Source organism: Pholcus phalangioides, unplaced genomic scaffold, assembly GCF_987345545.1.
Source record: "Pholcus phalangioides strain wild (caught in Gottingen) unplaced genomic scaffold, Ppha-v1.0 ptg000013l_1, whole genome shotgun sequence".
Classification (NCBI taxonomy): Eukaryota; Metazoa; Arthropoda; class Arachnida; order Araneae; family Pholcidae; genus Pholcus; species Pholcus phalangioides.
Genome location: NW_028301606.1, coordinates 5,543,955 through 5,616,043, shown reverse-complemented (window position 1 = coordinate 5,616,043; position 72,089 = coordinate 5,543,955). Strand labels below are relative to the sequence as shown.

The 72,089-nt window shown below is 35.5% G+C and overlaps 1 protein-coding gene across 1 annotated transcript; it reads left to right on the top strand.

The window, feature by feature from the left end:
• Positions 1–24,895: 24,895 nt before the first annotated feature.
• On the top strand, positions 24,896–59,820 carry LOC149078494 (WD repeat-containing protein 46). The gene is made up of 13 exons (XM_089240606.1): positions 24,896–24,965; positions 27,728–27,949; positions 29,924–30,036; positions 30,584–30,671; positions 36,298–36,615; positions 37,944–38,079; positions 41,735–41,834; positions 43,817–43,970; positions 46,653–46,800; positions 51,880–51,974; positions 52,406–52,501; positions 55,863–55,973; positions 59,674–59,820. The coding sequence occupies exons 1-13, from the start codon at positions 24,960–24,962 to the stop codon at positions 59,794–59,796; spliced, it is 1,710 nt and encodes a 569-aa protein (XP_089096732.1). The 5' UTR covers positions 24,896–24,959; the 3' UTR covers positions 59,797–59,820.
• The last annotated feature ends 12,269 nt before the right edge of the window (positions 59,821–72,089 follow it).

The window sequence follows — 72,089 nt, the reverse complement described above, 5'->3', positions numbered from 1 at the left end:
TACTTAAAAAAAATCGTCTGATACCACGGATCTTCTATCTAAAAGCATTCACAATGATGCAAAACCACCATTGTCCTGCGCCTTCAAGCATTTTAACCTCTGCAAAACCTGCACCTAGCATAGACAAAGACACTGGCTGCTGATATAATGCACAAAGATATTCATTGAAAGCCATTTTCTGTCGATAACACGAGACACCACACACAACAGAATGTCTCACATGTCGGAAAAGAATCCAAGTATCCCAATGATACAGTAAAAATTATTACTTGTCAGCAGACATCATTGCATATCCGAAACACAAAACAAGTATTTTGATTTAAAAAAAATTAATCTTTTTCTACGTAAAAGCCAATGTTAACACATAACTCAACCATATCATTGTCCTTCTTTTCCAGTCTTCAAATAAATTATACATTTTTCTTTTCGTAATATAGACAGGGTGTCCCGTAAAGACCAAATAAACTACACGGAAGAAAAATCCTCGTTCCTTGCCGGTGAAAAATTTCTAATGAAAAAACCCTGTAGGACCAACAGTTTCCAACTGAAAAGCCAAAAACAGTTTGCGATGTCACATCCGGTGCATAGAATCCGAACCACTCTCCAACCAATCAGTAAGGCCTGCAATTCCCAATCGTGAGCGGTTTGAGTGGGGAGCAGAGTATTCCCGAAAATTTTCGTTCCGTACGGTTTATGCCATACATTCTTAACCCATGAGCCACTGACCAAACATGGCCCTCGAAGTCATATGACGTAGCTCATGATCAATAACCAAACCACTCAAGTGGCTCACAAAGGATTATCAAATCACATAAGTGACTCGTGGCACATTTCCGGATTACTTCAGTGGCTCGCGCCGCATTTCCAGGTTACTAAAATGACCCCAAGCACACCTTCAGTTCAATAAAGTGGCTCGGTTCATTTTCAGATTACTTAGGTGGCCCGCTGCATGCGAAATATTTACAGTTCACTTAAGCGGCATATTTTTTTGGATCACTTAAGTGTATAATGACACATTTCCAGATCATTTAAATGCTTCGAATAGCTTTTCCGGATCACTCAAAGTGCCCGCGGCACATTTCCAGAGAACTGAAATTGCCCGCGGCATGCTCTTTCAGATCACTTAAATTGCCCGTGGAACATTTCCTGATAATTCGAGTGGCTCGTAGCACATTTCCATATAACTCAATGGCCCGTGACACATTCTCTAACCAATGCAGTGGCCCGAACTCTCCCCCAAAAGGTTGCGCACCCTTGGTTTATGTGGCCTTTACAAGACACCCTATGTATAATCCTTTGAGTGCCAAAATTACTTTTGATGTATCTCGTGGCGAAATTAGATTATAACATTGTATAATACAATTCAAATTGGACTAATTAGATTATAATTAAATAAGAAGAAGAAACCTGTGATGTGTATTAATTAATTACTTATATCATGTCGTAGTTCTTGGAGAATGTGACTTGTAAAGTACTATGTACTTGGAATTTAATTTTTCCCCCACCTCACCCCCCACCCAACCTTTTTTTATAGTATACAGTGTTGTTAGTATACTACGAAGTCGGACGTGTCGTGAAATATGTTGTATTTATGTAACAAAAGTCTTTCATGTAAAACCTGTGGGATGATAATTATAAATTATACGTCCACTATTGCACACGCATTAGATCAGTGTTCTTCAACCGATGGTACACGGACCGCTGCCGGTCCGTGGATATTTCCTACCGGTCCGCAAAACATTTCGCTCAATTCACTTACCCTCTACACAATTTTAGATTTAATTTTAAAAACTATGCCGCAGCCAGATTAGTTTTAATTCCTGTCTTTGCCACCACAGTAGGTCTGCGAATTATTTTTCCCAATTAGTATTTATTGTCCGCAAAAATTATTTCTTTACTATTTAATTTTTCTCATGTTTATGTTTTGACGGTCCGTAAAATATTTCTTTCATTTATTGATTTATTTTTTCGGTCCGCAAATCATTTTTCGAATTTACTTATTCTTTGCAAGTCCACAAATTACTCTCTTCTACTATTTAATTTTTTTCCTATTTTTTTAGTTATGATATTTCGCTGGCCGGTAAATTACTTCTATTGTTTTTATTCTTTCTCCCTATTTAGATATTTTTCCCGTCCGCAAATTGCTCACTCTACTTTTTTTTTCTCTCATTTATTAATTTTTGCCTACCTGCCGATCATTTCTTCTCTTTACTTATTTTTTTTCCGTCCGCAAATTACTTCTACTATTTATTTTTTTTCTCCTATTTATTAATATTTGTCAGTTAACAAATAATTTATACTAATTTTTTTTTTGCCTCAAATTATTTCTACTTATCCCCCCCCCCTCCAATTTATTTGTTTTTTGCCGTTCTGCAAATTGCTACTACTGAATTTATTTACTCCTCCTGTTTATTTTTTTTTCTGTCTGTGGTTCACGATTTACCTCTTCGATTTCCGCAAGTCCGCAAATCGTTTTCCCGATTTCTGCCTGCCCGCAAAAATGTTCAGCTACTTCCACCGGTCCGCAATTTGTGAAAATGTTGAAGAACACTGCACTAGATGATATATTGTACGTGGATTTTTCTGTCCAGTGAAAGCAGTTCCGAGATTATACAGTATATACTATTGTGTTATTTATTGTATATGTAAGTGTGTTTTTATTTTTTTGGTGAATGGAGCATGTGTAAATTTTCAATCGCTGTGAAAGAAAGAGAAGAATATTGCGCCGAAAGCCGAATTATAAATGGATATTGATGTTACATACGAGTGGGGAACCGAAAAGTAAAGAGTATTATTTTTTTCTGATGCGATCATGCTTTCGCTAGGTAAGTGTGGGCGACTGCCCTCCACATGAAGTGGCGTCTTAGGGAAAAGGTCTGTGAAGTTAAAGCGATTTGTTTGTGTGTTTCGTTGGTATTTTTTTCTTACTTTAGAATCAGATAATCATTTATGGCTGATTTCCACGTGAGTCGTGATGATTTCCGTCAGTGCAACGCACTTTGAGTGACAATTTTTTTCTTCAGAAAATTTTGATAAGTATTTCTCGAAGCAATAATCATTTTAATGAGAATAAAAAGATCTAATATTTTTCGTGTCATGTTATAATTTTTTTTTTTGTTTCAATTTCTTGGGATTTTTTTAGGTTTTTTTCAAAATTTTCATCATAATGCTCAATGGGAATTTCTTTTTTTTTTGCTTTCTAACCATAAATAAAAACAACTATTTTTAAGAATGAAGGAAAATCCAGTATGTTTTTATATTCTAAATTTTTTTTTGTCACATGGCACATCAGGTTTCAAAAAATCATAATTTCAAATTATTATAAATAAAAATAATTAAAAAGTTTTCAACTTCATCTTATTGATTATCTTCTTTTTATCTTCATCTTATTGATTATCTTCTTTTTATCTTCATCTTATTGATTATCTTCTTTTTATCTTCATCTTATTGATTATCTTCTTTTTATCTTCATCTTATTGATTATCTTCTTTTTATCTTCATCTTATTGATTATCTTCTTTTTATCTTCATCTTATTGATTATCTTCTTTTTATCTCTTCGTCTTATTATACCCTAATCTTGATTGTATTTTTCAGTTATCTTCGTCTTTACATGTATCGTATTGATTATCTCATTTTTATCTCATCATCTTGTTATACCCTCATCTCCATTATGTTTTTCAGTTATCTTCGTCTTTATATACATCATATTGATTATCTTTTTTTTATCTTCGTCTTTACATATGTTGGCTCCTAAGGAAAATGGCCGCGGCTTCAATTCAAGTATTCCGGGATTTTACTAACGTTTTCAAAGAACCAGACTTTATTCGAATTCAGAACATTAACAAGCGTAGCCTAAATACGACTACTGTCCTCTACCATCCCTTAATTCAATCTCTGCCATACTACTTCTCATACTTTCTTTTTTAAAGCTTGACGTTCTTACAAATTGCTCGTTCGCTCGAGCACAAAGTCACGTTACATTTCTTCCTTTTCAGCGGCTGCTCAACAGCTTCCTACACTCGGTCATCCTGACCTGCAATCGTCCCGATTGCCCCACAGTACTGGTCTTTACGTGTCGACCTCTTCGGATTACGTCTTGGTAACACTGGCTCATCTTTTTCTTGCACTGAAATGTCTTCATCATCGGACTCAGACTCACACCTCCAAGCTTTTAGTTGGCTCACGTGCGCTGTTGTCGTGTACAGATGACCTTTCACTGTTGATTCCAATTCAGTCACCCGATACGTGTCATTCGGTAATACAGCCGTGACAGTCATCGGTCCTCTATACTTCGGTTGAGTCTTCGTCGGTTGCCCCATGGCTCTCGGACTTTTCTTCATAACAACAACCTCGCCTGGTTCGAACATTATTGTAGCACATCTGCGCTTATCGAAGGTGCTCTTCATTTTTCTTTGATTCTCCACGATTATATCTCGAGCTTCTTTTCTTACTTCCTCTGGATCCATCCACGAGTTATTCTCCTCATCTGCTAACCGTCTCAACATTCCATCATTGAATCTTGGAGAATATCCATGCAACATCTCAAATGGTGTCTTACCAGATGACTTGTTCACAAAGTTGTTCAGATTTCGTTCTACCAACTTGATTTTCACGTCCCAGTCCTTATGGTCTCTGCTCTCCATACCTGTAGTTATCGACGACAATATAGTCCTATTTGCTCTTTCGACCATCCCATTTGCTCTAGGGTGTTTCGTTGAATTGAGCGTATGGTGAATTCCGTTATCCTTGCAGTACTTTTCAAACTGCTGTGACGTAAAACAAGAACCACGATCGCTTATAATTCGGTCCGGTAGTCCAAAGTCATTCACAAAGATGTCGACCGATTTCATTACACAAGTAGTTGAAGTATTTCTAACTGGAAATAATCGTACGAATCTGGTAAGGTTGTCAATGATCACTAGTAGCTCCTGATTTCCCTTCGAACTTTTGACAAAAGGTCCCAGATGATCCATATGTATCACTGCAAACGGTCTTTTTCCGGGTTCGATTGCGTGCAGCAATCCCTGTTGCTTACCTGCCGGTAACTTATTGACCAAACATTCCAGACACATAGCTATATGACGTTTTACATAGCGTTTCATGTATGGGAACCAGTACATTTCCTTGATCTTCCCAACTGTTCTGTCTGTGGCGAAATGCCCCATAAGATCATGAAATTTGATTACAGTACCTTTCCGCATGCACTTCGGAATTACATACAGTAGTTTCAATTTTCCTTTATCGTCCACCTTCCTGAAGAGTCGGTTATTCTTCAGCTCGTACCCAAGAACTAATTGTTTTTCCTCCTTGTTCCGGTCCGTATCGTTTTTCTGTAATATTTCTATCTTTTTCTTCAGTTCTTCATCTGTATGCTGGATCATTAGGATTTGATCTTCCTCAGTGAGAGTTAAGCATATCTCCAATTTCTGATCGATAAATGAGTCTAGAGTATCTTTTGACTCTGCAATAGGTGCTCTACTAAGTGCGTCTATATGTGCCATTTTTGATCCTGATCGATGTTTCACCTCGAAGTCATATTCCTGAATTAGATCAAACCATCTGGTTATCTGTGGATTCATGCATTTCTTTGTATTCATGTAGACCAAAGCTTGACAATCAGTGACGATAGTGAACTTGATCCCAATTAAGAATTGTCGCAATCTATCCAACGTCCAAACAATCGCCATCAATTCCAATTTACTCGAGTGATATTTACTCTCAGTTTCAGTGGTCTTCTTGCTCACACAATATACTAGATGCCACTTGCCGTTCGTCCCTTTCTGCAACAACATTCCCGCTAACCCAATTGAGCTCGCGTCACAATGGACTTCGGTTTCCGCTCTCGCATCATAGTGTGATAGTATGGGTTGGCAGATCAACGCATACTTCAGTTCTTCAAAAGCTCTTGTCTGTTCCTCTTTCCAAATAAACTCTTCGTTCTTTCGAGTCAATCGTGTCAATGGATCAGCTTTCTGTGCATAGTTTTTTATGAATCTTCTAAAATAACTAGTCAATCCTAGAAATCTACGTAGTTCATGAACGTTACCGGGAATCGGAAAGTCTTTGACAGCTTTCAACTTCCTCGAACCTGGCTGAATGCCTTCTGCATTGACAACGAATCCTAAGAACTCCAGTTCTCTTTTCCCGAATTCACATTTTGTCAACTTCAGCGTCAATCCGGCTGTTCTCAGTCTTTCAAACACTTCTCTAATTCGCTCCATCATATCTGTCCAATCCTTCGCTGGTATCAAGATATCATCGAGATAGCATAAGACCTTAGTGTTCATGAGTGGACCCAACATTTGACACATCAGTCTTTGAAACTCTGCTGGTGCATTCGCTAACCCGAATATCATACGTTCAAACTGTCCTGTTTCATCTGGAGTGATGAATGCCGTTTTCAACTTCGCTTCCTCCGTTAGCGGTATCTGCAAGTATCCATGAGCTAGATCCAACGTCGTAAACACTTTACACCCAGCCAAATTTTCCAGTAAATCATCGATTCGTGGCAATGGGAATTTGTCTTTCACTGTCTGATTATTCAATCGACGGTAGTCCACAACTAATCGGTTTTCACCTGTCTTTTTCTTCACCAATAATACTGGACTAGCATACGGTGACCTAGTTTCTGTAACTATACCATTATCTTTCCATTCTTTCACGATATCGCTGATTGCCGTCCTCTCAGACAAACTTGTTCTATACGACGGTACACAAATAGGTTTGCTGCCTTCTACTTCCTTAATGTCCATCTTAGTCAACGATGTACACCCAAGTTCCTCAATGGACAATGCAAAAACATCTCTATACTCATTCACCAATGACCAAACTTCACGCTTTTCTTCTTTCTCAGTTGAATCGTCGAACTTTATCTCATCTAAACGAATTCCTCTTCTCTTACGTCCTCGTCCCTCACACGTAGTACCCACATTAGCAAATTTCTTATCGCGAGACTGTAATTCATCACACAGTTCATCCTTCAAGGCCACACTTGAAATGATATCATCCTCACAGATTACTTCAATGTCCCTCGATCCTATGACGACCTCACTCACGCAGCAATCAGTCGAAGGACTCACTTCTTCATCCACCAGAACATCCAAGTTTTCACGTAGCTCATCACACACAAAAGAGTTTCTGACTTCGGGGTTTCCTACAGTTTCATCAGATTCTTCTAATTCCTTCATGCTCAGTTTATCAACAACGATTGACGCACGACCGATACACTGTCCTTCACCAAACTTCACAACATGTTTCCCTAAATTCAAAATAGGAACCTTCGTTTTCCCCTTCACGACTTCTAGCAAGACATCAGTATTTCCTTGGCTTCCTTTCATCAGCACCAGTCCGTCCTCCACATCTTCTGTTCTGGCATCGATGACCTCCATCGTTGCACCGTCAACTTCTTCTGGATTCATGGTCATCAGCTCTATCCTTTTCTCCTCGACTCCGACATCTCGAACACATGGCAACTCACTTGCGTGCCACACGCGCAGTCTTCCTCCACTCCCGGCAAACTCAATTTCCGGCGACATCAGATAGTTCCGTCCAACTATCAAATCATACGACTGTGCATTATCATCGACGACCAACACATCCACAGCTGACTTTGCACCATCCACTTCCAAATCCACGTTAAGTTTCCCAAGTGCAACTGCTGATGGCTTCACCAGATCTCCATAACCGAATAATTCTTCTGATTTCGGCACATACTTGAGCTTCATATCCTCCGCTACGGACTTCTTCAACAATGTCACACTACTTCCAGTGTCGATCAAACATGAGATGAGACGCCCATCATTGATCCTAGCATTTTTGATGCAGTTCCCTTCGTAACAATCAGCACAACCATTTGCTGCCAAGTTGACTTTCTTCGTTGTAGTCTGATCACAGTGCTTTTGAATATGACCGGCCACACCACACAGGCGGCATGTTAAATTCTTCTTTCTTGGACAATCACGCGACACATGACCCAGGTATCCACACGAAAAACATCTGGGCTCCCATTCCTGCCGCTTATTTTCTCTCGGAACCGTTGGCCTGACACGTTGTCCCTCGCCGTCACGAACTTCGCTCATACGAGGTCGATTGTTCCGGTTCAAAGTCGTTCCCATCATCATGTCTCTCCTTGGATCCACGTGCACAATTCGATCCTGAGCAACGGTTCTTCGGTGAGCATCTACCCTTTGGTCATCCCAAAATCCGGATCTTCGTTCATCAGTCCCGGTGAACTTGTGACTTTTTACATCCTCGATCTCGGATCTCACGACTTCGTATTCATCGAGCTTCTTCGCTAATTCATCAGGGTTCACAAAACTAGACCACTGATCGATGAAATGTTCACGAATTTTCGTCGGTACCCGCGATTTCATCTGTTCTGTGACGATCAGTTTCTTCAATGATTCAAACTCGGTAACATTCAGAAGAGATAGCCACTCGGAAAAGAAGACATTCAATTCATATCCAAAGTCCTTCCAAGTCGACTTCAGACGTCGGGAGTGCTGGATAAACTTTTGCCGTATCTTCTCTGTCGTCAGCTTGAATCGATTCAGCAACAGTCCCTTGACGAAACCATAGTCGTTAATCCTCTCTTTGGGTTCACGGATCACGAATTCGGACACTTCGTAAGGCAGTAACACTAATAAGCTAGTAACCCATTGTTCCTCTGGTACTCTCGCAAGTTCGGCCTGGCATTCGAAGTACTGTAAATACAGACTCAAATCCCCGTTATCCGCGTCGAACTTCTGTATCTTCTTGGTCAAATCACACGGTACGATGCGATGACTTTCGGTGTCATCATCGATATTTCGCGACGCCGCACATGTTATCCGAAGACGCTCCAGTTCGAACTGCCGCTCGGCCTCTCGTTCCTGTCGCTGAGCTTCATCTTCTTTCTCCTGTCGCAGAGCTTCTTCTTTCCGTCGCAGAGCTTCGGCTTCTTCTTTCTGTCGCAGAGCTTCGGCTTCTTCTTTCCGTCGCAGAGCTTCGGCTTCTTCTTGACGGGTTTCGATGATCTGTTCGAGGAGTCCTCTAACAAAGTCCTCTTCATAGTTCTTGGACATGACGATGAGATTCTTCAGATCGGCGACTCTGTCATCTGAAGACGGCTTCTCTCCCAACTCCAATGCCAGCATCTCCAAGTCTTTCTTTCGTCCTCTCACGAGAAATGACATTTTCTTCTATCGCAGTCCGGTTTCGAATCCCGCTTCTGATAAATCTGTTGGCTCCTAAGGAAAATGGCCGCGGCTTCAATTCAAGTATTCCGGGATTTTACTAACGTTTTCAAAGAACCAGACTTTATTCGAATTCAGAACATTAACAAGCGTAGCCTAAATACGACTACTGTCCTCTACCATCCCTTAATTCAATCTCTGCCATACTACTTCTCATACTTTCTTTTTTAAAGCTTGACGTTCTTACAAATTGCTCGTTCGCTCGAGCACAAAGTCACGTTACATTTCTTCCTTTTCAGCGGCTGCTCAACAGCTTCCTACACATACATCATATTCGTTATCTTCTTTTTATCTTCGTCTTCATTTTCATCCAATTGATTAGTTTATTTTATCTTCATCTTATTGGTTATCTTCTTTTTACCTTCATCGTATTGATTACTTTCTTTTTATCTTCATCGTCACCTGTATCATGTTGATTATCTTCTTTTTATCTCCGTCTTTACGTACATTATATTGATTATCTTCTTTTTCTATCTTCGTCTTCACATTCATCTAACGGATTATATTCTTTTTATCTACATCTTTACCTTCATCTTGGAGTCGAAATCAACGCCCTCTTCCCTCAGAAAAGTAAATTTCGTTGCTTTTGGGTATCCCCACTAGAAAAAAATAATTTATTTTTATTATATTATTCATAAACTTAATTTACTGATATTATAGTAACGATGTATAACAATAATTCAAATTTGGAAAATAGTTATTTTCGAGTGCTACATTCAGAGATAATTGAATGACGAGAGCGATTACATGTTATAATATAAGAGCTTATTGCAGTGAAAGTGAGATGGAATTAATTAATCAATCATGTTTTTATTTTCCTCGTTTTTATACTTACATATTTAATGATGATGATATATCACACACAGAGGTTAATGGGATCAGAGATATTATCCATGTTGTTATTTCATTAATGTTTTAAGCTAATATATGGCCATACGTGAGCATGTTAAACGTATGAAGTGTTTCGAAATAGTGACAGATAGATAATATATAGGACACTAAATGTTATTAAAAGTGTTTAGAAGATTAACTGTGAAATGCATGTCAATTTAAAAAAGATGTAATTTAAATTACCGTTGTAACGTATGTACTTAGTATAGCATGTTCGTGTTGTGAGAGTATAACATGATGCGTTTAAACTACATCTCATCACTGATATTGAGGTTTTTATTTTTTTATGTGGAAGTATGTGAGCTCTGAAATTTAGCAGAGGTTATCGTCACATAGCCAACGGGACAAATGTGACCCTTGGAGCATTTTATCATGGCCCACCGATCATTTTGAGATAATATATATTCGATAGCGAAAGACGAATAAATAAATGAATACTTAATAAGTCCTGTGCGTTCCTGAGAGGTTATACTGTGGTATTTAGAGCTATGAGGTGTTATCCAGATTCAACTAATACAAATACAACACCATAACAGGCAAAATGCCCAATGAGGTGGCTACTGTAGTAACGCTGCATATTTGATGCACACTTGGGGTTATCCTAACAAGTTAAATGGCCCGGGGGGGACAAATCACTTTTTGAGGGTCCCCGCTGATTTCATATATTTCTGGAGGGAAAATTCGGCATCCAATAACGTGTATACTTTTATAAATTTTACAGAAATACTGAAATACACCTTAACGGAAGCAATAATTTCAGAATTTAAAAAATAATATTAATTTCCGATTTGAAAGAAATAATTTCAGATTTTTATAAGAAAATATTTTCGGAAATTTGAAAAAAAAAAAAAATTTCAAATATCTTGAAAGAAACCATTTCTCAGTATCAATAAAAAAAAATTGTAAAATTAAAAAAAAAAATAGTTGCAGAATTTAAAAATTATGATAATAATTTTAGAAATTTTGAGAGAAATCATTCCTCTCAAAAATTTTGAAAAAAATTGTTTCAGAATCAATTTAAGAAATCGTTTCAGAATCAATGAAAGAAATCGTTTCAAAATCAATGAAAGAAATCGTTTCAGAATCAATGAAAGAAATCGTTTCAGAATCAATGAAAGAAATCATCTCATAATTGATGAAAATTAATTATTAATACAAAAAATTATTTAAAAAATACTGAGAGAAAAATTTCAAAATTAATGAAAATTCATATATTCATGAAACAAATGATTTCTATTACGATTATAATTATAAGATGACTTTTTATAATGATTAATGATTATTCATATCAAAAGTTCCCTTGAAAGAAGAAATTATTTCAAGGGTCCCGTGAAAGCAAAAGTTTGAAGAAACTCTTTTCGGAATTATAATAGAAGGGGCTTCAACCTTTCAGACGCTGCGGGACAAAATAAAAAAGCCCACGGGCCACCAACTCACCCCATGTATTAAAAATTTATAAGATTCACAAGAACTTGACGTAATGCACAGTGGCGTGTGAAAGGTCCCTAGTTGAACAGGAGTCCAAATATAATTGATGTGTCAGAAATGTTCCTGGAAAATAATCTGTTGTCTAGGAATTGCCTGGATTATATGCTTGGTTAAGGAAAATCTGGAAAATACCCATAGTTAATTGAAAAACATCTGGAAAATATCCATGATTAAGGACTCATTTGGAGAAACTACCTATGATTAAGAAATTATCTGGAAAATATCCATAAATCCTCCTGGCTAATAAAAAATCATGAGGGAAAATATTCATGTGGCTAATGAAAATTCATCTAAAAAATACTCATGGTCAAAACATTTGGAAAATTTCTTGGTCAATAGAAAAGCATGTGGAAAATATCATCGATTAAGGAATCATCTGGAAAATATTCATGGTAAAAAAAATTTCGAAAATATACTTATATTACATAGGGAAACATCCGGAAAATACCTATGGTTAATATGAAAATTTTCATGGTTAAAGAATCATCTGGAAATCATCATCAATGAGAGAACTTTTGAAATTATATCCACATTCTCTTCAACCTGTTGCTCGCAAGCACAATGGTGCTCCTTGAAGCACCTAGAGTGCTCAATGCTCGCATCTGATTTCGCGCTCGCTAGCACTTGACAATTAAGAGACGAGCACGTTTCAATTAAACACCCTGTAGAAATTTCATTCAAGGATTACGATCATGTAAATTTCAGGGATAAGTATGGCAAAGTTGCCGTAAGGGGACCCCCTTGTTTAATGACGGGAATAAATAGTGCTCGTGACTCTAGAAAGGTTGAAAGACCCCTGCTCTAAAACATTATTATAACTATTTTTGCGACACTATTCATTGCTATTTTTTCCCAGAGATTACCAGTTATAAATTTCAGTGATAAACACGAAATAATTGACGGAAATCGGCGATATATGGTGAGAAATGTCTAAATGTCCTGGTTCCATCATATGTAAAATCTGTTCACCCAAATTAAAAATAATTGTTATTATATCATTTTTCATTTGTAATATCGATTTTTTCTTTTATAATACGCCGATAATCTATTCCATGATTAGAGATAGTTTCATTTAAGCACATAAGTTATCTTCATGATCATTTGCGTCCATATATAAACCTATATTCATCCTAATATCCCGAAAAAAGGGTCATTACCGCAATTAGGCTATTCAAATGGTGATTAGTGCGAATAGATTCGTTATTAATCATGGTCATTAGTGACTCTAGATAAGATGATGAGGTTCAACACTGATAAAAGTTAATCAAATGATGAGAAAACTACAATATCAACAATGTAACAATCCATATTTTAGCGATAGATCGTTACAACGAAAGAGGAAGAGATAGTAGAGGGCTGTCTTAACGAGTTCAGGAATCCGGGGCCCAGAAATTTTTTTGAGGACTCCTTTTTCCGATTCTGTGAAAATTATTGTTAAAAACTGAATCAATTTTTTAGTACCAAAATAAAATGAAATATGTTAGTAAGAAAATGATTTAGTAGAATTCAAGATGAATGAAAATCAAATTATTTTAGGGGCTCTTTCGGACTCGGGGCCCTAGTTCTAGGCTCCAATGAAAGATGCAATGGAAACGTTCATTTTTGAACCACTCGCCTTCAGAGTTATAGGTTACTTCAGTGGTGACCATATGACTTGCATTTTTCGGGACACATTCCTGTATTTTCTCGTAATTTTGACCCGAACCCGACTTTCTTTTTTTTTTTTATAAAAATGTTCCGTATTTTGAACGAAGCCTATAGCATTGTTGTTCTTTATTGAAATATATATAGGATTAACGCTATTTCCCCAAATAAATGCATTAATATCCTCGTCGATAATGAACGTTCTGAGGATAAAAGAAAATTTATAATTTACAGTAGTTTTTTTTAATGCTGGGGGAAAATATACCCTATGAAATTTCGATGAAAATTCACCGAGATATCAGTGATTGAAATTCTTGATTATTGTGAAATTCTGTGTTATTGAGAAACTCTTTGAGACATTTAAACACTTGAAAATTGGCAAAAATCGCAGATTTTAATGACCGATGTAAAAATTACTTTTCCCATCGATAATTTTAGGCTACGCATTTTTCTTGTTTTCAGCACAATAAAGTGGGATGCCACTTTTACTTCTAGTGACATTTCTTTCACTGATTAATAGTTTAATAATAATAATAGTTTTTGTTCCTTCGGGGTGAAATGTATAAAAAAATAAGATGCGTGAATATGTATAGGATCTGATAGATATGAAAACCAATAAAGAAGAAATTGTAAATCATTTCGATATACAATATTATAATCAATGTTCTGTAAGTAAGTTATATGTACGTATGGGCAATGTTACATGTACGTATCTGTGTATCATTATATATGATATTTTTTAAGTACACATCATGACGATATTTTTGATATAATTTCTTCCATCATTGATCGATTTTCATTATGAGATCCATCTTTTATTATATTTCATGTATCCTGTAATTCATAATTAATCAAGATTCGTGTCTTTGTTGATGTGTATGTGTGTGTGTATGCGTATTGACATGGATTTAAATTAACGGTGATTAGCGTGATTAGATTAATGTTGTACGTGTTGTATTACTGTGGTAATAAATAGTTGTTTGTTTTTATCTCATGTTTCTGGGTTTCTGAAGCTGTAATTTTAAAAATATGGACTAGAATCCAGAAAAAAAAATTTCGGGACTAGTTTGTCCCGTATTTTGATTTTTAGGGGAAGGAAATAACGAAATTTAATTTTTGATCATTAACAATAGGATATGTAAGTTCCAAATTACCCATACTTACACTCATGCTCAAAAGTTAAGTAACAAAGTAATGATTCTCCGTTGTAACGGTATGATGACCTGGATGGAAATTGCTATCGGCACCCGCATCGGCCTTCATGTCTTTACTAGAGGTTTAGAGACGGTAGTGCACTATCGAGATGACCCTTGCACCTTATGTTTACACTATTTCTTTCAGTCACGGGATCCGATTCTATATTTGTGGACGATAATGCAAAAGTTAACACTCTTTATGTTTGCTGTCGAGCATTACGCTCAGTCTGAAACGCTGACTCGTATGGAATAGCCACGCATTTCTCTTGACTTGAACCCAATAAAGAATATATCAGGCATTCATGGAAAACATTAAACTGCTCTCCATGACCCTTCCTAAAGGGGCCGTTCAAGTATTACGTCATCATCGATGGGGGGGGGGGGGAGAAACGAGAAAAACATTTCGATAGTTTGTGGGCACTTGAAGTAACCCCCCCGCCCCCGATTGATAAGTGCCCTACTATTGTATAACTATAGTAAGTAGTAAGTAGTAACTATTGATAAGTGCCCTACAGAGCCACTTTAGTGATCTCTAAATGTTTCACGGATCTAAGTGATCTGGAAATGTGTGCGGGCCGTTGAAGTGTTCTGCAACTCTGCCACGTATCACTCAAGTGATTCGTAATTATAACTTGAATAATCTGAGAATGTGCCGCGGGTAAATTGAATGATGTAGAACCGCACTGGGGGCCACTAAGTGCTCTAAAACTACGTCACATGCCACTCAAGGGATCTCTAAATATGTCACGGATCACTTAAGTGTTCTGGAACTGTGCCCCGAGTCATTTAAGTGATCTGAAAATGTGCCACGGGCAGCTTAAATGTTCCGGAATTGTACCACGGGACACTTAAGCGATCTGTAGATATGCCGCTTAGTTCATTTTTAAAAAAAATTAGGTTTGAGGAGGGCAGGCCGCATTAGATTACATGGGCGGCATCAGATTATGGCCCCAGGGCCATATTTGGTCTGCGTGCCAAGGGCCTTTATGCGATTTATCATTGTATGGCTTAGAGGGTAGATCGCAATGAATATATTAAAGGTAAATTTTGCTTTCATAGCCTTCAGATAACATTGAAATGAACAGAAATTGATTATAATAACATGTAAAAGGTATTTTCTTCTGAAATTTAAAGTTAAAAAAGTATTTTTTGTTAATAAAAAAAATATTTTATTTTTGAGAGCCCCCCCCCCCCCTCCCGCGTACGTCTGTGATCCCACCAATATGCGTTAGGAGATTCAGAGGGGTAGAGCTGATGACGAAATTTTGCTGACAAGGGAGGGTCAGAGTTTTGCTGACTATTGCTGACAAAGGGGTGGGGGGGTCAAAAAATACTAAAAATTTGCTGACGTAATACTTGAACGGCCCCAAAGCATCGGTGAGCTGTGATCAAACCTTTCGCTTAAATAGACCAAGACACCGCAAACGCCATCTTATTACTGGTATGGATCGACGTTGTCAAGCTTGTGCATCCAGAATAGATGGGAACATCCCATATACTTTTTGAGACTCAATATATGATTGTTCTTCTATGCAATTTTGGTTTTATATTTTCTTTGCAATTTCACCAGTATCCGTTGCAGCACCCTATGGTCTGCGTAAACTCCAACAACAAAAAATAATTAAAGCATTTGCTTTCATATGCATTTTTTTTTTTTTTTTTTTTTTTTTTTTTAAACTTTTGAACATTAGCATATAACTGTTCAATTCTAGAGGAAATACAGTAAAACCTGTATTTAACGGAATCTGTATCAAGCGGAAACTTGTCTTCAACGGAAAAAAGTCTTGGTCTCGTGTTTTCAATGCCCAAATGCACATTTAAAACCTGGATTAAACGGAACCTGTGTAACGCGAAAACGGAAAGGGAAATTGTGCCCTGTTAAGGGAAAATTTCATACTTCGAGTGTTTCCCAAACAATATAGACTAAGGGATCGTACAAAATGTTGAAGTGCTCTACCGAAATTTTTTTATGCAATCTCTGCTTTCTAATGTGAGTTCTACACCATCCACCCTAAGATTAGCAAAAGCAGTTTCCGTACTTGATGCTATGGTTTTAATAAGCCACAGGTAGTGAAGCAGTTGCTTTTCGAAATTGTAAAATTTTTTTTCGGAAAAACAGGCTTTTCTAAGGGAGAAATCTGTGCAAAAATTGTATTAGCAAATCCAATCCTTGTACAGATTTGTAAATTGTATGCATGCTACTACTACTACTAAACCCACATGCAACTCGTCCATATTCCTCTACGGAACCTCTAACGCAGTGGTTCTCAACCGGTGCTCCGCGGCCCCTCGGGAAAAATAAAAAACCCAGTAAATTTGAAAAAAATAATTATTGATATTTTTAAAAAAATTAATTAATTAATTAAATTAAAAAATAATTATTAATATTTTTTAATAATAAGTCTGAAACTTTGATGAATAAATAAAAAATATTCGTCCGGGGCTCCGCCATAGAAATTACATACCGGAAAAGGCTCCGTGGATCAAAAAAGGTTGAGAACCGCTGCTCTAACGAATGGTACATGTTGGAATGTGCGTGTACGTGTAGTGAAACCTGACGTGTGTGAAGTTTGTTTGTGTGTAATGCTTGTTATGTGCAGTGCTGCCATCTGCCACCAGTTTTCCTAACTATGAGTGAATGCATGCTACCACTACTAAACATGCATGCTACTTTCCGTGATCGTGGTGCTGGGTAGGGCCGGAATTAGAGGGAGGCAAAGGGGGCAAGTGCCCGGGTGGCAAAATTTAGTGGGGCTGAAAATTTTAGGTGGAAACAGTAACACCGTTATGAAATCATCGAATTTTACAGCAAAATCGTGTTTACCCCTACAAAAATTCCTAGTTACGACCCTGGTATATGGATTACATAAACATAGACGACAATGTACATACAAACAATCTGACAGGACAGATACTGACAACTTCATTGAAAATTTGAGAGAAAGTTTGAAAGAACAGAAGTGTTATGTTAGTTCAGAAGAACAGTAATGGGGTTTTATACAGATGTTGCGAAAAACCTAATGTTACACATTATGTCAGTTGAACTTTCTTAACATCTTAGACAACCCCTCTCGCAACGGCAATGATTTTTCTGGGGTACCTCTACCTGGCTATGGGTGTCTCCCTCCGAATTTGTATACTTATTACCAAATTTGTAACTGGATCTCACGCTATCATGAGGCTCCCCGTGCCGTGAGCTCCGTACCCTTGAGAACCCATGCAATCAAATACGGTACTGCTACTGGGGACCATATTTGACCGACAAAAGTACGGGGAATTTTAATGTCCTATATGAGTGGGCATAATTAACATCACAAACCAGGGGCGTAGCCAGAAATTTCGTTCGGGGGGGGACCACTTTCATTTCGGGGGGGGACCAAAGTGACAGAACAATGGATTTGGCCATCTTTTTCCCTTTTTTCGGTCATTTTATCACATTTCGGGGGGGGGGGACCAGAACCCCAAGTCCCCCCCCCCCCTGGCTACGCCCTTGTCACAAACTGTCATGACTCGTGGCATACTCTGTGGAACACGGGGAGTTGTTTCTGAAGAACCCAAATAAAAAACTGTCAAGAAAAAATTTGTGGATCGTCGTCAAGTGTTTCCACCAATTATGACGGTTATGAATAAAAACTTATTGTGGACGGGAAATAAAACTCTTTTGCAAATCACATTGAATTGAAATATATTTCAAGGAAAAACATTGAACATACCAGGGACCAGGGACAGATCATGGGATGTGCGACCAGTGTGGCCACATGTGGGGGGGGGGAAGAAATATAATTTAAAAGAGCAAAAAAAGCTCTCTCTCTCGACGAAAACAAACATGTTTGGGGGTGCCAGGAAATAGATCCCGCATGGGTAGAAATTTTTTCCCAAACCGCCCCTGAACATGACCATATAGGCGTGAACCCGTATCCCGCCCATGAGGCCCAATATTAGCCACCCTCTCCATAGAATACGTAGAATGCCTATAAGATTATTGAGCCCCCCCCGCCCCCCCCCCAATATCTCCATATTGGTAGTGCCTTTCATATAACACCTAACACTAATGGGCGAATATAGGGGAGGATAGAGGGAGTACCACCTCCCCACGTTCTCAAAAAAATTGTATTACTAGCATAGAAGAGTGGATGTTGAAAATCCGTCCCCTTCCCGTTCACTATATAACCAGAGCCCAGGGCCGTCATTTCAACTTTTTCCAGGGGGGGGGGGGCAAAACACATGTACTCAATGTATGTATATATATGTATATATATACCATTTTTAGTGTATTTTCGAAAGCCAGGGGGGCAACAGACCCCCCCTGCCCCCCTAAATGACAAGCCTGCCAGAGCCCCTACCTCGTTCGAAGAACCTGTATATATTCGTTTATCTTATCAACATGATAAATGTGCCAGATAAGCACATACAGACATAATTATCATGTGAATACGGGTAGTTTATAAATGGTGAAAATAATGTGATAAATAATAAATCCGTCATCATTGAGTGAAATTTTATGTCACCATAAAAGCAGATATGAGCGGATATGCCAATGATACAATTTTTCTCAGAACGAGGTCGGCGATTCCCCCCGCCCCCCCCCCCCCCGTCACTCTGTTTATGGCAATTGATGGCAACATTATCGCCCAAGCAAATTGCTGTTCTCTATCCTGCCGTTTTTTTAATGATCAGACGTCACTTAGAACATACAACTGGTTTTGCCCCTTCCGATATGGAGTATGACAAGTCCGCCCGCCTCTCAAGGTGCCTTACCGCCGTAAATCATATCAGAATCATCTGTGGTTTCATTATTTCATCCATTCAACAAACTTGTGCAGCCATCTGCTGTTAAAAAATAAAACTTCATGACTAGATAATAAGATTAAGATATTTTACCTACGTTGCCATCCAGGAAAAGCTCGAGTTTTCAAACTTGTCGACAGATAGCAGCATAAGTTTGGTCAAGAATTGAAAACCAAAGCAATATCACACTAGTGTTAGATTACCATATTCATAAACTGAGAAAGGAGGACGACTGTGTGCGCATCCTCAATGACGTCATTTCCATAACAGATTTGCACAACAGATGGCGCCACTTTTCTGCACAAAAAAAACACCCCCCCCCCCCCGCACCGCTCTACAAATAATTTTTCTCAACTAAATAGAACCGCTATAATGTTCCAGAAATTTGATAAAACCGGTTAATATGCATAATCACTGACTATTACGCATAGTTACCAACCATTTTTATAAGTTTAATAAATTTTGCTTTCACATTTATCAGTGTTCAAGTGTTCTTAATACCCAGCTCGTATTGGTAAATATGATAAATCGTGAATTAATTATTTACATTTACTAGAAATTTTGCTCAAATTTCAGTCTAGGATGATGGATTCGATCAGTGTTGTAGCTTATATTAAAATATGTTGATAAATGTGAGGAAATATACAATTTTATACATTCTTAAATTTTATGCATTTATGGGCATTGTAATACTGAAAAAGGTCAACATTTGCAAATGCTTATGCATTTGCATATAATCTAGTCATGAAAAGGTTATTCGAACTCACGCGATAAGTTGTTAACACAAAGAGGAGCAAATATTAATGATATAGTATATGTTTGTGAAATAGAACTGTCATAATCTGCAAAAAGTTAATACATCGCTCCTATAGTTGTCAAGCTTATTTAATGTTGTCTTGTATTGGTGGAAAGGGAAGTAGGATGATGACGTCCAAAATGCTATACAATGGTCTTGGACTTGATATGTCCAGCGCAGACATTATGAGTTGGAGCAAAAAAGATTTTAAAAAAAATTATCCATCTTTTTTCACTCGCTTCTAATGAATTGTGGCCACACACGGTCAGTTTTATTACTTCGCCTGGAGCAAGAAGGAGGTTTTGTTTCTATACCCTCAGATTTTTGTTTTGCCAGTGGAATAAGCATTTAGTGTTGTTTGCATCATATTTCCTTCATTTCTGAATGGAATAGGTAATCCCCTCCCCCACTTCAGTACATGGAATCTACAATGACATTCTCGATATGGATAGTGTGGTTCCTTCTTTCAGAGTTGTTTCCCCGACGGTCTTTTTCCATGTCATTCTGGAATAAGCTGGGCTATTGTTAGAATAGCATCTGCCTGCTTGGAAGCAACATGGATTCGTCTGGGAATTTCGAGGGCGTTGGACAAAGCGTGTAAAAATGTGTGGGAGGAAAAACACACGCATACACTCATGCCAATAAAGAGGCATGTTTAAGAGTGAAAAAAATACCCTGAAAAAAAAAAGAGAATGATTCCGAAAACCTGAAAAGGAGGACAAAAGTACGAATTTTCAAAAACGTAGGAGGACGCTCGAAATAGACGACCAAAAAAGAGGACGTGTCCTCATAAAGGAGGATGGATGCAACTTTATTTAAAACCGGCGCACCACAACAATAACTTTTCCGACTGAAACAAACGCTAAAAAAAATGGGGGAATTTCGACGGCTATTGGTCGATGCGTGTGGGAAAACACACACACACACACAAAACACTACTATCGGTGAAAAGATTTTTGTTTCAAGGTGGAAAGAAAATTCCTCCAGTAACAAAAGAAAAATAATTCCGGAAACCTGAAAACTAGGACAAAAGGGCTAATAGAAATGTAGGAAGACGCTTGAAATGGCATCAAAAAGAAAGAAATTTTCTTCTAAAGGAGGACGTCTGGTAACCTTACATACACTACAGCTACATCAAGAAGCAACCTTCATCCGGCTTTGAGAGCAGTATTTCCCAAAGTGGGTAACATATAGTTCCCTTTTTGGAAAGGATCAGGGTAGGGGGCGTGTCACTGTGGTGGTGGCCGAGTGGCCATATATTGATGGATTCACATCGCGATCACCTGCTTGTATTTCTCAATTGAGACAGAGCGGCGGGTTATGATCTGGGTAGGAGGGTATGTGCGCAGAAGCTTTAAATTCCTTATAGAATCCATGGGTTACCGTGAGTTAGGGAGAGCGATAAGGCGAAAAAAATTTTATGACGGGAACAATGGAGCAAAAAAGTTTACGAAACTATGCACTGGAGCTAAGTATGTAGAGTAGGCTGAAATCTGTGAAAGCCATAGAAAATGTTTCCGAAAACCAATAGATAACATTGCTATTATGAGAGCATAAATACTACAGCACCTATGGGTATGTGTCAGTCCTCTGACCATATTTTGTATGGACGGAAAAGTCTCCAATTATCACAAAAGCATCTTGGTCGACTGAAGTTGGTTTTCTGTGGTTCCCAACTTCAAGGTGTAAATGCGAGCCGATCTCCTACCCCTCTCCCTGTAGAAAGTCTCGCCACAGAGAGCAACAGACCTAAAAACAGTGCAAATGTAATTCAATCATAACGCATCGCTCACTTCACTTCTGAAATATAGATGGCAGCACTGAAAAATCAAACAACACTACATCCGCACTCACACTGTTAGGTACACACGCAGTTACAGTTCCGGCACAACCCACTAGATAGCAAATCTCACATAGATGGCGATAGACCTGAATTATGCTCCGTTTAAAAGAAAAAAGACAGTAGCAAAATGCATGAATAACATAGAAAGTTTCGAGAAGGATAGGCTGACCATATTTTCTCGATAAAAAATAGTTCGCAAATGATGGGAATATACGGGGCGTCACCAAATTAAGACGAAATTGCCAATTATGGCACAAAACAGCCTAAACTTTCTGAAAGCCTAGAAATACTAGCGGGCTCATCACTAAGAGTGGCAACCCTTATGAGCCAGGTAATAGCCGACGATGTCACGAAAATCGTTAACTTTTTTTATCACTTACTTCACAAAGACGAGAATATCTAGTAGTCGTCCCAGTAGCAATATAAATTAAAAACAGAAAATATTAAATCGAAATCTTTTATATAAGAAATTTTAAGATATAATGGCCTATGTATAACAACAGTATAACAATGTGTAGCCATATACACCATTACCGAGCACTGTGACGTCAGCATTATCATCTTTAGGCACTGTATGAAATAACAAAAATGCTTAGCTATTTCTAGTCCCCAAGTTTGAAAAGATTTTCAGTATAACTTCGTTTGTGGTGATTGAAGAATTCCTAATATTTTGCTTCGCATGAATTGATTCAGATTTACTTTTTTTCATTCCCCACCCAATCTTTTCCCGAGTGAAGGCAGGCCATTTTATAAGAAATTTGAATTGTTGGGCTGCTCGGATAAAAACGGCACTCAAAGACAGAAGCGTACGTAGGGGGAAAAGAGGGGTACAAGTCCTCAAGAAGAAGTCCAAAGAATTTAGGTTATTTATTCCCAAATATCTAAACATTTTAGAAGGTCTCAGAGCTGTTTCCGCAATGGGCCCCAAAATACTTAAGCCCGTTCCTGCCTATGATTTTCATTATCTCAACTCATTTCATCGTAAAGTATACCCCCTTCCAGAAGGCTTCAGCACACCTCATCAAGCGCTATATCTCAGGTCTTGATTGATAATTTTTATAGCAGTGTAATTTTTTGTAATTATTGCCATACTTAAATGATCGTTGGCTGCCACTAAAAGTTATATCAAAGACAGAGGGTGCACATCATTGTAAAACTATGTTCCGCCACTAGTGCAATCGCAGTATTTCTTTGTTCATTCATCTGAGGACCCTGTATCACCCAATGACTGACTTTAAATGGTTTTGTCATAAAATAGGATGCTTTACACCCCGGGCCCTTTGGTGACGAACAAATCATGAAAAATCTGCAGTAAAAGTGGTACAACATTTTTTGCTTTTTTTTGCTTTGAGCTTTATCTTCAACTCTTCGTAGCATTATTAGGGTTCAAAATTGAAGCGCATTCAAGAAAGCTACAGAGAAAAAGCAGTGGGCCACCGGTGAGCCACTACCTTTTTTCTGTATCTGAACAAAAAGGCTAGTGGGGCGAAATCCCCACCCCTTAGCATGTAAAAAAAAATTGAGTGAAAGAAAAGGACTGCTACCAGAACATTCTCACATTTGCTTGCATTTTACTTTGTGTTTACTTAATTTACATTTCACTGAAAGGGCTCTCTCTCTCTCTCTCTGCAAATATAATGATAAAAAAAGAATGATTTTTTTGGTGAAATTCACAGGACATGTCCACATTTTATTTAAGAAAATAAATGTTACTCTCAACGAATAAGATGTTGAATTGAATATGTTGAATGAATTAATTAAACGGTTTATGCATTGAGAGAATGTTAATGTAATATAAGGCAGCATGCGAATCTGTTGAATGAATTAACTCGTTCACAGCTGCCTGTCAAATGAGAAAAACATCAGGATTCTGACAAAAAAAAGGCCGATGTGCATAAATAATACTCTGTCTGGTTTATGTACATTGCTTAGTACTGTGTGCCTCACCCAGTATTTCAAAACGCTTCAACTCACTTTTATCCAAATATAATGTGGCAACATAAAAAGTTGCTATTTATGTGAGAATAGATTCGACCGTTTCCCAAAAACTACGCAAATTTTTCAGTCTCAACCGGTATTCAAATTTCTGAGTCTCAACCGGTATTCAAATTTCTGAGTCTCAACCGGTATTCAAATTTCTGAGTCTCAACCGGTATTCAAATTTCTGAGTCTCAACCTATGTCCGGATGAATGCGTTACATACTAGGCCCAAGTAAATACTGACACTGCTCAGACTCATGTGGTGCATTGTAACATATTGTTCTCTCATATCCACAATAGAGGTACTTGAGGGTGGGGGATGGTAGTGGTGAACGGGGGTCTCCCTTCACGGGGCGTGGTAGGGGTGTTGGGGCGCTGTGGACAGCGCCGGCGGAGAATTGTCGCGGGTGTCGGGAAGGAGGTGGAGTCGCACTCGCGGTGCTGACCTGACTTTGTCGAGCGGTGATGTGCCCGGGGATTGGAGGTTTGGGTGTGGGGGTATGGTTGTGCTGCCTGGGAGGTTGGCCGGGTGTGCTTTCCCGGCCGGTTTGAGTTTTCTCCTGCAAGCCCACGATCTCACGATCAATGAGCTTTTATCGCAAAAGCGACAGAGCCTAGGCGTGCTCGGTTGCAAACTAAACTAAAAACTAAACTCACGTAGTGTCTGTTTAAATTAATATAAAATCTGTCTGGTGTGGTACTGTAAGTCACACGAAGTGCTGCTAATAAGTGTACTATTCAGAAATAAATGCAAATTTTTCCCCTAGAAATATCATATCGCGTCAACTCAAAGTTATTGAGTTATGAAAATTACTGAATCGATGTTTTGATGAAAGTAAATTCAAGAAAACTCCGACTGGAAAACGAGAAACACCGGGACACGTTTGCAAGAAAAGTTGGGACGACCAGAAAAACCGAAAAAAAACCCGCCGCAGACAATACGGGACGCATGGTCAGTGTGAGAGAAAGACCAACTGGATCATCTCGCTCGAATGCAGTAGGACTGCATTTGCGAGTTGAGTTGCTCATATCAACAGTGGCAACACCATCCTAGGTAAATATAAACAACGTGGTTTTCGTTCATGTTTTTCACTGCATCATGAGTGTAAGAAAATGTTTTAATTCCTTTATATTCTACTTTAATAGAGATAACATAATACTTACTTTTTATATTATAAACAATGCATCAAATTTTATAATATTATATAGAATGTACCGTATCCTTGGATGACTGTATTGCACAGTAAAAATGAGCTAACGGCTTTGTGTATGAGGAGGACATCAATTGCATTGAAATTTCAACTGATCACATTTGATCATAGAGTTGAATTTCGTACGGCAACTTGGCGAGGAACAGTTGTAGTATAATGTCTTTTTAGCGATTGTGTTAGCGGCTTTTCCTTTGGCTAGTAAAACGCCCGAAATGATGGCGAGAAGTCGCTAAGAGTGAAACGAAGGCATGCTTTTTGAACATTTTTCTTGCCAAAGAAAAAAAAAATCGCTGCTACGATTCCATAAACGTGGTTGGGAACAGCTTTGGTATAAGGGACATGTTGGCGATTTTTGGCGACTTTTTTTCCTACGCTAAATATGACCGACGGTCCGAGAAAAAGCCGCCAGACACTACGTGCGCCAGAAAAAAAAAATCGCCAGCATAGAAAACAGTAAAAAACAATGAAAACAAATGGTATAAACAAAAATAAGCTCTGGATTGTTTAAAAAATAAAACTGTGGATAAAAATAAATCAATCAGGGTTTAAATAAAACCGGGCATTGTTTAAATAATAAAGCGATCAGGGTATGAATTAAATACGGGCACTGTTTAAATAAAGGGGAAAAAAAGGGAACAATACAACCTGACCAGCCACGAAAATGTAATCCAAACACTCGGAACAAGCACAAACGACAAAATGGCTGTACGACTATTTGAAAAGACGCGCTACAACAACTAATGTCGCCTGGCAGAATTTTTCAGAAAAGCGACAACCCAGCAGAGCAACACCGAACCAGAGTGTGCCAACGATGGCAACTTATCGCCGGAAAAAAGTTGCCAATTTGGGGTGTCACTTATACCAAAGCTGTTCCGGTGGTTGTGCCAAATTTAGCGATTACATTTTGTCAATATATTGATTACTTTGGCGCGTTAGCTCTTTCAAAAGTTTTCATTGGTGCCCCCCCCCCCTCCCCACAAATAATGTTTTTCTAGCGCTAACATACTATATTTATCTATCTTTTAATTTTTTGTTATCACCAGTGTCTTAAGTCTTTTTTATCGTGTTCGTCATCATTGAAATTTATTTAGGCCGAAACCCTGTTCGCCATCAGACATCCTTTGCTTGGGAATTCTTGAATTTTTTTACGGATGAGAGCATTCCTATTCATTAAGAAAAAACACTTCAGTTATTGACACCAGTTGACCAAGAAATTTGGTTGCCGTTATGTTTGCCCGAATAAGAATTCAAAGCCCAAATGTTATGGGTTAGTGAATTCCTCCTCATGATGTTCTATCTCGCCGAGAAAAAAGAGCAGAATTTCTTTTTTCGTTGGGCATCTTGATTTTCAAGATATTGAAGATGTTTGGCGAACATAAATAATTCTATTTTGCTAAGGGGCAAAAACCTTCACAAAATTAGAAATCACAATTTGGTGCAACTCCCGCTTAAGCAATAGTAGCCAAAATCACCAAAAAAAAAGTTGGAACCATTTTTTCGGGGATGTGTTGAAGATTTTTCTCTTTGAAAGGAAAAACATCAGAGTGCATGACAAGAAGTTGCCAAGAGTGTAACATTCATTCAAATCGAGCACAACTCCGGTCTATTGCCATAGGAAATTTACTACCAAATGAGTTGCGCCAGAAGTATGAGTGTGTGTCCCCCCCAAATACCCCGGGCAACAAAAACGACTGTATACTAAGTGTACAACACACAGAATGCATTCAACTGCCTGACACCTGGCCATCCGCTGCCCAGCCCGCTCCAGCCGCTCAAGAGTGTAACAGAGTCATGCTTTTCAGATAAATTCAAAAAAGTTTAGTACCCTAAACATTATCTTGGACAGTTTATCCTTGAATTTTTCACGCTTGGCTCTTAATGAATCTGGCTGGTGCCTAATTTCTTAAGCCCGGACTACATTCCCTCAGAAGAACAATTTTTAGTAATTAGTTAAAAATACAATCAAGGCGATTTTGAGCGACATTTATATAATAATTTGCATTTCTTCCTTCTGATCATAAATCAACTCAAATACCAGGTGGGCTAATGTCGATTGTAAAGCCTTATGCGAGCATCAACAAGTCTTTCAAAGACTATTTGAGGAATTTGTAGATCGAATGGATGAGTTCCGATGATAAAGAAACTACAAAAAGTGGTGCCTTGAAGAAACCTGACATTGGCCTAGTGTGCCAATGGGTACAGGAGGAGTGGAATTCTGTTTCCACTGAAATTATCATCCGATCCTTTAAAAAGTGTTGCATCAGCAATGCGATGGACGGAACTGAAGATGATATCCTCTTAGAAAGTGACAATGACGATGAGACAGCCCAGATGAAGATAAAAACAAAAATACCGCACCCCCTATGATGATCTGATGGATTACGATGAGCTTGGAGACTCAGAAGAAACGGATTAAAAAGTTTGAATAGTTTTCCATTGTAAATTTCCGTAAGCTATTCATTTTGCATGAAAATATAAGATTTTTTTTCATCTGAAATCCACAGATTTTTTGGGGTTGGCTTATACACGGGTTTTCAATTTATTGAGATTTTGGTGGTCCTGAAATGGGGGATCAGCTTATACACGAGTATATATGGTAAGTCTATATTTCTTGTTCTTATTAATGATACAGTTTTATATTTCATTACTATCATAGGTACGATATTTCAATGCCCCAAAGGAAAGGGAAGAAGAATCAGAGCATCGTTATAACAAGAGGTCTAAATTCAAACATGGCAAGAAACCCAAAGAAGTTGCAAAGTCTCCGGGTGTCAACAACAATAACGACGGTGCCGTTGAAGACGAACTCTTCCCTGGTCCTGCACCAGTGCCCCATAAGAGAGTGAAAAAATATGAAAGAGGAGATGAATTGTGCGAGGTAATATATATTTATGTGAATCAATCGTTTTACTGGTTTTTTAATAATTTTTGTTTTTGTTTTTATGAGTGGTTGTCGAGTTATTACTTTTTGGAATGAGTACTTTGGGTGAAAATGAAGTTTAACTACCCTTAACTGGTGCCAACTTGACGCGAAGACCAAAACCAGAGGCATAACGTAGGAAAATAAAAAAGGTATTTTTCTTGCCGCTCGCCTGTTATTTTTTCCTCTTCCCTCCACGGCACATCAATAATCCAAGAAATCAGAAAAAATCCCATTGGCACACACGTGTGATGATTCATGTTATAAATTGGAATAATCCACACAAAATTCTGCGAATGGTACACGGGTGCTACCAAATAAAAAAAAAATCATGAAAATGCAAAATTAAAATTCACCATAAAAATAAATTCAGCAGCATTTGAAGCTGCTAAACCTCAGCCCAACAGAAGCAATTTAACACTGTCAATAATGAAAAAAAAAAATTGGTGCTGAAACACGACTGTGAGCAGATTATGTAACACCACCGCACGATCAAAGCGAAATGATCAATGTTCAGCAATGCAATAGTGCAGAAAAATGTGCGTGAAATATGCGAGGGGAACGTAGTAGAATTGCTGCAGCTATAACCATAGATGCGATTTTCCTTCTAATTTGTCATGACCCTTTATCCCCAAATATAAATAATAATAAAATAAGAAATGCTGCTGCTTACCGCAATGCAAATATATTGCAATATTTGTGAATCAATAAGCAGGGCAGTCATTTCAACTTTTTCTGGGGGGGGGGGGGGGCAAAGCACATGTACTCAATGTATGTGTATATATATACCATTTTTAGCGTATTTTCAAAAGCCGGGGAGGGGCAACGACCCCCCTGCCCCCCTAATGTCAATAAGTGACATTAAGTGATAGCAGGGCCCACCCTCGCTGGGCGCTGGCTTTACGAGCCATTATTATTGTCAACTTGATGCACCTGAACCACATTTTATTAAATCAGAAAGAAAATACTTTTTTTATAGCCCCCTTCTGGTATTGATATTATTTCACTAGGCAGGTTTGAAGCCCTAGCTGACAAAGGAAGCAGTATAATCCAGTTGGAGCAGGCAAGCACAGAGAAAATAAACAAATGTTTCCAAGGTTCCACATTTGGCGATTTTCTAAAGCGTATCTAAACTACATACCACCCGTATTTTATTATACGGGTGATTATGCTAAACAACAAATTGTAACATAGTTTCTGCATCAGAAACAAAAATATTCATTTATCAGCGATTGCTGCTCTAATCATAGGTGCCAGAATCTGGGAGGCTGAGGCAATTTCACCTGCCAATAAGTTTTGTGGGGGGGGGGGGGCGGTGGCTGAGCTCACCCAATAATTACTGCATATACAAGTCCTGTTCACATGTGCAAATATTGTGGTAGCATTGTGAGTTCTTGCACCTGCTTGGCGACTTTTTCCTTCGTAAGGAAAGAAATGGGGAACAGTCATTGGTGAAAATTCTTGAAGTAGGTTTTAAACCCCCTTTATCTATTTCTCATGTGAATGGGGCTATAATGTGACGCATCCTTCCCCCTCCTACATATGGTATGACGGGAAACTTTCAGCCCCCTTCAATGTTTTCTTCATGTTGACGCCTCTGAATGTAATTTCTATACATTTGTGCATGATTACAAAAAAAAGGAGCAGCAAAAGCCAGGCATGTTTGTTCATTATTTCCCAAGGAACCAGAGTATGCACAGTATTCATTTGACTTAAGGAATTCAGTTGGAACCTGCACTTTCCCTTCCCAATATGCTCAGTCAGTAGCACTAACTTTGATCATTTCGCTAGCTTTGTGTGTGTCCTGACAAAATCTTGGGGGTAAGCATTACGCTCTATTGCTCTGATGATCATCAATATTCTTCCATAAACATGAAATGAATTTTATAAAACACAGTTACAAATATTTGATTAATCAATTATTCTTTTCAGGAGGACATCAAAACCAAAGATCGTAGAAAAGAAATTGCTAAAGTGGATAAGAAATATAAGCAATCCGTCGAACAGGCAGCTAGGACTGAGCTCATACTTCCTGAGGAAAGCGGGTAATGCATTTTTATAACTTAATCCTTTGTTTAAAGTAGCAGGGGTTCTCAAACATTTTTCACTTCGGACGCCCTTAATCAATGCTTATCCTCACTTCCCCAGAGTAGTTTAACAAAGAATCTCTTCAAAAAACCTTCAACAAAGGTTTGCCATACCCTAGGGCACTGTGACATACGGTTTGAGAACCTCTGGTTTAGCGTGTAATTCCTGCGTCTTTGAGAAAAAATTGTTTCATCTTCAGACGGAAATGAAGTACTGTAGGACCAAAATGTATTGCAGGTCTCTATGAACATGATTTACTCCTGTAATATAGCAGGGTGCTACATACAAGTGTATTTTGTTCAATTGCCTGAAATAATGTGGGAGGCAAATAATCAAGTAGCGACGATGTGGTTTATTCAAGATATACTATTATGTTCTATTGTGATGGAGGATTTTGAAATAACGAATTGTATCACCTTGGGTTCCTATGTGTTTTTCCTATGCTTTTTCATCATAAAATTCTGTTTATTTAATTAATTTATTTATATTTTTGTTTTGCCTTAGCTTCTTGGAAGCAGATGAATATGAAGACACTTACAATATATCACAGAAAGATATAGTTGCTGCGGTGGACATAACAAGTGCTACCAAGGTAGACTATTGCAATCTGTCTCTTAAAGAATGTTTCATAATTGTTGATTTAATGTTTTAACATTCTAAGGACTGTCTTTTTGCTCTACATAAAAGGACAGATGCAGTGTGCCAAAAACGTTGAGGCATAACACTAATTTTGAGTTTTTAGTTATTTAATGCTAATTGTGAGGCTTTACACATTTTGTGGAGGATTCCTGCGACAAACGAATAACACATAACAAAAGCAAAACATGAATCTTTAATACTTGCTACATTATAGTAAAAACAATGAAAATGCATGCCACGAAAGTTTATGTACAAATCTTAAATACTCTTTTTAGAAATCATGATTATCATTTTAGTAACTTATGCGATTGACATTACTTTTTATAACATCGAACATACAATTTTCAATCGGGAGTTCCAGGTTTTGTAGCAATTCTAGACGATTATCAAAAAAGCCATGTTTTCCCAATCACATTTCTCAGTTCTGAAACCAAGTAGTATTGTTTTTGTTGCCATAAGTGACACATGTAAGGATACACCATAGGTTTTCTATGGGGGTTGAAGTCTTGACAGAGGGTTGGCTTTTCTAGAACTCCAGCATTTTTGGTTCTGAACCACTTTTTTGGTGACATAAGGTATGTATGGAAGCATAATCGTACTGAGAAATCCAGCTTGAACCACCTAATATTTCTTTGAATGGTGATAAATGGATTGCAAATGTTTCTTGGTACATTTTTGAATTTTGACTACCATTTAAGAATACCAATAAGGTTTGTCCAATATAACCAAATAATGCTCCCCATACCAATACCAAACTTCCACCTTGCTGTGTACTGAATGAAATTCTTGGACTCTTTCTTAGATCATGCCTATAATAAGAATAACCATCTGGGCCATCTTAATTTTACTTTTCATCACAGAAGAGTATGCACAGCCATTCATCTCAATACAACACACAGTTTCGAGTTCAGTTTGATTGTACTTGCGTGTGGTGATGTTTCAATCAGGGTGCATGAATCATTTTGTTTTTTTGAAAGTAGCAGACTTTGTTAGATTGTCTTAGAACAATTTCTTTTAATATATTCAATTCTATGTTTTATTTCATTAGAATAGTGATTTTATTGCAAAACAAGTCAATGTTTTTTTGTCGTCACGTAAACTGTTCACTCTGGTATCCCAGGTATACATTTTGGTCTATAATGCTCACCACATGCTGGTACTCTATAGATGCCTCATTTAAATGGATGTAATTCAATAGAAATTTGAAAAACAGATTTACCTTGTGGCTTCAGTACCTGCATCCCAAATATTTACTTATGTGAGAACTGAGAGGATTTTGGCATAGTGCTTGACTCACGAAAATAATCAAGGTTCATATAGCAATAATGAGAAATGCTCCATTGTGACATAAATCTATGTGGCATATTGAAATTTGCATAAATCTGATTCTGTGCTTATATTTTCGAGGCACAGACAATTTGACTTTTTCCCTTCAAGTTTTAGGTTTTATAAAACCTTTACTATATATGTTCTAGTATATATGATTTCTCTGCATCTTCCGTAAAATTATTAACAATAATCAATCCGCCATTTTTTAATTTTATCGAAGCATATATTGTGCCTAAACTTTTGCTGCACTTTACTGATCACTTAAGTGACAAGACAATAGTTTTACACTAGGTGTTAGTTTTATTACATGTAAATAATGTAGTGATAAATGTTTTATAATAATACTTGACATTCACTGCAGTTGCATTCACATGTCATACTTTTTACTTTTTCAATATCTTTCTTACATTAGAGATTGTTTTTTGCACACATGTCTTATGCATTAGAAATGTTTCGCCTGCTTTGATATTGTGTACAGAAATCTGTCATTGCTGCCATTTTCTTGAAACAGTTTCACTTGATGTTGTTGTTGTTGTGATATCAACACAGCCAAATTTTATATCTGACAAATAGATAAATAATGTCCTCTGAGTTATTAGGTTATTTCATTAACACTACACCTGAAAATATCATTCAGGTTCTGTTTTTTACAAATCAGCCAAAAATTTATTGAGGCTGAGTTGGATTTTAGAGAAAACATGCTCTGGAGTTAATAGTAAAGCTCTCACACAGTACTTTTGAACCATCTGATCAACGATATCAACACCATACTTTTTCCATTGTAAAATTCACAATTTTCACAGAGGTTTTTTTTTCCTCACCTTAATAATATATTTCAAAATTCAAATGCTTTGAACATTGCAGAAAAACATTTTTTTTTTCCAATGGTAAACGTGCAATGCAATAACATCTTCATGTTTTAGTATTTTATATAAAAAAGGCTCTTGATCGTGGAATTTCACTTGAAATTTCTTTTCAAAATTCTCTTCCCCCCCCCCCCCCACCAAACCATTATAGTTTATTTTTTGCTTTAGTTTCTCTGCAAGTATTAGTGAAGTAAAATAATCATCAAGGGATCACATTTCTACAGGCTTTTTTCAGATAAGGTTCAGTAAGTTGAATTATCACATTTTTGGCCAAGTTTGAATATTTAGTTTGTTAGGGAGGATGCTTTCAATTCACCATAGTGAATGAATGCATCTGTATTAGTGTACAAAAGTGGAGAAAATTTCATGGTAGGATTTAACAAAATAGTCACTTTTCCTGCAGTGGAAATGTCTCCAACAGGGGTTTTCAACCTTTCAGACATGGCGGGCCAAATAAAAATTTTCCATGTAGCTCACAGACCATTAATTCCTACCGTGTGTTATTCCCCTTATTAGACAGTGCTTTTCAAATTATTGAACATTTCTATTTACTCTGAAATTATTTCTTTCATTAGATTTGAATTCTTATTTATTTTGAAATAATTTCTTTCACCAATTCCGATTTTGTTTTAGAATTTATTTTATTTATTCTGGATTTTTTCCACATAATTTTGTAATTAAATTTTCACTAATTCCAAAATTTGTGCTAACAATTCTGAATTTTTTTTACTATTTTCAATTTTTATTGTTATACAATTATATCTTTCATTAATTCTTAATTTTTTGAAGGAAGTAGTATTACTTTTAACAATTCTGAGATTAATCTCAATAGTTCTGTTATTATTTCTATCAGTAGTTCTGCAATTATTACTTTTGGTAGCTCTGCAATCAATTATTTTCCTCATAAATTTTCATCAATTATAAATTTTTTTTTCAATAATTCTAAAAATATTTTTTTCATTGAGGTGCTTTTCAGCATTTCTGTAATTATGTATACCTAACCTTTTGGATGTCAAATTTTTCCTCTTGATGAAATCATAGGTCCCAAAAAGTATTCTAGTTCTGGGTCCCCCAAATTTGTTACGACTTCCCTTTCAATGTACCAAATGCACAGCATTATACAGTCGAATCCTGTTTTAACAAATACTGTTATGGCGAAAATCTTGTTTTAACGAACACTTTTTAATCCCCCAAATAAGTTTACATAGGAACAATCCTAGATAACCTAGAATTCCTTTATAACAAAATTTCGTTTTAACGAAGTGATTCCTCCGGTCTCTTGGTGTTCGTTATAACTGGATTCGACTGTAATTGAATTTGAAAAGTGTTCCATTGTTTTAAGTACAGCAGTCTAGATTTCAGTGGCCAGCGCTCTGTAATGATTTTTTTTTTTTGTAATTTAATTGTTTTTCTACAGGGTGAGCAAAAAGTCCGCAGAAACTTAAAAATTCATAAAAACCAAAAATAACCAAAATAAAATGGTTTGCAGGGTTATCATCGCTGGGTCACTGGAATTTTTTTACGAAAGGAAAATTTTTTCTTTTCAAAAAACAGCCAATAGGTGGTGGTGCTGACGTACACAAGTCAAAGAAAAGATACACAAATAACGAACAGAATGCAGGGGTGGGAACTCTGCGCCAAAACAAATATCTTGTGCCATCCTGCTCCAATAGCGTATTTTTGCATTTTTCTGCGCCAAATAGCGAATTTTGCTTCAGTATGCCCGGAATTTCGGAAAGGACCCCAAAAATTTTTTGTTCCTGCTAGCCACGAAACGTTTCTTTACGAGAAGAGCATGTTTTATTTCACTATACTTAAACTATCGGCCCCTGATCGGGCTTTCCATCGCGAAACCCCGATATTGTCTGTGATCGTGGAACTGAATATGGTTTGCAATGCCTTTCAGCTTTAAAGTGCAAATTCGAGTGTTTCCGTTTAAAAAAAAAGTCGTCACTGGAAGCAGCAGAAATTACTGTAGTCGATTGTCATTGTGCTAAATCCCGATGTTTCGTGAAAAAAATTTTCATTCCTGGAGTAAAAAGTGCATGTCCGCCGAATTACGAATGTTAGTTTATAAACTTTGCAGAATATCGCCAATGTTGCCGAATAACGAGCGTTAAATCGCCAATGTTGCAGAATAACGAGCGTTAAATCATCAATATTGCCAAATAACGAGTGTCAGATTGCCAATCTCGCCAGATAATGAGTGCTGAATTGCCAAACATCGAGTTGATTCTTCCGAAATTCTCTCCCACTTTGCAACAATTTCTTTCCAAGTATAAAAAAATTAAAAGCTTATAAAATTTTTTTAGCTCATTTGAAGTGCTGCTGTTCCAGACAGCAAATAGTGCCCTCAGTGAGCAAAAATCATCTTAAATAGACGGGTGCAAAAAATTTTATGATAGCCGCTCTTTCAAACAAGGTGTCAAAAGCCTAAAACACCAAAAACAAAAATCAAGCTGACGAAAAGATATTTGATAACAAAAGACAGTGCAGTTTTATTTTGAAAAGGGTTGAGGGTTAATGAAAATATTCTTGTTAATTTCACTGCTCCAATTTATAAATATCTGCTCCAAATCCCATATTTTGCTGCTCCAAAATTGCTCCAAATCCCAAATTTGCTGCTCCAAAACTGCTCCAAATCCTGAATTTGCTGCTCCAAAACTGCTCAGAATCCTGAATTTTGCTGCTCCGAAATGGACTTCGTCACTTCCCCCCCCCCCCTGAGAATGCCTCCAAATCATTTATTACAGTAGTATGTGTTCCACATAACCACCACCACAGGGAATAACACATTGCAGGCAAGTTACAAATCCAACAAAGCTTTATCCTTCGCACTCAGCATCCTTGTTCACATACACGATTTTCAATGGTGAACAGATTGTGGATTAGGAGCACAAGTTCTTATAACTGTCTTATTTGCATATTTCCACAGAAGTTGCTCATATCAGTGCCACCTATCGGCTGTTTTTGTTTTTCCCATGTCTTAAAAAAATTCCCGTGACCTAGCAATGCTAACCCTGCAGACCGTTTTTTATTTTGGTTATTTTTCCAGTTTTTATGAGTTCTTAAAGTTTCTACAGACTTTTTGCCTACCCTGTATCTATAAATAGCTATTTTCCCAAAATGGTCGGCAGGAATGGCAAAAAAGCTCGGAGGGTCATGGGTTTTAGTACCTTGGTCAACATTTCTGGTCATGGCCCTTATTTGGTGAGCATAAAATATTAATAAAACAACTAATTGTATAGTTGGACAGAACAATGTATCAATGTTTTTAAGAAAAGTGAAGAAATTTCAACATTCTAAAGAAACTGGTTCATCATAAAAATGGAGCAAAATTTTACATTGTGTCTATAGTTATATTTAACTTTTTCTTCTTTTCAGTGTTTCTCCTTGTCACTGAAAGACTTTGGACCATACAGGATGAATTACTCAAGAGATGGCAGGCATTTGCTTCTAGGAGGTCGCCGTGGCCATATTGCTGCCATGGATTGGGTGACGAAAAAACTCTTATGCGAGACAAATGTGATGGAATCTGTTCATGATGTGTGTTGGCTTCATGTGCCAACCATGTATGCAGTTGCTCAGAAAGACTGGGTTTATGTTTATGACACTGAAGGAATTGAGCTTCATTGTGTGAAGAAACTGTTTCGAGTCTTGAATATGGAATTCTTACCATATCATTTTCTACTGGCATGCTCGGTTAGTAGTTTAGTTTTCCTGTCAATTTTTCTTTGATTTTTACCTTTCTAAAGCTTATAGTTAAAGTTATTCCTGTTAGCTTTGCTGAAATTATTTTCTGGTGGTTTTCCCCTTAAGATATCAGGTTCAAACCAGCTTTGAATTTGCAAAATAGTGCACTAAATTCAAGTCATGCTCATTGTAAACATGCTAAAGTTTATATTACATATGAGTTAGCTAGTTAAATATTTATTTTTCAAAGGCAAGATCCATCCAGGCAAGAAGGTAAAGTGAATACAGTGCAACCTTGAAAACTCAATATTTATTATTTCCATAGTTGACGCAATACTAAAGTCAATGGAAAAACCTCTTGACGCACTATTACCACATCCTGCTTAAGTCAACTATGATTCGCATACTTGCATCATCACTACTGATTTTCAGAAATTGCCTGTTGATTAGTTCAGAATATTTTACTCACATGTTTCAAAAATTTTGTTTCATTGTTTCTGCCATTTATTTATCTATTGATATGTGTCTTAGATTCTCCCCCACACCTTTTGGGTAGGGTTACTTCCTGTAATTCTTGTGTTAGGAACCTGGAAAGTTAGCCAGGGGACTATGCATGTCAAAAACCACAGACAGATGTCAACAGTATTTGCCAATACACATCTAGATGCATGATTTATGCATTAAAATTCAATTTTACTTCTCCAAATTTCGTTGTGGACTATAAATACTCAATTAATCCTCCTAAATTTCAAGTAATTTTTTGATTAGAGTTGTTTCTCACTGATAAGAAAAACCCTTATAATTTTGAAGAGTGACTTAAAAATTTTATTTTCATATCACACTGGATGTGAACGACTTCTGAAATGTTTGAGCGAGAAATAGCTGAGAAAGATCAGAATGAGATAAGTGAGAGGAGGAAAATTGTTTTGGAAAATTTCATCGCTCATTCACAAATGACGTCTTCGGACAATCAAAATATGATTTTTCCACCTGGTTTGGAATTATTCTCAATACAAAAACTCTTCATAGAAATTTTATGAATTGGTAAATGATGTAATGTAGCATTGTTCAGCAATATACAGGCACGTATGCATTCATGAACTCTTTCTAAAAAAATGTTAAAGGAGTGAAATGAAAAAAAAATCTTATTAACTTGCCATCCTCTTAAGTTCGCATGTTTTTCGATCTCTTTGTGGTGTTGAGTTATCAGGATCCCACTGCATAAGCATCAGATAGATATTCTAACAAAACATAATATTTTTATTATGTCACACTGTCATTTGTGTACTATGTCAACTTCATATATCAAGTTTTATGCTCTCTATTTTTTATTTAAGAGTGAGAAAGGTTTTCTTAGTTGGTTGGATATTTCTGTTGGGAAAATGGTCACAGAAACATATACCGGCGCAGGAAGACTGAATGTTCTCTGTCAGAATCCGTATAATGCAATCCTTTTAACTGGCCATCCGAATGGTAAGTACTGTATTAATATACAGTATATTATACAGTGAAACCTGTATAAAACATATACAGTATTTGTGTATTATAACAATCAGCTTTTTACTGTTGCATTCTGAAATAATCATGTGGAAAATATAATTTATAAATAAATAAATAGAAATATACACACACAGTTGAGATGCTTGTTATAATGACTACACGTTATAACGACCATTTATTAAAATGACCTTAGGAAATGTCAGTGATGTTTTCCTACAGATGAAGGGTTGTTATAACAATATACAATTTTTTTATGTAAATGATACTAGACAAATAAATGCAGGAAGTATCGATTTGCTTTTATGCTTGGCCAAAATATATTTTTGAAATAGGACTTTTTTACTCTAGTCTTCAGCTGTCGCAAAAACTTACTAACCATAAAGATTGATAGTTAAATTCAAATTCTAAACTGTTATTTGCATAATAAATGGAAAAATAAATGTATAACAATACATCACATGCAAAGATAGGTGGGGGGGAAAGAATATATTTTTGCCAGGCCAGTTTTTACCATGGTTATTTCTACCTATAGCAAAAACTTGCCAACCCTGATACAATAAAATCTTGATATAATTATAATCTGTAGCCAAGAAAAAAATATTGTATAGGGGTTTATTGCTATATTGAGCATCGTTGTGGTGAGGTTTCACATCAACTTACACTACCCTGAGTTACGCGATTTCAGAATTACAAGATTTTCTGTGAAAAATGCACATTTCTGAAATTCAAGCATAATCACTAGATTATTGCAGAGATAGTAGCCATTAAGTGATAATCAAGAAAAAAATATGTTTTATTCCATCGGGGAATATATTTAATGAAATTATATCAGGATTGGCAGGTTTTTAATGGTTTAAACCGTAGTTTAAACTGTCATGTCAAAAATCTCAAGTATATATTGCTTCTAATATAAAAATTCCCATTGGAAATACATACACTAATTGCATGTATTGTTTAATATGACTATGCTATACAAAGACTAAATACTTAATATGATTGTAAAATAATTTTCTATTCTCTGCAGAATTATTTTATGCAATATATATATTGTTTTCTTATAAAATAATATATATATTGTTTTCTTATAAAATATACAATTTGAATAAAGCACAGCATAAAAGTTGCAGGAAAAACTGTTTGATATTCTTCAATTCAAGATGATTCTTGATGTTCCACAATTTCTATGATATGGTATATGTACTAGCATTTATATAATGCAATTGTTTTCCAATTGAAGCTGTATCTAAACGTGCAAATCAATGCTTTGAGTATCAAGTCCTGCCACCTCTGCTTTGATTGAAAATACTCTTTAAAACTCCCTGGATTTGTACAACCTTAGCTAATAAATTTTTAGGTGAGCATGAGAATAAATTAGCTTAATTAGTATATTAACAGATGCTGCCATACAATTTTTATATGGAATAAAATTTTAAGCAGATCAGAAAATTTAAAATATCAAAATAGACATTCTCTCTCAGTAATTATAATTCAAAATATAAAACGCTTCAATCTACGTAAAAGTAATTGCTTTGTTATTTAACATAGCCGGTTGAAAAAAGCTATTTCACAACATTGACAATAAGTTTTTGAATATTTAAATATTGAGTTGGTTTCTGAAGTCAAAAAACTTAACCTGATGCCCTATCACACATATTTTAAATAAACACCTTTATTTTGCTAAGTAAATTGAACATGGGTAATCAGTAGTTTAGATAAAATGGAACATAAAATATCTGTTCTAGACTTTTTTTTTTGTGTCAAAAAATTCAAAATTGCAAGATATAATTAATATTTTGTTTTAATTATTGTTATAGATTAATGTTTAAAATAAAACATTTTAATATGCAAAAAGGTAAGTTCTTCAACATGTTACATACCTAATGTGTTCAAAACTTTATCTAAAATTATTCATTTAGGTTTTGACGTCAAAAACCAAACCCTGAATTATATATACCAGTTCTTTTTGGAGGTTACAGTATGTAAAGATGAAAACTTTGCTGGTATTTTAGAATGGAATCCTCAAGGCTTGTTTGATATCTATTTTCACAGAGAAAGTCAGAATTTTATACCTGGAGTCCAACACTAAGTTTAAAAAATAATTTGTTTAATATATTGCTCTTGGATGACAATGCACTGGGTCTATAACTTTCAATTAACTTCAAATCATGGCTGAAATTTGTTTCCTTTTCTCCAAACATGAGCAGTCCATTCTTTTTGATTGATTGAGATGTTGTCAAAACATTCAAAGCATTTTCTCATTTGCACAGATTTCAGAGTGCAAACACAGATTTCATGTCTTTTTTACCAGACTGGATTGCATTCACGATGCAAGTTAGATTTATGAAGCCCCATAGAAGAATACCATAGCATTATAGTCATAGTAAGAAAGAAAAAAACGTGTTCTTTCTATAATTTGGTGACAATTAACTAATATCTATATGTATTTCTATTGAAAACTATACCTCGACCTACACGGTTGTCCCACCCTTTTGTGTAACTTTTGAGTATTATGGTGCTGTGTTTAGTTTAGAAAGAATTGGTTTACTTTTTGGACAAAATTTGCTACTTTCATTGGAAATGCAATTGTGTGAAATGCAGGGGTATTCAATGTTTTAAACCCTTTTGTAAAATAATTTATGCTCATTCTTTTAACTAATAAAATTAATACCCATATATATCATGTTAATATAATTCTTAAACCAGAGTCCGTGTGTTTCAAGCAATTTCTTTGCATTCAATTTTTTCTGAAATGATACTAGATATAAATAAGTGTGGGAAGTATCCATTTTTTGATGCTCGACAAATACATATTATTGCCAGTACATTTTTACTGCAGTTTTTTCCAGCGATGGTGAAAATTCACCAATTCAAAAATTTATTAGTTCTTATACTAAAGTTTTTGTTCAAAAACTGTCTTATTTGCATTTAAAAGAATAATCAAATGCACAATACTGTCTCACATGCATAAATGGAGGAAAAGTTAATTTTTGCCGTGACATTTTTTTCGCAGTTTTTTTTTTCCAGCACAAACTTGCAAAGCACAAACATTGGCAAAAACTTGCCAGCTCTAGAACTTGGTAAGCAGTTTACTTTGCTTGTAATTTGCAACATATTATCCCCATATTGAGTCAAATCTAATTAGTTTTATCCATTTATATTGTCACAGATTGTATCGTGCGTTTGGATGAAAATAATGTTTCAGAGAGAATTAGGTGTATGTCAAATGGAAATGGGGGAGAAGATTGTGTAAATATATTTATGATATGGGAGGGGGGGGGGGGTAGTATCACTGTGCTTTGGTTTGGGGGGGTTCAGTACATCTTGAAGTAGTGGTTCCAGTACCATCATATTTCAATAATAAAATAATTGATAGGCTATCTTTTAATTGTGCTGATCGATGATTTGAAATACTGGAAGTTATGATAGAATGATGTATTACTGTGGAAAGAAAATGTATGAATATATTGTGTTCCACTTATTTTATGACATTATTTAAATTGATTGAATTACAGTTTACAGTTTTCTTCTAATCTGTATTTATATTTATATGTTATTATTTCACATGTTTCATTCAGTATAAAAGAAGTGTTAGCTTATTGTGCTTTTCCATATTTTTTTCTCCCATAAGGATCTGTGCGTATGTGGTCACCAAATGTAAAAGAGCCAATAATCCAAATGCTATGTCATCCTCATCCAATAAGATCAATTGCTGTCGATCATAGAGGCCTGTGAGTAATATATATCTTTCAAACTTGAATGTATGGTGTATAATTGCAAATTTTACTCATATACTATGTTCTAGGATCTCACTGCGCAGTGAAACCTGTATAAAATAAAACTGAAGGGAACAAAATAATTTTCGGTTTTATATAAAGGTTCACATCAAAGCATTAATTAACTATGGGGCTATTTTTGATTTCACTCAAAACAGGTTTCTGTCTCATACAGTGTCCATCTTAGGATACATCCATAGTGTACTGCTGAACCGCTTAAACCCCAACAGTTACAAACAGCGAGGTGATCTGCAAGATCCGCTGGTGGTGGTTATAGAGCACTGATTGTGGGAGCATTCCTCTCCATGATCAGTTGGCATCATGAAGCTGTCATGTGAGGATCCAGTATGTATTTTGTTATTAGACATGAAATAATGATTAACACCCATGAAATGAATAAGCTTCGCCCTACCATACTTTGTTACCTCATCTCAAAGCTCATCATGAGAATTATGGTGAGCTCAATAATGATCACCACTCAATAATTGAGTCAGTTAAAGCAAGTGCACTATGAATGATCCAATTAGTTTTTACTACTTTCTTTCCCCCCACTCATTCTCTGCGATAAAGTGGGAAGCAGTGCAATATGGACACTCTTTGACAGGTTTCACCGTATTAAAAGATGTTATTATTCGTGATTTGCAGCTAAAGGTAGAAAATTATGGTGGTGTTTTTTTTCTTGCATGGTAAATTACTATTTTCAATGTCATCTTTTCCAAAATCCATAATATCAGGCAGGGACTTATGCAAAACTCTGTGTGTGTGTGGGGGGGGGGGATTTCTTTCAGAGAAATTTTGAGTTACAAACCATCAAAAACATTTAAATTAACACAGAAATTGATCAAAATAGCATTAACTTTTTTTGGTTTGCTGGGGGGGGGGGGGGTGTTAGGCATGACTCTGTTATCAGGAAAAGGATTTTTATTTCCCTCCCCCCCCCCCCCCTAATTATTTTAACTTTGTTTTTGTACTAACTTTTTTTTTTTCTTTTTTCTAACAAAGCACAACTCACTCAGGTCTATCACCATGGGCAATTTACTATAGAGTAAATTGTGTTGGAAGTGTAAGTGTGTGCACCTAACAGTCTGAGTGCATATCTAATGTTGTATCTGAATTTCATCTGTATTTCAGAAGTGAAGTGAGTGAAGCGTAGTGACTGAGTACTTGTACTGTTTGCAGGCCTGTTGCTGTCTGTGGCAAGACTTATCATAGGCCTGCATCTGTTGCTTGAAGTTGGGAACCACAGAAAACCAACTTCAGCCGACCACCATTGTGGCGACGGAGAGTCCTCGCAAAGCGAGTCCGTCACTATGATCACTTGACCGCCACAGCAGCTGTTTGTACTAACTGTGATATTTATCTTTATACCTTTGCAGATAGTAATAGGCGCCATAAAAATGATTGAATATGCCAGACCCCTCTGTAGTGAACCTGACTAATAACAAGCTTCTGGATAAAGCCAAAAAAGTTTTTAGTTCTTGAAGTTCTTTGTAATGGGTTTTATTTATTTTAAATGGGCTAATTTATTTTATATTTATTTAATTTGGTGATTTTTTTTTCTTGGATGAAAGAATCTCGCAGAAGGGGATAATCTAATATTTCCTTGAAAAATTAATTTTTATTTGAAGTTGTGCTTCATTTTTTGTCAGTCTGGGAAATGTGCAAATGCATGCAATAAAATTCCATACAAATTCCCAGTAATTTCCATGGAGCAAAAATAATCGTTGTTGTAAAAATATTCAAAGATTGAAAAATAGTGATGAAATTTAGAATTACATAATTTGACAATTTTTATGCATTATTTTTATTATTGGGTGTTTTGATGAAGGAATGTACAATTGAAAATATTGATTTACTGATGATGAGGGCAATTATTCTCATACAGACTGTTATCAGTTTTTGTTTGATGTCTTCATGTAATAAAACTTGTTTTGCAGGTATGTGGCAACTTCAAGCGTTGATGGAAAGCTGAAAATTTGGGATGTGAGGACTTATAAGAGTTTACAATCCTACCTCTTGAAAGGTTCCATAGGATTTTTGAATTTCAGCCAGAGTGGCTTACTGGCAATTGGAAAGAACAATGTTGTTGAGGTGAAAACACGACGTATACTTGTATTGATAATTTATTTCAATGCGTGTTATCTAGAATTTGTTAGATTTTTCTTTTACTTCTCGTCATCAATGTTTGAATCATATTGCATTGAAAGTTTATTTTCTGATATATTCTATATATGGGGGTGAGGTTATAAGTCAGAGGAGTGTAAGTCAATTAATTGTCATTTTGAGAAAAAGGTTTTACTGGAATTGATTTCATGGAGCCCCATGTTAAAAATTTTTTGATTTCACAATCTGGGGGCAAATTATTGAGAGAAGCTGAGACTTATTTAATTTTTTCCCCCTAATATTTTAGTACTTCTAGGTTAAGTCTTTGGACTTTAGTTAGAATTGTGAAAATTTGACTTGCACTACTCATACTTTAACCCCATCATATAGTGACGGTAATGATTTCATTAACACTAGAAAGACCAGGCCTGTCATTTTGACCATTTTCCATCTTCTCACTCCATTTTCATTGAATTGCCAGATTCCATAAATTTTAGAACTTTTCCTAAACACACCCAAAGCTTATGCTGTCCACTTTTCATCAGTTTAAAAATAATTAATGAATATATTTGTTTCACCTAGAAGGGCTATGACCAGTCAATTTTGACCAATTTAATTAAAACTCTGACCTCTTTTGACTAGTTTTATCTTCACTCGGATTATTGAAAATTGTGTATCACTCATTTGAATTGTGTTTTATTTTACTCAAGCACATTATCTTTTAAGCTAGTACAGATGTAACAAACTTTGCACACAAAGTAAAGTTTCTTTATTTTTCCAACTTTGTTGAAAATGGGCCAAACTGTAAGGCAAAAAGTCAGTACTTCTAGTGTTGAGAGAGAAACTATATACACTGTGAATCACATAGTAATAAAATAAAATCACATAGTGAAATTATGAATGAAAAACTACTAGTGTTTTGAGGATATTGAGAGCTTTGAACTCTTGAAGATGAATTGTGAACAGTTAAAATTTCAATATTTTTAGCTGTATCAATGTATAATCTGTCCATATTTTGGTACTATATGCAGGCATTATGTGCGTGTGTTTTAAAAAAGAACATACTGGGAGTAACTAGTATTCAAGCATTGGTCACCATCACAATACAATATTGGCATATATTTAACATTATCGTTGTGCCATTAAGAATCGGTTATTATATATTTAGTGAGCGAGATATATTAGAATAGTTGCAACTAATTGCTGTAGAGCAGCGGTTCTCAACTGGTGCTCCTTGTGCGCTCTCCAGGGGCTCCACGGAAGTTTGAGGAAAATAAAAAATAGCAGTAAAATTTAAAATAACGATTATACATGTTTTTAAATAATGAAAATAAATCACTAACTTTGATGAATAATTAAAAAAATTGACCTACGGGGCTCCGCAATAGTGTATTTTTACTTGTAAGGGCTCCGCGAGTCAAAACAGGTTGAGAACGGCTGCTGTAGAGTAAGAATGTTCAGCCATTTAGATTAGGGGAACAAAATCCTTTTAAAGAATACTGCAGAAATATCGCCAGATATACAATATTTCTGCCATTTCAGGACCAGAAACTGGAATAAAGCCATATAACCTGTATTTTATGAGATGTGCCCATGATTTTGGTTGTTCCCAACTTTTTTTAAATGAAATTTCCCATTCCCCCCCCCCCTATTTTCAAAGAGGCTCAGGTGAATTCAAATGATTTTTATGACTTTTCAATTACATTATGGCAATTATGATATTAATTATTTATCTTAATTTTGCATAATCCACCATTTTCTGTGATTGGCAATTTTCAGCATTTTAGCTATGATTAGCTATTTCAGTTGCCTCTGACAATTTTTTGGCTATAAATGGCAATGTTACTTGCCTTTGCCAATTTTTCAGCTGCAAATGGCAACTTCACCTGAATTCGACAATTTTTTGCTGTAATAGGTAACTTAATTGCTTTTGACAATTTTTTCATCTGTGATTGGCAACTATACTTGCCTTGACAACTTTTTGGCAGCTAGGTATTTGTCATTTAAAAATAAATAACATACAAATGTGTACAATGATACTTTTCTATGGAATAACTTTTTCGGGTCAGATAAAAACCTTTGGCGAGCTGCATTTGGCCCGCGGGCCTGAGGTTGTTCACCCTTGATTTAGATTTTCTATCCTACGTTGGCAGAAAAAAAGGTTTATGCCCACATTGGATAGAAAATAAATTTTTAGCTTTACTTGAAATGTTAAAGATAGCAAATAGAGCAAGACTTTGAAGCCAAATTTACCATTTTCAGGGGAGGGAATCTTAGCAATAAATTCCCCTTTCCTTTATTTGGTGGCAGAAGACACTAGAAACCAACCTGAAACAGTATTAAAATATTAGAAAATTTGTATTTATTTTTGTTGGAAAGCACTTCTTGTATGGTGTTTAATATCTGCCCTCAGAGGTGGATTTAATGACGGGCATATTCCCGGGCCTCAACTTCGGAAGGGCCTCGAAAAAACCCAAATTTGTACTTTTTCTAATTTAACAGGCCAATGCTTTCTCTTGCAACAGAGACTTCAACCGACTAAACTCAGCTTCAGTCTGTCCTGGGTTACATTTGGGTGGCAGGTTTGACATACTTGCTGCTTTTTCAGTATAATTTTACTGGTGAGTTGTATCAAAAATTCATTTCCTTTTCCAATTCGTGCATTTTCAGGTGTATAAAGACTGTTGCACAAAAACCGTTGATGTTCCATACATGAGGCATACGGTGCCCTCAACCATTGGCGATCTGCAGTTTTGTAATTATGAAGATGTGTTGGGGATTGGCCATTACACTGGCTTTTCAAGTGCTTTGATTCCAGGTGAGTTTTCCTTCTTTCAGATTTATTTCAATTATTGATTCATTAATTGATTTTTATAATAATATAGTTTCTGAAATGAAGAATATAACACATACAATGAAATGTACGGGCATAAAATTTTATGGGCGGTGTATTATACAGTAGACTCGGTAACTCAACACCCCAAAAGTATCGACAAACATGTCGACTTAAGCGGATGTCAAGTTAGCGGGGTTTCACTATAAATCTTTGTATGATCGTTTTTGTGTACGTAATTATATACATTCTAACAATTGTATTAAATAAAATGCTAATTCTCATTGATTTTAATTCGGGGTTGTTTCAAAATAGAATCAAAACGTATAAAAAAATTTATCTCATGAAAAATAATCAAATACATTTGCTTGTTTTTCTTTCCAAAGAGAAAACAAACATTTTTTTACACTATTCAGTTTATACCACAATTGTTCGACTTTTTCCTGACTGTGTAAGAAGTGACATATCACATCTAGAGATTTAGTGCATCATGGAGAGATGGTGTAGATACTTCTTCATCTGAACTTTCAGAGATTCTATTCCTTCGAAACATGAAGCAGGGTGATTGATTCTAGAATATCTTCGTCTGCTAAAAGTCCTGAAGTTACAAGATCAGAGTCAATACTCATAAATTTATCATCGATACAATCACCCATAGTGCTATTTATGCTTTTTCACACTTAATCTGGGAGGAATCTTCAGGAGAAATAATCTTTTTACTTTAATTAATTAATTTTCTTTGGAGAAATAATCATTCTTTAAAGACTCAGAACAAAAACCAACATGATCGAAGCAGTTCCAAATTGTGGCACTCGTGCCTGAGTTCCATGCAGAATCAATCATTTCAACTGCATCTAAAACAAATTTTTGCGTACATTCTAACATCCACAAATTTTTTGTCTAATTTTCTGTAAAAAGTTTTCATACTTAGGATAATTCCTAATTTCCTTGATTGAGACTTTTTGCGAAATCTTTTGCTTTCTTTGAATTATTGGTCCTGATAATGGGATTGAGTGAGATTGGGGGATTTGAACCACAACAGAGTTGCTTCCTCTACATTGTTGAATTCTGATTTCTTCTTAGTTTTCTGCTTGGCTCATAAGAAGATTCAAATGTTGAAAAAAATTTCCCTCATTTTTAGCAAATGTTGAAATGGGTTCTGTGCAACTCCATATTCTTCTGTGAGTTCACTCTGAGTTTTCCTGATTCTAGTTTTTCAAAAATTTCAACTTTTGATTTTAAAGTTAAAGTATGAAGTTCACATGGAGCCATTGCATTCACAGCTGTCGATACTCACAATGAAAACCAAATGGCATATTCAGCATCTAACCAGGCTTTAGCTCTTTTTCTTTTACTACTTTTCCAAGAAATCATAAAACTGAGTTCCGCCAAAAGCATTTCCCGCAGCAGACAATATCAAAACTTACAACAGATACGATTTTTACCCCTATTGGATGTTGACAATTTCAACATCCAATAGGGATCACACCACACTTTAGAGGTCATCCACACTTCTTTTGACCATGAAAAGAATGAAAGACCTGTCCTGGAAACACCACTAAAATAATAGGCCAGCCAAGAGGCTTCAAACATTCATTCTTCACATACACGCCCCCCCCCCCCACGCAAAGCACAAAAAAGGAACCCGTCATATAGAACAAAGAAACAAAGGATTATTGAAGTACCCACGGACAACGTCAAAAAATTCTTAGAATGGTAAAACACGCGCAATTGTAAAAACCAATCGTAGTAAAGGGACAAAAGTCGTAGTCGACTTAATCAGAGTTAAGCCAAACATGTGTCGAGTTAGAGAGTTTCCCCCTTCATTGAAATTAGTATTAGGTCAACCAAGGGAATAATAGATGTCGAGTTATCCACATGTCGAGTTACCAAGAGTCTACTGTATATTATTAGTTTTTCTGATATATGCTCTTATATTGAGTTGGTGTATTTTAGTTATAGTTGACATCCATATTTTTTATGGCCATCTTTTTTTTTTCAGCCACCTTGTTGGGCAATTTGCCTGTTGTGGCCTTTGCATTTGAGACATTCTGACAAAATTGGACAAAAAATTCAAAAATAAAAAATAAATGCCAATCAAAATAAAATTCAAAAAATTCTTAGGGACACTTCTTTACCTGCTGATAAATACATCAATAAGTTTGGCCCATCCCACCTATACAGGCATATGGCAAGGTGGGTTCGACACAGCAATCACAATTTCACAGCAATAAAAGCAAACAACTCTCTCGACAATATACTGAGCTTCAAAGAAGTTAACAACAAAAACAAAAAACTTCAAAGCAAACAAAAAGTAATTGTGTGACAAACAAAAATCATTGACTTAAAATTCTCATTGAAATATATAAAAACCTTAACATATAAGATTAAAAGCAAAATGAAGGATATAAAAATGAAAACACAAAAACATTGGAATTTAGAAATTTTAATAAAAACCTTATAAACATACAAAACTTTAACAACAAAAATTGACAGATTAAAACGCAAAAAATGTAAGACTTAAAATGGAATTTAAAGTTAAAAGAACAAAAAGAAAATTGGAAAATAGAATATAGAATGTAAAATTCAGATGCTTCAAAGGCTGTGTGAATTCTGAAACATACACAACATGCATATGTCCCATTTTCGACGTACACACAAAGACATACGGCCAATAATATATTCATCAATCACATTCTATAGTTAATTATATTCTGCTGATAAATATAGCCAGCAGCGAAGTTTGTTCAGAATTAACAGAAAAGAAAAAAATTAAGAAAATTTATGTTGCACCATGTTAAGAGATAGGCAAATCCGGCATGGCATTTTGCCTTTTTTCAGCACTAATTTGATATTTATGTTCGACATCCACAACATGTTCCATCTATTTTGGTTGCTCATCTTCATTTTGGACAAGCACTGATACTCTGAAAAATTTTCTTTTGTCAATTGCATTTTTTTTTTGTGTTCCTCGTTCTTTTTTTTTTTCATTAATTTTATAGGGACAACAGATTTCTAATTTGTGTTTATTTTGCAAGAGCACTAGAGGCATTCTCTTAATGCAAAACCGTTGAATGAAATATTACTGCAGCTTGATATTGCAATCTAGAAATTTAGTTGTTTTTTTTTCACTTTTCCCCACTTATGATCAAACGTTTCTTTTAGTCATCTAATGCAAGGAGGAAGACAGCCAGCAAAAAGAAATTTTTTATGTTTTGCAACACTTCACAAAAACTAGCATGTTTAAAACATATGCTCTTCAGAAATAATAGATGTCTCTGAATTGAAACGTGGTAAAGTTAAAATAATAGCCACAGAGAGCAACAGTCCTACAACGGTAAATCATTCAATCATAACACTTCACTCATAGTTAGAAAAACTGGGGGCAGATGGCAGCACTACACATAACAAGCATTACACAAAAACAAACTTTACGTCAGGTTGCACTACACGAACACGCACATTCCCGCATGTACCGATTCGTTGGGGGGTTCCGTGGGGGGGTGCATTTGGGGTGTAGTAGGTAGGGCCTCCAAAAAATGGCTCGGGGATCCATGATGTTCTTAAGTCAGCCACCTCGTTGGGCAATTTGCCTGTTGTGGCGTTGTATTTGTATTTGTATTTGTATTTGTATAATAAATTTTTTCTTATGAAAAAAGAAAAAAAAGCCAGGAGAAGGACATTTAATGAAAACACATCTTTTTTTTCTTGAATAAATCAAATTTGTTTGTTAATTTAAAATTCTAAATGATTTAAAGGGAGGTTCAAGTGATGGCTACACTTAACCTTCTTAACAAAAAATTTCATAGGTGGCAACTGGTGTTTTAGTACTTGAATCAATGTTTTCCAAATGGAAAAAAGATCTGGGGGAAATTCTCATTTGGCCATAAAATATTGATAAAAAATATTTAAAATTGAAAAAAAAAAAATCAAAGTATACTGGTGCTAAAAAGTGTATATTACTAGCTGTTACCCATGGCTTCGCTCGCATGGATTTGGAAATCTGAAAATTGCGTGGCAATGATTCCTTCCAGTAACATTTGAATCCCTCATGACCCCCTTGAGTGTTGCATTTCCAGAAATCCGGTCTTGGTGAGTCTCTATATGAAATTTGCTTAGTATTATGATTAATATTTATAGCTTCCAGCAGTTTGGGCTCATCAATGATTTTCCCATATAACTTTTGATTCCCCCCCCCCCCCATGTCCCCATTACAGTATGAATTTTGAAAAATCCATCATTAGTGAGTTTTCCTATTATAACTGATCAAATTTCATATTTATAGCTTCGGTGATTTCGGCTCAGCGATGATTATCCCATATAGTCTTTGGGTCCCCCCTAACCACTTTAGAGGCGGAATTTCGAAACCCCCTCTTAGTGAGTCTTTACATCATGAAATAAAACTACTGACTGAATTTCATATTCATAACTTCAGTGCTTTCGGCTCGGCAACGATGAATCAGTCAGGGAACAAGAAAATGTCATTATATATATATATATAGATTGAAAAAAAATTGTTTTAGGATAGGAAGTTATTTTAAAATTTAAAAAATGGGCTGCTGACAGCCAGGGAAAGGACATTTTCTTAAAAATAAAAATTTTTTCAAGCAAATTTCAAAAATCTATTGACAAAAAAATTAAAACAGAGTGGTGACTTGTCAGAAACTGGAATATAAATATAAAGTAATGAAAAAAAAAAGGCTCTGTGTCAAATGCATTTAATGTAAACTGCTGGGGGATACAATTTAGACAAATTTCATGAGAATCATCCATTTGTATTTGAAACCTTGATATAATAATACTTTGCGAACCAAGAAAAAATATTGTTGTAGAGGGTTAAATATATTGTTATTGTATGGAGAGGTAACAGTTCAACGTTAAAGTATGGACATTTCCAAACAAGACTAAGAAAAATTTCTAATTGTAAAGAGACTTATCATCCTATTAAGTATGGTTGTTGTGAGGTTTCACTGTATTTGTAAATGTTTTTCCTTGAAAATATAAAAACAATTACATTTTGGGTGTTTGTCTTAATAAAAATGCATTAATATTAATTTTTTTCAGGTGCTGGAGAGGCAAACTTTGATGCTTATGAGAGCAATCCATACATGACTAAAAACCAAAGGAGAGAAATGGAAGTGAAAGCTCTATTAGATAAAGTAAGCCAAGTTTATTTGTGTAGCACATTAGTTATGAAATCTATTCGATTGTTTGCACTCTACATTCTAGAGAACCCTTTAAATTATATCCATTATATCCTATAACACTAAAATAATTGTTGCACTACCAATCAGTATGGAGAGAGAAAGTCAAAAAATATCTGTGCACTAAATTTATTTATACAAACAAAAGGGTTGATAGATATATCTGCAATATAGAACACACTATATTGCTGATGGTAACTTGCTGCTTTGGCAGTACCATTTCTGAAGCTTGCTGAATCTTCTCATCCATATTTGAAGGTTAGCAGGTGCTCTGCTCTTTTGAAATTCATCTGACTACTTTTAAACTTCTCAATCCACTCACTCACATACCTCTACACAGTTTATTGAAGTCAGTCGATTAATTTATTAATTTCTGTTGTTTTCAGATTCAGCCAGAACTAATAACATTAGATCCAACTCATCTTGGTCAAGTGAATGTTCCGAGTTTGAAAGAAAAAATAGAGAAGAAGAAAGCAATATTGGTATAAATTTAATAGTCATATTTTTTTCATTTATCAAAGTTCATGTAGAAATCTTCGCTTTTGCCATTTGTTGCTAGATATAATTGTTTTCTGAGATCTGTTTATCTTATATTTCATCAAGTATTTTTGTTTATTTGGTATTTAATGTTAGGGAGGTTCATATATAGACCATTTTATAAATTATTGTAACCATCATTATTATTAAATTGACTTAGCCACATCCCAGATACTTAGGTCCAGAAAAACTCCAGGTATTTTTATCTGAAGGGAAATCAAAATTTTATAAGTGAAAAACACATTGAAGAAAAAGAGTTATCAAATACATTTATAAAGGATACATATTCAGACCTGCCAACTCTGCCGATTTAGGCGGGAGACTCCGGATTTTTCATCCTTCCTCCCGCTCTCTGGATTTGTTAAAATTTATCCAGATTTTTGCAGAAAATTAGATTTTACGCAAGCTTTCACATTGTCGTAGTGTCTATGACTACCGTTGTTGTTAGGAAAACACCCATAGAGGACAGCCATATTTCCATCGAGGAGCCTTGAAAAGTCTCTGTGACCGCATTTAAGAAACTGGCAAAGACGCGACTTCGTTTTCGTAGCGTTTATCGGCAATCATGTATCAGCATGACCTTGGTTGCTGAAATTCCTGTATAATCGTTATTGTATTCCATTAACAGCCGTGCGGTAAGCAAGTTTTATTGTCGGCAGCTTTGTAATTAGAAATTTTTTACATTATTTCTTCCGATTAAACGTCTTCAGAAAGAAAATATAAAACTTTTAGCTATGTAAAGCGCTAAATATAAAGCTTTTAAGAGTTCATGTATCCAAGATTATCAATCACTGATAGCATCCACGAATGGAAACACTTATATTTTATGAACAGTATGTAGATGTGATTTCCCTATTCTTCATGGAAAGACTGACATGGAATTATATTCTGCTCAGGGGCAATGCAGAACCTGCCTTGTAGGGAGGGGGGGGGGGAAATGTAACTTTTTCTTAATTGATTAAACATTTTTTTTTTTTGTGAATTTTTTTAGATCTTGTCTATGAGTGTGGGGGGGGGGGCGGGGATAACCTCCGGATTTCTGGATTTCAAAAGTTGGCACGTCTGCATATTGTTTAGTCAAACCAATTTTTGTCAGTTTTTTTTTTAATTCAAAATTTTATGTCTCTCATTCCAACATGATAATATTAGGAATTTGGTTTTCACCTGCAGGTACTGTTACATTGCTTAAGGAAGAAATTTTTTTTTGTAAACAAAGACCTATGTCCTGATCTTAATGTGATGTATGGTAGCCTACACTGTATTGACTATATTAACATGATAAATCAGTGGCAATGTTCAGTCTTAGGCCAGGATTACACTATTAAAGTTTGATAAAAGGTCTTTCATAAAACTTGAAATAACCAATTAGCTATTGGTTACATTTGCTATGTAAAAACATGCAACCAAAACATGCATCGGTTACATTGAATGTAACCGATGCATGTTTTGGTTGCATTTTTCAAGTTTTATAACAGAACTTTTATCAAAGTTTTATAGTGTAATCTTGGTCTTAAATAAGAGTTCATTAGAGGAATTTTTAAAGGATGGGGGGAAGGGAGAAACAAATAACATTTCAGCCTACATTTTTTTCAAATTTAATGAAAATTTTTTGGGATGCAGATGTGTTTCCTTAGGTCCCCTTTCACCTTTGAACGTGGTGAAAACTATGGTCTAATAGAAATATCATTAAAACTACTATTTAACCATTGATTTATTTCAAATTTTTTATACATGCTCTTGGTTGTATGTGCTATCCTATGCGGGTACAAAGTTCCACATATCTTGGATATTTCAAAAAAAAATTTAAATTAAAAAAAACCCCATTAAAATAGCTTGCACGCATGATAAAATACCATGACATCAATGTAATTGAATAAAAATTGATTCAAAATACAGGAAAATGTTCAGTTCAATGAAATGAAGGGTTGATAACAACAAAAGGTTGATATTTCATTGACTCAGTCTCATTTAAAATAAATTTTAAAATTAAAATTTTAAATTTCGAGCATTTTTAGATTTTAAATTTAATTTTAAATAAGATTGAATCTTAAAATTTTGCTTCATTTCATGAACTGACCATTTTCTTTTATGTATATTTTGAATCAATTTCTATTCTAATGCATTTGTATTATGGTATTTTGTTTGTCATGCATGGAAGCTGTTTTAATGAATTTTTTTTTCAAAATTTACAAAAGATTAAGTATTAAAGATATGTAAAACTTTATATCAGCATATGATAGCACATACAATCAAGAACACATGAAAAAAATTAGAAATAAACCAATGGCTAAATAGCATTTTTAATGATATTTCTATTAGAGCATAGTTTTTCACCATTTTAAAGGTATGTGACCCCTTAAGATAAGGGGCATCTAGCCAGAGCCACTCTTACCACATGTGGGGCACATTGCAAAAAAAACATTGTGGAGCCAAGTGCATCTCAACCATTTTGAGACATCAAAAATGTTTAGGACTTCCCCCCCCCCCCCCTTGCCCAGATTTTATTAATTTTGTGAGGATAATTTTTCTAGTGCCAATGAAAATTCAAAATTAATGAAATAAATAATTCCAGAATTGAAATAAAAAATTTAGAATTAATGGTAGGAAAAAATGTGGAATTGGTGCAAATTTAGAATTAACAGAAAAAAAAAAATCTGGAACTGATGAAAATTCAGTTAGCAAAAGAAAAAATTCTAGAATTGATGAAAGTTCATAATTTATGGAAGAAATAATACCAGAGAATTAATAAAAATTCAAAATTAATGGAAGAAATAATTTCAAAAGTTATAAAAATAATTGATAAAAATTCAGAACTAACAAGAAGGGGGAGGGGAGAAATCTTGAATTAATGAAAATTGAAAATTAATGATATTAATAATTCCAAAATTGATACAAATTAAGAACTAATGCAAGAATTAATTTAAGACTTGGTCTTAAATTTGTGAGCACAGGGCCTCATAAAGCGTGCAAGTCGGTGTGACCGCACCTGTTGCACACCCCTGAGGGCGGTTCTGCATCTAGCAAAACCCTAATCAAGTCCATGATAGAAAATGAGTGGCCACACACAAACATTCATTTGTGGGATGGTTGTGCATGTAACATTTGGGGTTTTGATATTGACATGAGTGAGGAAAAAGTTTGCTAAAACAAATTCTCAATTTCACATTGTAACTATTTCAATGCTTCTTTTAGCCATAAGTTCTATGATTTAAAAGACATTTATTATGGTACAATGTTATGCGTTATTTCTACAAGAATTATTGCCTTTATTTTAAAAAAAAATTATAAATTGAAATTTTTCTTTAGTATGTCAAGACTCCAGTGATTGATTTTGAGCCAAAGAAGAAAGCAAAAGGTCGTAGCAAAACTGCTAAAGTGTTCAAACGCAAGCAAGTTGTTAAAGAAACTAAGAGAAGGGTAATTATTTTAATCATGTGAAATAATTAAGTTTATTGTGCTTTATTAATTTATGGTTGTATTACATTTTACATGTATATTATACATACAGTGGAACTTGGTTAATTCACACATGGTTAATTTGAATTCTGGATAATTCAAACTTTTACAAACTCCCCTCAAGTTTTCTAATTTAATGTTAAAATATTTGTTTAGTTCAAATTTTTTTCAAATATTCTATATAATTTGAAATTTTGTAGGGCAAAAATCAGGATTTTAGTATGAGCAAATGTAGATGGTTGGGGAAAATCCACAAGCAGTCAGACGTTGTTTCTCTCAGCCAATTTGTTTAATCTTCATTATCCAGGGCTATTGGTGGCTGGCCAATTTGTTGAACAATAAATGTTTAAAAATTCTGACTTTTTCTGAATTTAGGTGCATAATGAGTTTTTTTTTTTTACCTCAAGTTCTGGCTTGAACAGCCATGCTAAAATATACGATAAATAAATATGCTGGCTGAGCAACTTGTAAGGAATGGTCAGGGCAAAAAAAAAAAAAAAAAACCTCAGATGTTATGTCAACTTGTGATAAAAAACAAACACCACTTCTTTTGAAAATGACACTAATGTGTCAAAATTTAATTTACCTCTTTCCCCCCCCCCCCCCGACTTTAGAAAATATACATACAAATACAAAGCCACAACAGGCAAAATGCCCAACGAGGAAACTGAGAAAAAGATGCCCATACATTGAATATATGTTCTTTGCCTCCCCAGAAAGAGTAGAAATGTCGGTGGTTCAGCCATTACGTTTGAAAAAAAAAAATTAGATGTTTTGATGATCAGAAACCGTCAAAACCACATGATCCAAATTCATAAAAAAGATTATCTGTACTGAATTAATCAGCCAAAATGCAGGCCTAGAAATGCATTAAGACCCTCCTACAAGTTGGATGTAATCACTATAGTCCGTTTCAGGTTAACTTTGCAGTGAAGTGGAAGCTATGAGGGAACCGCATCACTCGTTGCTATGGCAATGAAAGCCTCTTAATCTACGTATCGATGCGCTGCCTCGGTAAGGTATGGCTGATTCTTGCCAATCTCGCAGAAAAAAATATTTTTTACATGTAATGTAATGCTTGTAGAAAAAATTGCAGTCAGTTAGTAACAATTAGCTAATGAAAAAAAAACCCATCGTCGATACTTTCAGAAATTAAAGTGCGGTTTTTGAAATAATTTTTTTTTATTGAAAAGTATGAATTTGGGAATAGCCCCAATTACTAACAATAAAAATGATAAGGAAAAATTTAGAATTCTTTTACTCACTTTTCTTGCCGAAATTTCCGTCGCTCACCCATCCGAACGCATATACGTCGATGCCACTTGTTATCACTACAGTTATAGTCATTTTTTACGGATTCCCATTCTATGGAATACTCACTTGAAGTTGTAGAACTATCGGATTCTCCATTACTTATTAATTGTTGTTGCTCCAACATGTGTTCCATCTGGCCACCTGCAATCCAAAATTCCTCTTCTTTTTCAATAATGTGCTTTATGCATTATTGCCAAAAAGAACGGAGAACGTTTTAACTTGTCTATCTCTGGTGAAAAGAAAGATACAACTGTCACAGAAGGAAAAAATACACTGCAAGCCTAAACCATTGTGGGTCTCTCTCTCTCTCTCTTGCTTATTTATATTAAGGAGTATAATTATTATAATTATTATATTATCTGGAGAGACACTGAAGGGGCATATGGAGGAACAGCCTCTGCTGTAGGGGAGAATATGGTGTTGGTGTGGGTGAAAAAAAGACATTACTTATGTCAACACCCTCCGCTATCGGCTATTGGAATTCAGAAACCACCCCTATCCTACGAACACGGAAAGAAATAGAAAATTAAAAAAAGGGGGGGTGCCTGGAACCGTAACCTACACCCTTAAAGAGAGCCTCTCACAATGGTATCGGCGCTGTCGTGAAAGAGGGACACTTCCTGTAATCTATGAGTGAATATCTGAATTCGTTGGAGGCTATTTTCGGGAGGAAAAAAAACTGATTGAATATTTGTCTGGGTGGGAAGGCCTATAACTACATGCAAAACTGAATGAAAAATTTTATCTATTGGAAAATTCAACAAAATGACGATATAATATATATATATATATATATAATTTTGCAACCAAAAAAAAAAGCATGACAGTGATATTGGCGGGGAAAATTTCTTGGAAATCACGCCAAAATGTTCTTGAGCTCGCCATGGATTTTTGATAATGGTAACCAATATTTTTTCTTATTTAAAAATTTTAAACGAATATACATTGGTTCAAAACGGTATTTTTTCAGTATATTTTTCAAAATCGTAAAAAAATTTGAAATATTCTATATAAATGATCATCATAAACCTCCGATGTATGGGAACTATATTTTGCGGCGAAGGAATACACTCTCTACCTTTCTCTTCACTGCAAAGTTAAACTGAAACAGACTATAGGCAAAGTCTAAGGCCCTTCACACACCAAGAGACTCCAAAGCTTTTACGTTTCATTTATTTAAAAAAATTCTGAAATTTTTGACTTCTGAATTTCTATTGAAATACTCAGATGTTTTCAGCTATGTACTATGTTTTCACTTGAAGTCCATTGTCAGAATGCATTCATCACCTTTTTTTTGTAAAAATTCTGCACTTCAACCTGTATGTACCTACTATTTTAGGGCAAACCAGTTTTCACTGGTTTGCCCTAAAATAGTAGGTACATACAGGTTGAAGTGCAGAATTTTCACAAAAAAACGGCCCATTTTCATTGTTTTCACTGTAGTAGCATCAATCTTGAAAACTTCCCCACCATACCAAAATAAACTGCTGGGAAATTCTCTACTTTTTCACTTCCTCAGGTGTGGAAGTTGTCATGTGCTTATTGGATGTCTCAAATTTTGCCCCCCCCCCCCCCCACGAAGTAAACCTGAAAATTATGTACATGTTTATTATTATTTTTGTATTATTCCCTTCTTGTTTGTACCCCAATAGTTCATTTTTTTTTCTAACTCCACTACAATTGGGCTTATGCCTGTTGTGTGTAAATGAGAAATAAATATGTAATTATTTCTTTAAGTGTCAGCCAGGGAAGGCAAAAAAATTATTTTCATTGTTTTTCAATTGCAAATATTTTTTCATATCTTAGAAATTTTCTCTAGAATGGGTCTTACTTTTGGGGGTTAGCTGTTTTTAGAATTATTTCTGTTTTGGTGGACCCGAAGAAAGGAGAGGGAAAGAATTGACTTATAAATATATGAATATACAGTACACAGAATTGGGCCCCCAGGCTGGGATCTTACATTAGCCCTTTAGCCAGACTTTCCACGGGCCCTTCAATGATGAATTTATAGTGTGAAAAAAAGACAAGAATCGTTCTGGGCTCCAGGGCTGCCAGCCTCACTTTTGTGAGTGCTATGATAACTCTTTCATCAGAAACTTCAATTAACTTGACTTATGGCTTCAGTTTACAAATTTTTTAAATGATGTTCTCTCTTGCAGTTTCTATTATTCCAAGGAATACCATGTACCAGAATTTTTACTAGGGTTTTTGCATTTAGTTCCATTTTAATATTTTACACCATAGGCTGAATCAATCAAGGAATTTTTATACAAGGAATTATTATTCCTTTAGATTATTATTTTTTCTTCCCCTTTTCTGTGATATCGATGATTTAATTTTTTTTTAGGAGTTCGTAAAAGAAAAGAAATTGCAACAAAGACAGCAGAAGATGGAAGATGTCGATTTAGCTGGATCTTCATCTGCACTGAAAGACGTGTTGTCTAGGTTCAAACCAAGGACTCCAAAATAAATAATAAATATGTATTTTTTTAAATTCTTTGTGGAGTTATTCTGATGTCTATTTGTTGAAACAATTATTTGAAATCAAACGTGTTCTTTGCAATTAATTTTTAAAATTTATCTGAAAATGCTGAAAAAAGAGATGTGTAAAATTTTTATTTTTTTTATTTCACGTTGTTTCTATGCCCCATGAAGCAATGAGAATTATGGTATTGCATCAGAACTTTGGTTTACGAGTGATACACAAAAGAAGAGAAAAGAATTTCAACAAAATTTGACTCGATGTGAAAACAATCTCTAGCAAGATGAGCAAGAATTAAAAAAAATTTGATAATATATTTTTAATTGATAATCCAGATATTGCTCTTAATATGAATAGCATGTATATCAAAGGCTCCTTGATGAGCATCTGTCTATGTGAGATTTCATGCATTTACCTTGTCTGTAGTGTGTTGTATGATCACTAAAAAAGCAGATGGTTTGACGGCTCTCCCTACAGGCAAAGGAAGTTTAACAAGTTGAGAGACCAGGCTCTTTCGAGCATATTTCAGCTCTTTTTTTTATTATTTTAATGAAAGACTAAATTATGAAATTATTTTATACATATTACATGCTTCAGTGAAATCCTTTCAATAGTTTAAAGTCTGGTATATATATACACTGCTGGCCACCGTAAATGCAACACCCTGAAGGAAGCATGCAAATAATATGAAATTTACAACATGCATTAGCGGAGGTGAGATATGCAAATGATTAAAATTTCAGCGCAGACGCACATCACGCGCGCCTGTGGCGCCACTTCAAAGCGCTATTTAAGGCGTGGAGATTTCGACGATTTGAAGTACGGCAATTGTGTTTTTCTTGTGGTTTTTTCAAAAAAACGATCAATTATGCCTCGTAGAAAACAGTGATCATCTTTTGATCAAGTATCCGAGTTCGACAGAGGAAGGATAGGGGCCTACCGTGATTGTGGATTATCTTTCAGGGAAATCGGTAGTCGTGTTGGACGAAACCAAACAACTGTAATGCGGATATGTGATCGTTGGATGCAGGAGGGTATGACGGACTGACGTGTTCGATCGCATCCACCTCAGTGCACCACTTCACGTGATGACAGGCGTATTGTGCGTATGGCAGTGACGGATCGCTCAGCCACATCACGAACCATAGCACAGCACATTCAGTCTGTACCGCATCATCCAGTGTCTGCGCGTACCATTCGACGCCGTTTACAGCAGAGTGGTCTGTCTGCAAGACGTCCATTGCTTCGTCTACCCTTGACGCAGAACCACAGACGTCTCCGCCGCCAATGGTGCGATGAAAGAAGGATGTGGACGGCACAATGGAATGAAATTGTCTTTACTGACGAGTCACGCTTCTGTCTGCAACACCACGATGGTCGGATTCGAGTCTGGAGACACCCTGGAGAGAGGATGCTGAACAGCTGCGTTATGCACCGCCACACTGGTCCTGCACCGGGTATTATGGTATGGGGGCGGTATTGGATATCACTCTCGCACTCCTCTAGTACGCATTGCCGGTACTTTAAAAAGCCAGCGCTACATCTCCGAGGTGTTGGAGCCAGTTGTCCTTCCTTACCTTCAGGGCTTGCCCACAGCCATATTTCAACAGGATAATGAACGACCACACGTGGCACGCATTGTCCAAAGGTTCTTCGTCAATCGCCAGATTGAATTGCTTCCCTGGCCAGCTCGCTCTCCGGATCTTTCGCCGATAGAAAACATGTGGTCCATGGTTGCTCAACGATTGACCCAGATTACATCCCCAGCTGCCACACCAGATCAACTTTGGCAACGCGTGGAAGCTGCTTGGTCTGTTGTACCCCAAGAACACATCCAAAGTCTCTTTGAATCAATGCCGAGGCGTGTGACAGCGGTGATCTCCAACAATGGCGGCTACTCTGGCTACTGATTTTGGCAGGAACCACACTTCACAGAAGTCTATAAATTTAATCATTTGATGCTTGGTCAACATGTTATCTACAAAATAAATATTGTTGCGATATCTCTTGTCTTTCTTGGTGTTGCAATTTGGGTGGCCAGCAGTGTATATGTACTAAAAACAATGTTGCAGAACAATTCCTCAACTTGTTTCGCAACATTCTGTAAACATTGTTATGCATCCAGACTATAGACCAAGTATTTCCGATGCCAAGATTCTTGAAGAACCCTTGATAAGTTATAAAGCTGTTCTATGTAGAACCCTTGATGATAATAAGGCTGTTCTGTAGAACTCAAACAAATTTTTAAATATTTACCCTCAAAGTGTGTGTGTCCCTACCGACATCTCAACAGCATCATAGCCCTAGGGCAAAATGAAAGTGCGATAAGATTCCTCTATTCACCTGAGGTCTCTGCATGGTCCACACAGGATGGGGGGTGGTGGCTCACAGGTCTCCTGCCCAGGGGTAGGAGATGATTCCCATAATTATTTTGTTTTTCACACTGTAAATTCATAACAGATGGGCCCATGAAGAGTCTGACCTGGGGGAGGGGGCCCTACTGTGTGTGTGGAATGTGGGGACATGAGCCTTTCTGCCATGGACTTTTGAACTCGTGTTTGGGACTCACAAGGTCGGAGTCATGTCAAACTATTGGAAAAAATGTTTATGAATCAAGAGCTTTGATTATAAACATCACCAGAGGAATGTTTCTTGTATGAGAACTCTTAAAAATGCTTTAATTGAAATAATCATGTTTTTTTCATTGAATAGGGTGCTCATCTGTGTTGTTGGTGAATATATCCTAAGTACATGAGAAATCAAGCATCTATTCTCAATAGTTTAAATGAGCACCATAACCTCTACATGGGTAGGGCTAGCAGCTATTTTTTTAATTATAAATTTAACATAGAGGAGGCTCTACCAAAGACCTGAGTCTCAGCTGATGAGCCCCGAGATGCCTGCGAGGAAAGGAAAAAAATTATTCCAGCCTGAAATGTGTGTTCAACTTTTTTTTAGAGGGGCACATTGTCTTTTATTTCATCTGCATAGACCTGTTTTTCTATGCAGAATTTTGGTAGCTGTGCGGAATAAGTAGAATAACATGCTACCTTATACAATATAGGGAATTTTTTTTTTTTTGCACAGCAAAAAGCTTGGTGTATATGGAAGCATTCTTATTTTTTAAACTTATTCGAAATGAAAAATGGTGCCTTTCTTAATTATTTTTGTCCATAACCAATAAATGGGTAAAAATAAAATTTTATCGGGAAAATGTATGCCTTCTAGAAAATATTGAAAACAACTAGGCAAAGAATGCAGTATTATATGCACTAAATGTAAGAAACAACATTGAACTGGAACTCCTACTCTCTCCTATCAAATAAAAAACATTACTGTTTTTTTACTCTTCAAGTAAAATTACGACCGGTTTTCATTAAATGTGGTGCATGAAAAAATCAACAGGGTGTACATAAGTATTTTTTGAGCAACAAAATAAATTTAATTTTCATGTTTGCTGTGAGACTTGAACAGTTTTTGATTGTTTGCCATAAAATAACACAAGTAAAACAAGCAAAGAGAAAAGCAGAAACACGATTCACATACTAATATTACTTTTCTTCACCCAGCCTACGGGGGCGGGGCACTTTGTGAGGGACTTCCTAGAAAAACGTTGTCCACTCCATCAAAGCAGAATCGCATTATCCACGTCATAACAATGTAAGAATAAGGATTAATTCCTTTTATACACTTTTGATGTATTATTTTACATACTGCAAACAAATAGCAACTGTTGAAGTTTCGCGGGAAACTTGATAATTTGATAATTTAATTTATATTATAAACAAATATTTATTATCATATCATATTGATTTTTTCATGTGGCACATTAATTGAAAATTGGCCACTCATCACTTTCGCTTCAAAGTGGTGCACTTTTTTCTTGATAGATGACAGCAGCAGTTCTAGTTCAATGATGATTTCTATATGTAATACAATATTCTGCACTGTATTAGTTATTTTCAATATTTTCTAGGAGGCATATTTTTTCTGATAAAATCTTATTTCCACCCGTTTATTGTTATGGACAAAAGTAACAGAAAGGTACCATTTTTTCATAGTGAATAAGTTTACAAAATATATATATGTTTAGAGTTTGAGAATGACTGAAATGCTTCAGTGCACACAGAGTGTTTTGCTGCTCAAGAAAAAAAAATTCGCCATTTTTGTATAAGGTAGCATGTTATTTTTGTTATTTTTTCATTCCGCGACAGATATCGAAATTGCGCAGAGAAACCAACAGGTCTGTGCAGGTGAAAAGAAAAGAAAATGGTCCTTGGTACTACCGAAATAAAAAAAATATTCAGCTCAGTGGTGTTTTTTAATGTGACAAAAAACGTTGAAGTCGAGTCACCAGAAATTCTTAAACTTGGACACGAATCTTTGCGCACGCATCTTTGGCTGTGTGTTCTTTGCCATATGATTACAACAACGGGGGCCACTAAGCTACCATTGCTTTTCACCGGAGGTACGCATTTATTTACCATCGGCCATTGAGTGCTGTTTCATCCATTTTGTTGGTTTCTGAATTTAAGAAGATATTGTCTGATTCTTTAATAAACCAAACCAGGGCCGTCTTAACGCATGGGCCCTCCAAGTACCGTCCGGATGGCCTTCTGGAGTGCATAAGAGCACTCTACGATGATGACAACATGCCAAATGTGTAAGATGAATAATTATGGTCTTATTTGTTATACGTAATAAACGATACGTAACACAATTTATAAATTACGAAAAAATTACCTTCATCCCCTGATTCTAATAAAGGTTGTGCATTAAACTTCGTTGAAAAAAACTAGGAAACAGGAGAGGCAGAGAATACGGGAACGTCCTATGTGCGAGTCATGTCAATGAGCAAGTCGGAGCTCTTCAAACTCTAATTTTAAGAAATTATAGCGAAAACACCATAAAAACGGAGGCAAAAGCAACGAAAACTGACGACTGTTATATCCGATGTCATCGGGTTTTCATCGATGGTATGAGGTTTTCAACGACCTCATAAACATTATTCTTTATGGGAATCAATCCGGAGTGTCAAATATTAATGTTATAGCCGGGGTGTCGTTACAACCGAGGTTGTCATATAACTGAGTTTGAATGTATTTCATTTTTTAAGCTAAATATTACTACGTATTAGTAAGGCTCGGATTTCTATGTTTTTGCATGTTTCGCTAATTTTCTTTTTGTGATAGAGTATGTTTTCAGAATTTTAAGGCGTAATTTGCATATTTTCATAAAAGGTTTTTACCTCGCTATTCCAATCCCGCTTTAGACTAGTTCCCGCATCTGACGAGAGCTCTTGGAGCTAGGATTTTTATGCACTAGAAATGGAACGTCGTTGCTGATTGGCAAAAAATCCTGAAATTCAGGTTTTTCAACCGATCACAAATGAATTTTTAGAGCATAAAAATACTAGTCTTTGAACGACACTAGTGTGTGGCTGAAAATAGATTAATCGGCTCAATCGGTGTCGGTGATGGTATCTCGTGGGAAGAATTGGTAGATGGGGGAATTTTTAGCGTTTGTGGGAAATCTTGCGAGTTTTTATGGAACAAAAAAATTATTTATTTTTATTCCGTATTTTTTTGTGGTTTTCTAAAGCTACATTACTTGGCTAGGTATTTTTACCTATAGATGGCAGCACATTAATTCTGAAATTAGGATGAAAAGCTTGCTCAAAAGGGAAATTTTTGAGAGAAACTTTGGCTTGATGTGATTACTACAAGATTCATCGGAAAACTGGTTATTTGTGGAGATGATGATTTACAAGGAAGAAAATTCATCTCTTCTCCCTCACGGACTCGAATCCCGGTCTCTCGTTTGCTGGACGTGTGCTCTACTAACTAAGCTATGGAAACAGGATGTTTCAACCTTAGAGCGTATATATATATGTTGAAAAGCTCTGTACATGGACGGCTTCAGCAATCAACTAATAGCTTGTGAATGACATAGGCCACCAGATGACCAGATATATATATAGAAATGTCCTCTCCACTTGTTAATGCAAGATTCATCGAAAGATGAATTTTCTTCCTGGAATCATCATCTCCACAAATAACCAGTCTTTCGATGAATCTTGTATTAACAAGTGAAGAGAACATTTCTATATTGATGGACTAGTTGACAAAACGAAGAATTTTTCTGTTCATACAATAAGTAATGGTTCAAAATAGTTTAGACAGCATCAACACTTCTCATTATCATATTATTTTGCTAAAACTAATGTTATTTGAGATAGGAATGAAAAAAAAAAGTTTAGGAAGAGTATTTTTCGTTTTATATAGGGCATATTTTTTTTTTTCAGTTTCTTAAGAGCATAAATGCATATGTTATAGAGCATATTTTAGACGTCTTTAGAGCATAAAACTCCCATCCCTAATAATTAGTTTATGTTGATAGATAGATAGAGATTATGGCTATTTTTTTAATTAAAAAAAAAAATTGTATTCATCAACATAGAGCTTCTCTGTCTCAAAGACACATTTTTTTATTACTCACGCGAAAAATAAACTGATCTAAAAATGTAAGTTTACATTTAAAAGTTAATTTAGACACGAGGGGACAAAAATCATGAACGCACAAGTTTTTCGAGAATCTAGGAATAAAATTCATAAATATTATATATTCAAAAAAATAAATATTCAAAAAAAAAACCAACTTTTATCATTAAAAAAAATTAATCAATGTTAAGCTGAGAACTGTGAAATATTAATTAAAAAAAGAAAAAAAAACCAGGAAATCAAGCTCTTTTATGTTTTCTTGGAAAAGGGATCTCATTTATCCTATCTTTTCTGAAGAGCAGAAGAAATTTTTAATTGAAAATTAGAATCCGTGGAAGAAAATCAGTATTAATTATGCATATATATATGTTTTTTTTTCATTAAAGAATTTCGAAACAGAGGAAAAAAAAAAAAAAAAAGATAGTTTTTTTTTAGAAATTTTGCATTGAAATACAGTGGTGGAAAAAAATTAACAGGCAGAATTTTAAGCATTTTTTTTTCCAGAGATGACGAGTTAAAATCTATAAACGAATTTACAATATATATATATTTTTTCAGTAAATATACAGGGTGATTACCTAATTTCCACCTTGCCGCATTTTACTGGTGAACCGTTGATGCTAGAGGCATACTTCCAATTAGAAATATTATCCAAGTAACGTGTCGAACTCGGATACGTCATTCATGTTTCAAGGGGCTGTCTAGTAATTTAAATAAGAAAATTAACCCTTTCTATACGGACACCCTGTACTCGAAAACTCAATTGGAAAGTTTTTATCCTTTCTCTCCTGAGGCCGACAAAGAGAGAATTCCGAGTTTCTAATTGTAATATTCGAAGAAATATTAGAAATCAAAAATCGAGAGTGTCACCGTTGAGGTAACACAAGGAAACGTGTTATTAAGAAGCCGTTTTTCAGAATTCATCTCACGTTACAGCAATGAGAGCCTGATACAGCGTCTGAATTTCAGGCACTTGCTTGAATTTTGCATATAAAAAATGGCAGACTGTTGGCAACCCCAGTAAAAAGGCGAAACAGGCATGACTCCGAGAACATGAATACGTTAGAACCTCTTATACACACAGGAAACATGTTACTGCATATAAAAACTCATTAGAAATTCCGTAAAAGGAATACTCATGAGATTCATGTACGACTAAGTTTCAAAAGTAGTATTCAGTATTTTTTTTTATAATTTTCTGTTGTCAGATGACAGCCGATCATTCAATCACGATCAGTCAATTTATCTGACGAAGAAAAGCAGCCTTTCGAAAATATTTTCAAGTTCTGAATTTTAGTCTAATTTACTTTCTTAATGTATAAAATGAACGCAATGAGACAAAAACGACCAAAAGCTATTTCTCTGTATAGAAAATTGTGAAAATTTCGTAATTACACAGCTCTAAAAGATCTTTTAGAAAATTTACATATAAAAAATTTTGATATTAACGTACAGTCAGCCTTCGGTTTACGAACTTAATTCGCTCCCGAAGTCCGTTCAAAAACCGAAACAATTTCTCCCTTAGGAATAAATATGTAATGAATTAATCCGTTCCTTGGACCCTGAAAATTTCTGGTATTTAATTTTACAACAGCTGCTGTTGCATAACGTTAAACCAATGACAATATTAAACTAACACTGAAAAAATAACCATAAGATGAAATAGTTGAAATGGAAATTATGACAGGGCCATTTTCGTGGCCATCTGTAATCTTAGTGATGAAGCCCTGAAAATCTCTGCCAGCCAAATTCACGGTTCTTTAAAACACTAGCTGCTGAGCTTGGTCAATAAGAACTATGCAAATTATGAAAATGATATTTTTCAGAATTCTTTGAATCTTCGTTAATTCTATACCATATATAATTGCGAAACCTTGAATAGCTGACATCTGAGGAATTACTTAAATACTGGGTTTGACTGTGATAAATATTGTATAATGATTTTTCTGGATTTAAAAAGAGCTTTTGACTATGTAAATTTTGAGATAGTCACAGAAAAATTGTCATCAGCTGGTATAAGTGGAAACATATTTAGCTGGTTTAAAACATATTAATTCAATTAATAAATTAGTTACATTAATAAATTTTTCTTATTCCGAAGAGGCTAATTAGAGTGCCGATGTTTAGGTAACAACACAATGAAATGTGTTATTGATAAGCTGTTTTCCAATTTATATATATATATAAATCTCACTTTACACTAATTAAACTTACGAGGAGTAAATACGGGAGGCTGATACACAATATGAACATCCAGGCATCTTCCATTCCCATTTCAAAAAAATGGAAGACGGATGGTTGCACCAATATAAGGTAAAAAAAGCATAACTCTAACAACATAAGTACTTTAGAACACCAGCTTACACACACAAAACACGTTCCTGCGTGTACCAAATTGTTAGAAATTCCCTAGAAGGTATGTTTACGAGGTGCATGCACGGTTAAGTTGTAGTAGTGTTCAATTTTTTTTTTCATAATTTTTCTGTTGTCGGATGACAGCCGATCATCATCCCCGATCAGACAATGTTTTATTTGACGGGAAAAAAAACAGCCTTTCGGAATAATTTCTCAATATTGTAAATTTCAGTCTAATTCTCTTTCTTGAGTATAAAATGAACGCGGCGAGACAAAACGACCACACGGTACTTTTCCGTACAGGAAATTTCTGAAAATTTCTTAAATGTAGAGCTTTGAAAGAACTTTTGGAAAATTTACACGTGAAAAATTTTAATATTAATGCATATCATTAATTTCAACCCACTCTTATCTATCGTCGACTCTCCCTTAAAACGTTGGATCGTGTCGAAATTATAAAATTATTACGTCATCCGAAGATGGTGGAAAATGACTATACTTTTCGATTAATAAATCAGTTACATTAATAAAATTCCCTTCTTGCGAAGAGGCTAATTAGAGTGTCGCCGTTGAGATAACACAAGGAAATGTGTTATTAAGAAGCTGTTTTCCAGTATAAATCTCACTTTACAGCAACGAGAGCCCGAGATTAGGAAATTAATTAGACCGTCCATTGTTTGTACACACGCACACACATGCACGAGTAAGAGTTTTAACTTTCTTGTCACCTCTTAAAGCGATCACTTGATCATGTCAACAAGCACCGCCTTTGGAATATTGAAGAGCCTCCCCCCTCCCACACCCCCAACGTAGCAATTAATTTTCATTCTCGAATCGTGTGTATTCCCGAGGCGTAAAATTTTCCTCTGGTTAGTTTTATCCAAAAGTTAATTAAATATGGAGATTCTGCTGCTTTGTGCGTGTTAATCTTCTAACTGTCGACAAATTATTAGCATGCTGTGCGTGTCATGATCGAACCTAATTTTCTAATGAGAGCATGTTTCAGTTCGAATTATTATAAAATGAGAGACGGTACTGAAACGCAAGAATTTCAGACAAATTTTGATACAAATTTGATTCCAGTTTTTTCGTGAGAAGAAAATGTTATATGGATGTATGAGTATTCAGTCAAACTCGATTAGCCGCTCTGATGGTCGAGTGATCATAGTGACGGACTCGCATGTCAAGGATCTTGCTGGACTAGTTTCCCCTCGCCCTCTAACGACAAAAATTTGAACTATATTTTTATTACATTCCAAAAAAATGTCATCCTTTGTATGAATAACTTTTTCGTGAACCATTTTCAAATGTATCAATTAATGAAATGCTAAAATATTTATGAATTTATGGAATACCCTGTTCATGCGTGACCCTAACGCATACATGTTCAATTCGTAGCCGACGAGCCAAATGTGGCCTCGGAGTCACATGATGTGGTCCTTTCATTTCTTTCTTTGTTTCTGTAAAACCAAGCAGAACTCCGGTCTATCACCATGCGCAGTGTTTGAATCCATTGAGAACAATGAAGTCTCTCCAACAGGTCTACAACGATTCAAATATTTAATCATTACACTTCACTCATAATTCGAAATATAGGTAGCGGATGGCAGCAATACAACAAGCATTACACAGGAACAAACTTCACTTTAAGTTCACACCACGAACACGTACATTCAAACATATACCAATTCGTTGGAGGTTCCACAGGGGAACATGAACGAGGAGCATGTGTAGTTTAGTAGTAGTAGTCAAACTGTTATAACGACCTCGTTTATAACGAAATCTCAGCCATTATATTCGTCGAGACTCCTATGGAGAATAATGTTCATGAACCTTCCTTATAGCGTCAATGAAAAAGTAACGACCTCGTATATAACGAAATTGTTTTTATGACTTTGATTCTTTTTCTTCAGATATTCCCAGAAAATTTACAAAGAAATGTCTCTTTTCTTTTTTGTCAAAGTTTGGTTAAATTAAAACACTAAAATTCTAGATGAAGATAATTTGTATATTTTATATGAACGTGATTATGTAAATACAAAAATTCTCGCATATTTGTCATGCAGAACTTTTTTTTTTGCTGTAAAGTAATTTTGAGTTTCTTGCATACTTGCTGTAATACTTGGTTTTAAGCCAAGAGTGTAATTTTAGGCAATAATTGACAATTTCGCCAAAAATTGGCGTTATTTTGCCAAAATTATTTTCGCCAATAAAGCATATTTAGCAAGAGTTGGTGATTTTGCGTGTTCACTATTCTGTATTTGTTTCCATAAAATATGGTATATGCATGTGAAATAACTTCATTTCGGATTTGATTGCATCAGAGAAAATTTTTCATTTTTAAAATGACCTGGAAAATGTCAGTTTCGGTTGTAATCTTGATTATAACGAGATTTCAAGAAATCCTCGATGACGTTATAACCGAGTTTGACTATTTCATATCTAACGTTAATGTATGAGGATTTTTTCTAGAAATTATATTCGTAAATTCCACGGTCGATTCTATAATTAAAGTAAAATGAAGGACATGATAGCGGCACCTCTTTATGAAATAATAATAAGGGTGGCTTCTCAGCTGTGAAAACATAAATTAATAACTGTAAGCTACTCTCGAAAGGAAAATTTATCTTAAAAAATCTTAAATCGAAAGGAATTTATTCCGTAAAAATTTAATAAAAATTCCCTGAGACATCGGTTATTGAAATTTTTAATTATTTCTCTTTTTTTAAAGTGCTGAAATAACTATCGCAAAATTTTTTCAGAACTTTAAACACAAAAACAAAAAAAACGCAAAAAGTGGCAAAAGTTAAGAATTCGAATCGCAGAATGTTTCAGAAGCTTTTTATCCAAATGCCGATTTTTTCAGTACGATAAATAGAGGCGAAAATTTTATAAATCGAATTTTTATTTAATTGGGGACGTAAAAATTTTAATTTTTTTTCTCAAATCCAACGTTTATTGAAATTATGCGTAAATTTCATTTTATATACTCAAGCGTAGCATTTTCATTCCTTTCACACAGTTTTCTCGAAACATTTTGTATACGTATATATTCCCTAATTTTTCCTGATTTCATCACGTTAGATTCAAAACAATGTGTCCGTGGCCCACCGACCATTTTCAGAAAAGGGTTGGAAACATTAAAAAACTATTAATTCTAGAATAAATGGAAGAAATAATTCTGGAATAACAAAGAACAATGTTGAGAATAACATTACGTGGATTTTATCAATGATTTTTAATAGCTTTACGGTGAATATCTGGTTTGAAAAATTAGTAGTTGAAACAATGGTTGATATTTTGAACCATGGTTTATGAATAAATGTACTTTTCGGGGAAAAAACCATTTATCTGTATTACGAGACGGTTAAACGGAAACCAAACGAACATGTGATTATTTCCTTAATATAGAACAGTGGTTCCCAT

Bases quoted from the DNA above. Each gene is read 5' to 3' on its own strand.
- LOC149078494 (XM_089240606.1), top strand. The intron at 30,672-36,297 runs GTAGACTATTGC...TCTTCTTTTCAG, and splicing joins ACATAACAAGTGCTACCAAG to TGTTTCTCCTTGTCACTGAA. The intron at 46,801-51,879 runs GTGAGTTTTCCT...AATTTTTTTCAG, and splicing joins TTCAAGTGCTTTGATTCCAG to GTGCTGGAGAGGCAAACTTT.